This window comes from Benincasa hispida, chromosome 8, assembly GCF_027475165.1.
Source record: "Benincasa hispida cultivar pf3 chromosome 8, pf3_genome.v1.1, whole genome shotgun sequence".
Classification (NCBI taxonomy): Eukaryota; Viridiplantae; Streptophyta; class Magnoliopsida; order Cucurbitales; family Cucurbitaceae; genus Benincasa; species Benincasa hispida.
Window position 1 is genome coordinate 31,012,721 of NC_143485.1, and position 72,089 is coordinate 31,084,809.

The 72,089-nt window shown below is 34.7% G+C and overlaps 3 protein-coding genes across 8 annotated transcripts; 1 reads left to right on the forward strand and 2 right to left on the reverse strand.

Annotated features, from left to right (window-relative positions):
• Nucleotides 1–9,275: 9,275 nt before the first annotated feature.
• LOC120083198 (uncharacterized) lies at nt 9,276–14,885 on the reverse strand. 5 transcript variants are annotated; one of them, XM_039038842.2, is made up of 9 exons: nt 14,479–14,885; nt 13,250–13,473; nt 13,031–13,119; nt 12,802–12,940; nt 10,567–10,641; nt 10,372–10,493; nt 10,203–10,278; nt 9,909–9,968; nt 9,276–9,712 (listed from the first exon to the last, which is right to left on the reverse strand). In XM_039038842.2, the coding sequence occupies exons 2-9, from the start codon at nt 13,385–13,387 to the stop codon at nt 9,587–9,589; spliced, it is 825 nt and encodes a 274-aa protein (XP_038894770.1). In that variant the 5' UTR covers nt 13,388–13,473; nt 14,479–14,885; the 3' UTR covers nt 9,276–9,586. The 5 variants fall into 5 exon arrangements, with proteins under 5 accessions (XP_038894770.1, XP_038894771.1, XP_038894772.1 ...); XM_039038843.2 differs by having other exon boundaries at nt 14,602–14,877; XM_039038844.2 differs by lacking the exon at nt 14,479–14,885 and adding an exon at nt 14,335–14,474.
• A 12,419-nt stretch (nt 14,886–27,304) lies between these two features.
• On the forward strand, nt 27,305–29,590 carry LOC150034501 (Mitochondrial transcription termination factor family protein). Of its 2 annotated transcripts, XM_090316587.1 has the most exons (2): nt 27,332–27,538; nt 27,975–29,590. In XM_090316587.1, the coding sequence occupies exon 2, from the start codon at nt 28,136–28,138 to the stop codon at nt 29,561–29,563; it is 1,428 nt and encodes a 475-aa protein (XP_090172713.1). In that variant the 5' UTR covers nt 27,332–27,538; nt 27,975–28,135; the 3' UTR covers nt 29,564–29,590. The 2 variants fall into 2 exon arrangements, with proteins under 2 accessions (XP_038893610.2, XP_090172713.1); XM_039037682.2 differs by having other exon boundaries at nt 27,305–29,590.
• Nucleotides 29,591–31,284: 1,694 nt separating this feature from the next.
• Nucleotides 31,285–36,596, reverse strand: LOC120083207 (BTB/POZ domain and ankyrin repeat-containing protein NPR1-like). The gene is made up of 4 exons (XM_039038859.2): nt 35,199–36,596; nt 32,938–33,685; nt 32,644–32,841; nt 31,285–31,723 (listed from the first exon to the last, which is right to left on the reverse strand). Exons 1-4 carry the CDS (start codon nt 35,742–35,744, stop codon nt 31,455–31,457), a joined length of 1,761 nt encoding a protein of 586 aa, XP_038894787.2. The 5' UTR covers nt 35,745–36,596; the 3' UTR covers nt 31,285–31,454.
• Nucleotides 36,597–72,089: the final 35,493 nt, after the last annotated feature.

The following is a 72,089-nucleotide window of genomic DNA, read 5'->3' on the forward strand; positions in this document are numbered from 1 at the left end:
CTATACAATTAACATAATATTATTTAATTTTTTCTATTGTTATGATACTTCTGTGATTTAGAATAAAAGTCACCGAAGAGCAATCAGTTACTCCTGCACTTAATTGAGAACATTAAACCAGAATAACTCTTATTCCTATAATTTCTAGTTACCATTTATTCGGTCAAAAAATCATTAACTTGCGTAGTGATTTCTCGTAAGTATGACCCTTCATTTTAGATACTACAGTTCTGCCCCAATAAGCATACCAAAGGGAAGGATAATAACGGTGCAAAAACTATAGCAACCCTATCCATTTCTGGAGTTTATTTGACTCCATGCAAACACCTTCTAAAAGAAAGCCGCTTCCAAGGTGACACGAGGCCGAGCATGAAGTCTCATGTTGTCCACCAATGAAGGAGACCGTAGGATATGTTGACATATGTCCTCCCACGTACTATAAATACTTTCTCCATTCACCTTGCTATTGACCCATGCAAACATTTTCTTAAGGGAGACCGCTTTCAAGGTGACACAGTGTGAACTTATCCAGAGACAAGAGAAAATGACAGATCATATATACCTTTTTCTCCCAGTAAGTATTTTAAAATTGAGGGTTCAACTTAGGTAAATTAGACTAATACATTTATCTAAGTTAATATTGTTTTCCCAATATAACACTTATATTTGATAGTTTTACCATAATGTTTTAATTCATTAAATATTTTAATAAATTAATACATTATTACATCATAATAAAATATTGACTAATTCAACCCCAGGTCAGTTTCTAGATAGGGATGTTTCCTTGCGGTTAGCTTAAATACCCCAATTCTAGACAAAATATTTCTAGACAAAGTTTCTTTATAAGCAATGTTTTATTATTAATCTTTTATTTTCTAATTTTAATCCTATTAAAACAAATAAAAGATTTATTTTAAATCTAATCTCATTATAAATAAAACTAAAGTTTAATTAATTAAATTTTAAACAATTTAAAACAAATTAATTAATCTTATCCTAATCTTATTAGACTAACATACAACTTTATCCTAAGCTTTCATTCAATAAACATGAAATATAACTTTTATATTAATATTAATGAATTAAAACTTATTATATTTATATCATGATATTATTATTAACTAAATATAACCACTATATTTCAATAAATAGAAATCATATTTCATGCTTTTTCATTAATATACATAATATAACTCTTATATTATTATTAATGAAAAACTATACAGTTAACTTACTTTTAATCATACATTAAAATTATAATAGAACTCTTATATTATAAACATGCAAACTATATAGTAAGATCATTATGTACATACTTTAGGAGTTAATCTAAACTTTAAATATAACATTTATATTTAAATATGATGCGTGATCATACTTAACCTATGATGGATTTTAAACTATAATGCATATTTTATACAACATATAATTAATCATAATTTCATGTATATTAAAACTATATTACAGGAAAAACAGACCAAATATTGGTACCTAATAAAATATTAAATTAAAATATATTAATCTAATTTAAAATACAAAAAATTGCCTTGAACTGCTGGATGAAAACTGCCACCTTCATGCTTGAAAAGAAGGGCCACATTCACCTTTCCAGGGCGCACAAACAATGACAAACAACAGTTAGAAGCTTTTATCACATACAAACAATGACAGACGGTAGAAATCAGAACAAAAACCTCTCGGGACTGCACTCCAAAATCATTCTTTCACCTCTGTTTCTGGCCTTTTTCACAGCAAACACTTTTCCACGAATAACCCGAACTTATAACTTGATTTACAGAATAAATGTCCAAAACACTGGATCCTTACATTGATCAAATCAAAGTAGAAAGTTGTAAATCTAAATGCCAATATTTGTAAACATCTATTTTTGCAAATTCACATATATCAAATGTTGTAAGCTACCTAGCTTTCTTTTTTGTGTTAATTCAAAATAAAACAAAGAAACAATTTGACTTTGATACCAATTAAAGGGATCAAATCCCACAGAAGGACCGAGTGATTGCTTTGCTTTCAATTTTGTTTTGGAAATCATAACACATAAAAGAAAAAAATATAGTAAACAAGATTTACATCATTCATAGGTTAAACAAAATTGTAGGAATGGAAGAAAGAACTCACCTTTGAAGACCCTCTTCAATTTTTCAGCAATTCTTCTTCCTCAACAAACTTCCACAATAATGGATCTTTCACATACAGTAAGAAGACGCCATCAAAAAGTCTTCCATGCTATTCTCTTTGCAAGGATTAGTTTGTGAGAACTGCCTTTTGGAAGAGATAAAAGGGAATTGGATTTCTTTGGAGATTTTTCATAGAGAACTCACTTTTTTATAAAAACTTCATTGAGGGAGAAAAAAGTAGGAGATCAAAAAAGGTTTTTTTTCTACAATTACCAATTCTATGAGAAAAAAAACATCTCGTCCCAAAAAACCACCCACTTCACATTTTCTCCATTTAAATTAAATTAAACTAATTTAATTTAGTTTAATTAATTATTAATTAAAATAATTAATAACTAATTTAAATTAATTAATAAAATAATTAATTAATTTACAAAATTAAATTCTAATATTTAATTTAAATATTTGAATCTTATTCAAATATATACCTCCCTTATAACCTATAGTTTTTAAAATGAATCTCATTCATATTAATTTTAAACCTACAGTTTTAATATGAATCTAATTTATATTAATTATTATTTGAATCTATACAAAATTAACTTTACATTAGAATGTATCTATATACATTATATCAAAGGAAAATTTTCGCAGATAGAAAAATTGTCAAACTATTTACAAAAATAGCAAAAAAAAAAACACTGATAGACACTAATAGACTTTTATCAGCATCTATGGGTGATAGACTTATTACTGATAAACACTGATAGACTTTTATCAGCCTCTATAAAAAAAGATTAAAATTTTCTATTTTGTGTAAATAGTTTATCTTATTTTTCTATTTTTGAAAATCTCCCTACATTAATTGCATCATATGCAATTAATGAATATCCACTTAATAAATTTGACCATTTCAAATTCCTTCAAAATAATGGTTCTTGTTTACTTGTTATGAGCTAGCAGAAGGGTAATGGACCAAGAGATTACAAGCTTCAATGATTCAAGATTGCCTAATTAAACTCTTTAATTACATTAATCAACATTTATTAACTGTGGATCACTCCACTAAAGATCCACAGTTGCACTCTTCGCACTATAGAATGTTTTGCGCCTATGGATTTCATCATGACAAGTAAGTTGACCGTTCATGGGTCTTTAGTAATTACAGTTGGGTCAAACTATTGTTTTACCCCTAGAATTACCTCTTACTCCTTAAGTATCACTAATCCCTCTAATGAACAATTTGTTTATGGTCCTACCATAAACCAAGTTCCTCGCAGGTGAATGAGAGGGTAGCAGCTACCCTTTTTTCAAGACTCAGAACCAGCACTTAAGGGAACTACTTATTTACTTACCATAAAGGTAGGAAATAGTGAATTTTATCTTGTGTAGTTATGTTCCCAACTCCCCACTTGGACAAGTCCTCAAAATGGTAGGCTTATTGAGTCAATAACTCAAACCATTCTCACTCATACAAATCAAAAGACAACCCTCATAGATAGAGTCCATGACTCACACAGGATTGAAATCGAGTTACATATAGTTGTCCTATGAAATATTAATCTCTATAGTCAACGGTATTACAAAGAGAGATTAAGCATTCCGCAGTCTAGTCTTGCACATTCTCATTGTATTGGATACCTCCACTAGCATGTCTCCACACAAATGATTTGTCGCATCGTTTGTAACACTTACAAAGTGAATCGTATTCATAGTGTTACTAAAATAAGGCATCCAATCTTATCCATATACTATAGACCCTTTAAGTTATTACTTGAACAGGATCCGCATGTATGTCTACTACATATTATTCAAATCTCATGAAATAAGCTTGGATTTTTCTGTAATGGATAACTTTGATCTATACCATTAAAAAATAAGTGATCTCTTATTCTATTCACATTTAGAGTCTTTTCATTCACACACTTCAAACATGAACAACTCATGACATTCGGTATATTTGAATGTTGTAGACCATTTTTAATAAACATCTCGACCCTTAAACCATACTCAGCTAACATTCTATTCATTTTCATCCATGACTTTATCTATGATTGTAAAATATGCAACTTAATTTACAAAAAAGAAAAACTTACAAGGGAAAATTTAAAAGCATAAAATTATGATTGTAAAATATGCAACATCAACAAATTTAAAGAAGCTTAATCATTGGAACAAAACATAAAATTGATGAAATTCCCAACTTTTTATATATGTATATATAATTTAGCCCATTAAGTTTTCCATTTTTGTTTTTATCTTATATTTATTCATGTACCTTATGTTTCCTTATTCTTCAAATTATGTAAAAGCCAAGCGAATAAGTATTATTTGTCGATTAATATTATTCTTCTTGTTTACGCCACTTCCTGTACCGTTGCCATTTCTTTCTATAAACCAAATGAATCCCCTTTCAAATATTCAAAACAAAGCAAAAGGGCACAACTTCATCTTTTTCTCAAGTCCTTATTTTATTTACTTGTCTCTTTGATGATCCTATAAATATCATTAACAAACTCTCCACTACACAACACCATTGTATTCGATTTTCTTCACAAACTTTTTTCTCAAACATAACCAAAAACATTTCAAATAACTCCTAAATAACACTTGAACCACACCAATCAATAATCAACAAATTTCAAGACTACCAACCAAGTATATATTCTTCAACTAATTTAATTCCAACATTTCAAAATTTTAATAAACTTAATCATTAAAATAAAAATAAAATGAATTAAATAACTTTAAATTACTAAATTCAAAATTCATATGAAAATAAAATTATACCTTTCCAAGCAAACAACTTAAACAACCCACAAACTTGAAGAGATCCGAACCGGAGCTCGAAGATTGGAACGTCGGCGAGCACCGTACATTTGCGAATAGAGTTGAGACGACAGATCTGATAAACAGCGAGCTGACCACGATGCCGGCAATCCACCTCTACGACCGGAACCACCAAAAGCCCACACACCGATGACAAACCACACAAAAGCAACGGGACAACCACACAACCTACACAAAACCAACCGGACAAACCACACGAAACCAACCAGCCCACCGATCTAACAAATCAACCCACGAAAGCAACCGGACAAACCCCACGAAACCCACCGGACAAGCCACAAAAGCAACTGGACAACACTCAAACAACCAGACAAACCACGCAAACAACCGAACAACCCATGCGCTAGCAAAAAACACTCCGAGAAAGCCCACGCGCCGACGAAAACCAACTGAAAACAATCGGAAAACACCCACGACGATGGCCCACCACCAGAAGAAGCCCACAACGACGGAGATCTAAGAAAAATCAGTGACGACAACACACGGGAACACCTATGTGCCGACGAAAACCAACCAAAAACACACGAATACCAGTGACGACAACCCACGAACTGATGTGCACGACCAAGCTGAGAGCACCGGTGATGACAACCCAAACTGAAGGTAACCGACCAGCTAAGAAAGGTGAGAGTTATGTCTGGTAAAGTGAAGAGCGCACACCGAGGGTTCTATTTTAGTAAAGTGAGGTGAGGATCGAGCTGAGAGAAGAGGGAAATGAATTTTTAATAAAATTAAAAAAAAATAGGAGACCTTTAAAGTCGGTTTTAAACCAACATTGTAGGCCATCTTCAATGTCGGTTTTAGATCTGGTTTTTTTTTTTTAACCAACATTATACATCCGAGACTACTATTTTCAATTGACATTGAAGTCCAAAATTGTTGTAGTATAGTAGTTACCACATATTTAAACTAGTCTTTAACTACAAGGTTTTAGGGTATAAATCCCAATAGTTACATCTCCATCTATGCAATTGCATCAAAGAATTTTCTTGCACAAACACAAAAGGTGGTCTACACCATTTTAAATCACCCTACCCTTACTTTAAAAAAATAATAATAATAATAATTAAGAACATTTGTTGGATCATTTTGCTTGATTTGGGACATTATGGGGTCAAAATGACATACATACTCATTTACTCATGAAAAGTAGCTGAATAAAGGGTAAAAGTATGCATCATATGATATTTATCAAGCTCGAACTACCTCCAAGTGGCTCTTACGTACAACATCATCAAATAAACTTGTAAGTCATCGGAACAAGCATGAATCAAGCCTAGTGAAATAGCAATTTTTAGGTGCTATTAGTGCTAGCCTATAAGCCACTAGATTGGAGGACTCAATTTCCCCTTCTTTCCAAAGCGTAAAACGCCTTTGATTGGAGCAAGTTTAAGGAAGAGGTAAAGTCCTACTTTTAAGGCATGTATATTAGTTAAAAAGTACACCCCAGCTTTTAGTGATCCTAAATATAGGGGCCCGAAGTTCACCATTTCTAAGAGTGGAGCCCCCAAAATTAGGTGACTAAAAGTCAAGCATATCTTTTTAGGGTTGTATAAATAAAAACAACAAACTCTTAAACAACTTGACAACAAAAATTACTTAAAAGTTAGATTTAAACTAACAAACAATTAACAAGTTAATTAGAAGAAGAACACTTAAACAACTTGAACATGTAATTTTCTTCAGCAACATGTACTCAAATTAAGGGTATAAAAAGTATTATTGATGCCTTCTTCCAATACAATCCAATTCTTTGTTCTTTACCCTCGCCTTCTCAAACGCCTTAGAATGAAGAAATTTTATTCTACTAAAGGCTTATGCCTTTTGGTGGTTGTCCATGAAACTCAACTGACAAGAGCAGTGAAATGCGAACCCAAGGAGTTGAGATCATGTCTTTGGGCATTCACGATGTCGGCGCCGCCATCATCCACTTGTTGCAATAAGGTGAAGGAGCACAAACCATGCTATTGTGGATACAAGGAAAATCCAAAAATTCAACCATATTTACAATATGATGCCACAAAAAATATAATTTCGCGTTGTGGCGTTGCCATCCCTGCTTGCTAAAATCTCCAATATGATTTGCCTATAATTTCATATAAAATGATGATGTATACACAGGTTTTAGGAGATGATAATTGCACATTCTCATCCTTGTTATGTGATTCGCCCTCCTTTTTAATATTGTAACCTATTTATTTTACCATAATCTGTAATGTTTGCATAATTATTAAGAGTATTTTCCGAATTTTATATTAATTTAGATAAAACTAGTGTCATTAAGCTAAAAATTAGGAAGCTCATTAATTTATATTTAACCATCAAAATGGAATAATTGATACATATAAAAGATTAACTATCTTAGTAAGAATGTGAAATTAAATGGATGTATGGACTTGGTTACTTGGTATTTACAATTTTAGTCATTTATATTTTTTTTGTCATAAGTTTTAAATTAAATTATTAATAATGTAAAACAATTTCTTTAATGAATTAAACATATAATAGTTTACCTTCACTACTTAATGGTGTTTGTTTAAAGAGAGTACATAGGAAATTGGAAGAATCTTAGTTATAAACCTAATTTCAACCATAGTATAGTTTACTTAACCCAATCTTTTGAACTTTCACCTAAGATTCATTAAGAGTTCGGGTAGATGAATTGAAGAGCCAAAACCCCAATTTCAAGACTTCTTGGTTGTGTATGCATAGAGGAGGGAGAAGAAGATGTTTGTTCATTGTTCACATTCCAAGTAATTGAAATTGGTTTTTAACAAAAATTATATCAATTAAGCTTAATATCTCTCAATTACTTTAGATTACATTTCCGAAGGATCCTACATATTAAATAATTTATCTAAATTAGAAAAAGCATAATAAGAATATAAAATTACAAAAGTACCACTAATGGTCATGTGGGGTATTACATTAAAGTTGAAGGTTTATTGTCCTCAAAGTTATAATGAGGGATCTTGATAAGAATTAATAGGTCAAAATCATGAAATACGAGATACAGTTAATGTACCTTCATTTAATGTGAAATTGTAGATCTTTTTTATGAGGTCAAACTAATAGGATATGGATGGATTCACACAAAAAAGTATGTGTACATCGGAAGATAAATATCTTTGAAGTAAGACAATTGACGAAGTGTTAAATCTCATGGGAGAAATTGGACTGTGATCTCACGTGTTGCCACAATAGAGTCTATTGTATTATTAAATTTATTGTTTCATATTAGATATGTAAAATAAATGTTTAAATCTCTCTTATGAAAAGAATTTTAAAGAATGCATGTACAAAGAAATCATAGGGGTTTTTTTCTAATTTTCAAACATCAAAAGTAAAAGGTTTGCACGATCGTAAATGTTCACTTGAAAAATAAATTTGACAATTAGATCTTGGAGTATAATGTTTGATAAAAATATCACAACCTATGATTTTGAATAAATAAATGTTAAAGAAACTTGTATAGACAAATAAACTATTAATTACCCCGTAGAAATTTTTCATAGTTTATGTTACCCAAATTTTAATTGTTATGAAAAATGTAAGATTTCGATCAACATAAAAATTTTGACTACCTAATCAATTCCAAATGAATGATTTAGTATGTTTTATGTGTCCAAATAGAAACAAACAGAGTGATGCAATACTCATCCATGGAAATCTTAGATTTCCACTAATCAAACAACCAATGCTTTTAAGTTCTTAATGCTTGTCATCTTTTGGTCAATGTTTGCTTGTTTTATTGGTTTAGATTGTAGCTTGATAAAACATGATTTAGATTAGAAATATAACTTGCATGACTGAGAGTTATTTTGACATCAGAGATGATTATTTAAATAGCTTTCAACCAATACATTTTCTGTAGACAACCTGTCAAACCTAGAGATTACTAAAGTGTTTGAGGTGCCATTTATTAATGTTATTTTATGGTTCTAAACATATATTTGACACACATCCTTCAATTTACCACATTCCCAGGATTATTTTCCCTAGCACCCAAAAAGTTTGCACATCAAGATTGAGTTTACATTGTAGAGGCTATAGCATCAAGTGAGGATGTTCTATAGTCATAGAATTGGGTGTTAGCCCTCTCCATGACAGTATTTACCAAACTCCATAGCAAAACAGAAGACATCTCAACAGTGGATATGATTATTGAATAAGATTTCAAACCAACTATTTGGAGATTCATATAACCATAAGAGAATGTAGGAGAAAGGTAAAACAATGCCTGAGATTATGAAGGGACGATAAAGAAGAGATCCAAAACATAACTGAATACCAAAAATAAAAAATAAAAATAAAAATATTGCTGTAGTATCATCACCTTTCTTCCATACATTCGTATGTATGCATATTCTTCAAGAAAAAAAATGGAACTATACAGAAAAAATGGATTGGTACACAAATCTGAGAAGATGAAAACGACACTAAATGTCAACAAGTTTAAGTTATTTTGAACCATTTACAACACACACTACATACCATCAAATTCCTTTTTCTCCTCAATCCAGTGTGTAGATGTTAAGAAATAGACCCAAGAGAGTAAAGAGGAAGAGAAATCGACTAGGAGAATATGTTTCTCATCACCTCTTTGATATAGTTTTCATTAATCCCTTAACAATCTTTCCGAACCACATCAAGTTCATCATACCTAGCACTGTTGGCACTCCAAATACCAAAAGATATCCAATTACATGCATCTTAATTACCTGCAGGAAAATATTACTTAGTGAGGTGGCATATTAGAATTTATACTTCTAAGCTTCCAGTCTGTTGAACATCAGAACCATATAATAGTATCTTGAGTTATTTCCAAAAGCTGGAATGAGATGAATACGTAACCACTGAAAAATTCCGGTTAAGTAGTGAAAATTTCATGGAAACGCATAATTGATCTTAAAATACCTGATCATAGTGCAGGTAAACATGATAGAATGTGTAACCAAACAGCAGTATGCGAGCAACCTGTTTTATACAATTATCAGCAAGCATGTAAAAATCAATCCAGGTACAAGATAATTTAATCATAATAGAAGATTTAGGATAGCACCACATGCTATGGTAGTTTACATTTGGTTAAGTTAAATTAAATCCAATTCGTTAGGACCATTTAGGATGCCTTCAAGCTACAGACATTCATGTTTGTGCCATTTTTGTGAAAATAAAAGAGAACAGGATAGGCTTCAGATAATAACTCACCAGCCATGCAAAAAATATTACAATGCCATTAATCAAATATGCACAGGATCTCTTCATACCAGCTGTATCAAGATACCTTCAAAAAACATGAACGTTTTTCAAAAAAAGAAATAAATTAAGAGGCAAAACTTTAAAAAAATAAAAAATCAATACCATATTGAAAACCTACCATCTCATATTAATCTCAGGAGTTGTAATCTCCGAGATGAGGACCATATAAGTATAGAGTTGCCCTTCTCCAGAAAAAACAGAGTATGCTACTGCTAGTCCGGAAAGAGAGTGGTGGACAACCTATCATCAGAGTTTCCTAATTACGCACTACTCTTATCAAATTTGAAGGCCTATCAGCGGAGAAGGTACTTACATACTCCATCCCACCTAAGGAAGGATACAGCCAAACAATCAATCCAAGATCTGCCAAGAAGTACCCAACTGAAATCTGGAAAAAGTACGTGATTAAAATATTGGTTAAGATTTAAGAAAAATTCAAGGAAAACAGAATAGAAGGTCAAATGCCTCAAACGGCTACCAAGCAGTCCCAGAGAGCTTAGAAGGTCTATCATAGACATTATCCTCAAATCAGAAACAGAAAATCAAACATTGCTCTCCAATTTGAAATCAACGGATTCATGTTCACAAATGGATATAGAAGCAGAAATGCTTATAAAGCAGGCCAACCCATCCAAGATAATCTTGGGTTAGAAAATGAACTTGCATGTAAATAAGTAAGAGATCCTTGAAAGTCCATGATTCTAAGAAGATTGTATTAGGAGGACACATGTACTAGAAGTTCACAGTTTCAGATATCAAAGGCAAGGCCTCAGGCCAATCGACAAGACAGACACAGACTGGTATTTTGAGGAGATAGAATTAGCAATAATCCTCACAGAACAGTAAAACCAAAGCTCCTTCCATTTTTTCCAAGATTTTAACCTCTAGTGGTGACGGGTTCAAAATGGTAAAGTAATGCTCAAGTGAAAGCCTTAGTTGTTGGTTGTGGGGTTTTCAGGAGGAATTTTGATGTGAAAATCTTGAAGAGTGGCTGAAGGGTTGGAGGTCTCCTTGAAGATTTATGTGGTTGCTTTCTTTCATACTGAAGACTCAAGGGTGTGGCTAGCAGGAAAATAGGAGTGTAAGCTGCACCTCTCTCTTCTCGATGAGCTAATGCTAACCTTTTGATTTGGTGTACAAGTATCCTAGGAAGCCTAAGGTGTTTTTGTGGCCTTTATTCCACAACGATGATTTAGGAATTACTTCTATTCCAGTAATTTCAGGCAAGTAATACCAAAAAACTGTTAGCTACTTATTAGCATAATCAATACCATAGTTACTCCCAATTTATTTTGATTATAACCTCTCAACTCAGCAACGAGCTTTTTCTACTACACAGAAGAGTATGGGCTATAAAGTGCATGGGAAAACACAGAATAATAAAAGGGAGGTAGTAGCAGGCCTCTCAACAGTCTAGTGCTTGAACCATTGCTCAGTACAGCCTAGTAGATATCTAATGTGTCCTAAGAAAGAGTGCCTATCAACTAGGGCAATATAACTACTGATTCTGGGAATGAAAAAGAGTGAAAGCATGGAAGGGAGGGAGAATCCGAGAGATACAATTAGATTTTGTAGCTACAAGACTCCAGCTATAGAAATACATGGCCAAATCTCCTGCCTACTTACTGCGACCAATTTCTCTACCTACGAGTATTTGGGGGAACATTACAGGAGATTCTTTTGAGGATTACCCAAAATATGATGAACATGAACAACCTCTCATTGTCGCAAATGTATGTCCAACTATGGCCGTTTCATGTTGGATTATGCAGGTGCCCTCATTCAACTAATTATAATACAGAAGGTTTTTATTCTTGGTCAATAACTGTTTTCTTTATTATAAAAAAAAATTTTTTAAAAAAAAAAAAAAAAAAAAAATGTGTTGGAGCGAAGATCCAATATTTTGAGTAGTCCTCTCTTTTTTTCTTTTCTTTTCTTTTCTTCTTTTCTTTTTTTGAGGATCTCAGTGTTGAAGGAAAGATCCAATATCGTTCTCATTCTATTAGACAACACATCATGAATCATCGTTTTGCACCCTGTTTGCATTGCCTTACTGATGCTATAATGAATAGCATGGTTGAACTGGAAAGATCCAGTATTTCATGTTTCCCAACTCCAAGTAGCTATTGGGGTACTGCAAATTTCCAAGACCTTGCAAACAAACCAAGTAAAAACTTCAAATAGATTTTCCAACCTGAGATAGTCCCAGGAGCATGACCTTTTCTTTCCGCTAACCCTAGTAAAACTGAAGTTCACTTCCGCTTGAAGAATCAACGACTGTTGGAGTCTACTTGGGAACCATAAAAAAATATGGGCTCAATTTCCTGAATTTCAACTTGTCCTTGAGGTGAAAAGACGGCAATAGGTATTGATAGCTAAAAACCGCTGCTAAATAATTTGTTGGTTAGTTACACCAGAAGTTATCAGTTCTGTTATGATGGGTGGATAAAATGGTTAGCACATAGCTACTGGATGAGAAAGAAACAGGCAATAAGAAATTTCAAAATGCAGCTGATATCCATTTAAGATTAGCCAATAGAAAGCTTACCCCCAATATGAAAGTAGACAACGTTGAACTTTGAAAGGTAACAAGGCCAGCATGACGCTGGTCAGAGAAGAGATCTGACCAGAAAACGAAGTATAATGACATAATTGAGATATAGATTGCATGAATAGTGGACATGCCGCTGTCAATTTTAGTTTGAATATCAGTAATGGCCACAACAGTCCACTAAATAGATTATGGAGGAAATGGACAATAACCGATATGGACTCACCGGTTATTCCACTCAACTCGTTGGATTTTTGTAAGACCCAGATAACTCTTGAAGTAAAAATTGCTAACTAATTGTGTGAGATCATAGACCTGCAGGAGGAAAAATAAGAAATTGGAAAGAGCAAATGGTAAGGAAATGTGCCCTATTTGAAGAGAAGCATTAAACAAGGGCAGCATTGTTTCCTTCTATATCCAGCATGAGGTAAGATAAGCCACATACCAATTTACAAGCAAGCATGCCTCCAAGGACAGAAGTGAATGGGACAAAACGGTCTGCTAACAAATAGTTCTTCACTAATGCATCAGCTTGACTTTGGTAAGATTTAATAGCCATTACAGTCTTCAAAGACATTGCCATTGTGTTGTTTGACTACATAACATTCAGCAGATCGCAGTACCTTAGACTGAATTAACTATTTGCTCCCATGCTCCATGTTGTTATCCCTTCTTGACCAAATATGAAGAAGTTAGTAAGAAAGATATATAAAGAATAGTGATAAAAACATTTGTGCATAAGAAATCAGGGTCCACAAGTGACAATTAATCTCACAAAAGAATTTGGATCAAGGCACCAAGAAGAGGACAATAACATAACAACGTCCAAAATCTAGCCCACTCCTTATTCCATCTCATAAAACTCCGCTACGCATTCAATCTGAACTTCGCACAAAAAAGCACATCAATCATTTTAGCTAAATTGGTTCCATAGTTTTTCTTTTTCTTATGGGATCAATAATTAAATGCCCCCAGTCTAGATCTGTCATACAAATATTTAATTACACAACTATGTGTAGAAATTTCCAATTTGAGACACTAAACCGTGCAATGTCAAAAAATGTCATCCTAAAATCTACACAGTCGCAACATAACCATATGGACCATTTTGACAAACAGCACATCCCATTTACTCTTCTCATATATGTTTTCTCAAGCAGTAGCTGTCACTGTATTCAAGTAATCTTCAACTTTCATTGCATCCTGAAGATCTACAATAATTCCCTTTGAACAGTACGAACTCCAATATAAAGACTTGAACAGAAACGAATAAGAAACAGCAAACTAGAAGGGAAAAAATTTTGAACAATCCAACACGCATAGAAGATCAAATGTTTCAGCAAGACAGAATTTACTAGAACAGAACGAAAGAAGACTGTCTAAAAGAGAGATGATGCTCACTCATTGAATTTAAACAAACTGCAGGAGGGTGCGATTTCTAAAACAAAACCCCAAAACGCCAAAAAAAAAAAAAAAAAAAAAAAAATGCTTATCACCAGGTAAGCTTAAAGATCAGATGGTGGAACTTACAGCAAGCACACAAATTCACGAGTATAGAAGAACAAACTAAAAGATCCCATCAAAATAAAGGATCAAAATGCAGATGGGTAACCCAGAAAAACGTCAGAAAGAAGGGAAATCATCGCCAAAACAAATAAAAGATGGAAGCAATACCTCATAAATGAAAACCCCAGATCACAAGGAGATGCAGAAGGGTTTTTTTTTCCCTTTTTCAAAGATAACAAAATGGGAAGAAAACAAAATAAGATAATCTGTAAAGGAAATGCAACAACCGACCGGTACAAAAGAACCGTGAGGTTCAATCAATGTGAAGCGTTAGGAATCTTCAACCGCAACGAAACAATCTAAAAGGGGTAAATCAAGGCAAGATAGAGAGAAATTAGAAATTATAATAGCGTATGGGGAATTGGGTAATGCAAAATGCAAGTGGGTTTTGCTAATCAGCAATGGATTTGAGTGTCCAGAGATGGGATCCTCGTGTTCTTGTGGATTCAATTGCATTCTATCCAATCCTTTGCTGTAGTACTAACCGAAGGAATATGATAGCTTCGCGCCTTAGCCGATGATTTTTCTTTTTTCTTTTTTTCCCTTTAATCGGCCCGTTATTTATTACATACTTTAATGTGCATTGTTAATTAACATATAAAAATGGAGTCTTCTTTTAGGATTAGTCGGTGTAGGATTGAGGAAATATTAAATTATACTCAACCCTTAGTTGTGTTCCATCAATGACAATCCGAAAGAATCTTACATTAGTTATTTTTTTCATTAAGATAAAGAAACTTTAAAATATCAGTTTGGTTTCACATTACGTTAAATTTTAGTTTCACTATTTTCAATAAATCTTAAAATTAGTTCTTCTAGCTACACAATTCAAATGTTGTTTTTTTATCGATATAAATATTAACTATCTAAAAATTAAATATTCGAGATAATTAAGGTTTGTTTTTTATTATGAAAAATAATTAATATACCTTTCAAAAAAAAATAATTAATGTCGAGAGATTAAATATATGTGTTTAATTTATCATGTACATATAAACTAAAATTGAATGATTACTTAAATGTAAGAGAACAATTAATGTAGTCTTAAATTAAATTTAGAATTATTTAGGTCTCGTTTGGTAATCATTTCGTTTTTTTTCGTTTTTGGCTTTTGAAAATTAAGTTTATTTCCTCTCCCAATTTCTTATAATGATTTATATCTTTATCAAGTACAAATGGTTGAATTCTTAGGCAAATTCTAAAAATAAAAACAAGTTTTCAAAAGTTATTTTTTTAGTTTTCAAATTTTAGTTTGATTTTTTAAACCATTGGTAAAAAAACATAACTAAGAAAAAATTTGGATGTGGAAGTAATATTTATGGACTTAATTTTTTTTTAAAAAAAAAAACCAAATAATTACCAGATGCCTTAATATATTGTTATACTAATTAGTTATTTAATCATTTAAAATAAACGAAGCCAAACGGAGCTCTAAAAACATCAACCAAGGAAAAGAAGGAAAAATGATCATTTTGCCCTAGAAGAGAACGCCGTGATGCAAAAACAAGTAGTTCCACCTACCATGTCATATACTTCAAGAATTGGGGATCTAACACATATCTAGTTTGTGTGAATGCCTTAGTTTTATGGAAAAAAAATAAAAAGTGAAAAGTGGAAGGAAAGTGTCACAATCGTACTTGAATGAAGTAGATTGTGACCCCACTAATACAAACAGTGTTGTGGCAACACACAAGTACCGACACGTCTGGCAAAGACAGAGGGCTAAGAGAAATGTCGTGATGCGACTGAGAAGAACGGTGCCCAAGATAACCAGGTTGAGCAACAAGCAACAACACAAGCATCAATGTCACCAACAATGTCATTGACAAGCTCAGTGGGCCAGATGGGGTCCCAGGTAATGATGTCATACCATGCCCCAAGTTACCCTGCTAAACCTAGGACATGACATGACAATAATAGATTCCAACTTAACTATAGAACCCATTGTCAAACTCTAAGAACATTTTTTAAAATAAGTAGCTAGCAAAACATTTCATTGCAAACACCATTAGAAATAAATTCTTCAAAATCGATTTCTATAGAAATTTTGGCAGCGTTTCCCCTAAGTATCATATATAACCACACTTGCAACGAAAATGTACTCCCAATTAATTTGTTTCCAACTCCGACCCCACCATCAAGTGTGCTTCACCACACACTCATCAATATAATTCATATCACAACATTTGAAATAAGTTCATGAAAACTCAATAAGGGAAACATGCAAGCTTTTGGTTTACCAAATATTTTATATTAAGGCTAGCCACTTTATTTACAAGTCAAAATAATAGTAAATTTTTTTACATATGCAATGTTATATGGTCCTTGTTGGAATCACAATTGCTACCTGGTAGAAAATTTAAGAAAAAATTACCTGAAAGGCTCAGTAAGTAGTAAAAGTTCAAAAGAAAATATTTTAACATAAAAGTTTTAACATTTTTATATAAACTTAAAACTCTATACAACAATATGGATCATAAGTAGTTTCCAAACTTAAGAGAATTAAAACATATATCACTTTCGTAAAAGTAGCTCTTGAAAACATGATCATAAGTTGGCAAAAGTCATCACCAAATCTTATCATACTGGTGTAGTGTAAACTCTGAAGGAACTCTTAATGAAGAGCATCCATGAACGCGTTCGGATCTTTTTTATTTCATCGTGACCGAAATACAACACATACATTCTAACAGACAGTTATGCAAATTCACCCTAATTAAAGGCATGTTTCGAACAATAAAAATACAAAGGAAAGAGTTCTCATACCAGTTGAAAACTCTCTTCAAAATTTGAACTCTGACGCAACGGAAGAACCTCCACTTGCACTCTATCGCCTAGCAGATCAGTCGGCTGCAGCACCATGATCGTCTACACGAACGGCAGCAACACGAACAGTCATGAACAAGTGAACAGCAGTGGGGACGACACCACCAAATGGAGCCCTTTGTATTCTCGGAGTGAGAATCCAAAGTGTGGTCTTTGATGAATTTGGTAGAGGTTGGAAAAAGAACAAATCTTGTAAACGATAAGAAAGTGGGAGAGAAAGAGTTATCGTATAACTATGTGCTTATCGTTTAGAAGAAGCTACACAATCGTGTAGGTTTTACTAAGCGATCGTTTAATAAATGGTAGACGATCATTTAGAAAACGCAGCACACTATGCGATCGTTTAGGAAAGTTAAGCGATCGTTTAGGGATGAGCATGCGATCATTTAGGTGTTGATATGCAATCGTTTAGGAGATGAACAACTATCGTATAGGCTCTCAAACTATGAGATCGTTACGTTTTCACACCGATTGCGAATTTTCGAACTTTTTGCAAAATGAAACAAATTTTTATTTTATTTTTCAGTTACAATAATCGACTTTGGATTCTCCCACTAAAGCACATCCGAGAGAAGTTTTAGACCAATTATCATATAATTAACCAATTTAATAATTAATGAATATAATCATATTATATTCTTACCCTATAGTTTGATATCACATATTTACTATAGCAATTTCTCCTCCACATAATATAAATCATATTTATATCTAAATTTCTCTAAAATAATGTATCTCATACATTTAGTCACTTATATCATATATAATTAACCAGTCCAATTATATCATATATAATCGAACTCTCTCTGGTCAATTTAAACATTTCAAACTGACCCAAACACTGATTCTCGACTTTATCCAAGCTACCCAGGGGACCTAATGGACCTGTGGCTCGAAGATCCAATGGTACGTGAATAGCTGACTAAACTCTTTAGCCATGAGATCCACCATCCATTAACTGTCAGGCATTCCACTAAAGACCAACAGTTGAACTATTCTTACCACAGATATATTTCTATGTCCATCGAATATAACCAATCATGAGTACGATAACCCTTCACAGATGTTCGTAAGTACAGTTGAGCCAATTTATCATTTTGCCCCTATAGTTACATCTCACTCCTCAAGTATTACTGATTCCTCTAATGAACAATACAACATAGTCCAACTATGTGTGAACATCTTTTGGGCCAAGAGAAGGTGTGTGGTGCCACATCGTTCAAGCCCTGGAATCAGCCCTTAAGAGAGCTATCTATCTACATACCCCTACTTTGGGGAAGGAGTGAATTCCATCTTGTGTAGTTGAGTACCCAGCTCCCAAATCAGACGAATCCTCAAACTAGTAGGTTTGAATCGGCGACTTGGCCACTCGCACCCATACAAATCAAAGAACCGCCCTCAATGGCAGAAGTTCTTAACTCACTCAGGATTGAGGTCATATTACCTATGGTCATCCTAGTGAAGTAAAGTCTCTGTCATGAACGGTGTTATATAACGAGACGTTAACACTTCGTGGTCAGGTTTTATACAAACTCTTTGTATAGGACGCCCCCGCTCGCATGTCCCTTACACGAATGATCAAGATTAGACCATCTATGACAAGTCACAACACTTATAATCATTCCACAAAGCGGGCTGCATCCGTAGCGTTACCAGGATAAGGTTTCCCTCCTATATTCATATACTACAGATCATTTTGGTTATCACTCAAGACATGATCCACTTGTATGTCACCACATACATGCTTAAGTTACATATAGATAACTAAGGATTTTATGTTTATTGGTTTGTAGTAAAGCAAATAAAACAGACAACTGAGCAAAAAAACAAGATGTGAAATAAATATCATATATTATACAACACAAGCGTTCGTACAAACTGTTTATAAACTACAGGACACGAGACTTTAAGGCATCAACCCTAACAATCTGCCCTCCTTTAGGGAGACTTCGTACAAACTCTCTACCTCGATTCGATCGAAGTGTTTTAATCCGTCTATCCGGTGTTGAGAGACTAAGTTATCTTATCCTCTTACAGAAGATCAAATAAAGAAACGCGCAATACTTCCATCCTTTAGGGGGACACTCCCAGGGTGCCTCGAGGCGATACGTAGTAACTTTATTCAACCCAATGAGGGAGACTGAGGGATATGTTGTCGCACTTCCCGCTCTGACTTACTATGAACACTCTCTCCATCCACCTTGATATTAACCTACTCAAACACCACCTGTTAGGGGGACATGCCAAAGGTGCCTCGAGGCCAAGGGTAGATCTCACGGTGTGGACTATTTAGGAGAAATGTGAAAGGTTTAAGTGAAACATCTTATGCCCCAAGTACCTCACACTGAATGTTCTACCTAGGGGTTCATTAACCTAGACAATCCGATTACTGATTTTAGTCTAAGTCATCTTTTTCATTCTCGCTCATAAACAACATTTGTCTATGAAATATAAACAAGTTCAAGTAGTCACATTTAAACACTTTAATGGACTGTTCTTAACTTGCATGCATGCATCAACTCTATCTAATTCCCCTTTCTAAGTAAGTTCTCAGGTAGGGGGTGTTACATTTTCGTCAACTTAAATACCCCAGCCTAGACAGAACCTGCCTTAGACAAGAGGTCCCTTATAGATAGATTTTCTACACTTTAACCTTTTATTAGCCAATTTAATCCTATTAAACTGATTAAAAGATTAAAGCCTTAGGGTTACTAATCATATTAGAACCGTGATCTTAGGTCTATGTGATCCAAGTTTTAAACATTTTAAAACCATGAATTAAACCTAAGTGAGCAGGCATGTCTTTCTTATTTCTTTTAGTTCTAATTTCTCTTTAACTTTTAAAAAGAAACAACTAAAAAACCATTGCGCACAACAAGGTGTTTATAACATTTATAAAGTAACCTATGTGTCTTCATGCAATGTCCGGTCATTACTATACATAACTTTTATATAATGCGTAATAACCAAGCAAACATGCTATCATTCACCCTTATACTATAACAATTATAATATAAAGATGATGCATGTCAATGCTTTTTGTGCATGCATAAATATAACTCTTATATTATATGATGCATGAGCATGCTCTTACATAATTAAATCATGCTTCTCTAAATTATAACATTTATGATAAAGAGATGATGCATGACTAATGCATGACCAATGCATAACCTAAGGTGGAATTTACAATATGTGCATACCATATGACATGTAAGATCCATACATTGCATGTAATAAATTAAGGATTAATGGACCGAGATGAGCCTTTACAAAAAACCAAAATGAAATAACCTTATCTATTACATTTTTCATCGAGCGAATCAGTTCACAGGCAAACCAGGTCTTGAACCGCCAGGAGGACTCCATCGTGTAGTAAACACCAAAGGTAGACGATCGCCTAGTGTGCACTAGACGATAGGCGCAAAAGCTAAATGATCGCTTAGACGACAACGAGGCTGCGAAGCGTGATCGTCTAGGCAATCGCTTAACGCGGTAACAGGTAAACAATTTACCTTACGTTACTAAATGATCGTTTAGTCAGTTAATAAACGATGAAGCTTGCTGGGCTAAACGATCGTCTAGTGCGCGCACGCATTAAACAATATGTGAGCATCCCATCATCTACATGATCCGATACTCAGCGATCACTTACCCATCATCTACATGACGCAATCAACCCTTGATCACCTCATTCCTCGAAGAACTGCAACCCTTGCTCCGATCTTCTTCACAAACGACTCAAAACTCAAATAAACTTTGAATTACAGACTCGATAACAATTATTAATGCCCAAAAACACAGGGGCCTTTACAAACAATCGAAAATATAAAAGAATTAAATCAAACTGAGGCTAACATCCATGAGAATATCCATTAATCCGCACATCCACAATAATTTAACTATTAAACAGAGCAGATATGCACCCACCAAGAATGTATATGTAATTCGTTGCAACAATGAAATTGGAATATCAGAACCTGGCTCTGATACCAATTGAAGGAACTCTTAACGAAGAGCATCCATAAGCACGTTCGGATCTTTTCGATTTCATCGTGATCGAAATACAACACATACATTCAAACAGATTGTTATGCAACTTCACACTAACTAAAGGCATGCTTCGAACAATAAAAATACAAAGGAAGGAGTTCTCATACCAGTTGAAGACCCTCTTCAAACTTTAAACTCTGACACAGTGGAAGAACCTCCACTCGCACTCTATTGCCCAGCAGACCAGTCGGCTGCAGCACCACGACCGTCTACATGAACGGTAGCAACACGAACAGTAACGAACAAGTGAACAGCAGCGGGGACGACACCACTAAATGGAGCCCTTGGTATTCTCGGAGTGAGAATCCAAAGTGTGGTCTTTGGTGAATTTGGTAGAGGTTGGAGAAAGAACAAATCGTGTAGACGATAACCAAAGGAGAGAAAGAGCTATCGTATAACTGTGTGCTTATCGTTTAGAAGAAGCTACACGATTGTGTAGGTTTTACTAAGTAATCGTTTAATAAATGGTAGACGATTGTTTAGAAAATGCGACACACTATGCAATCGTTTAGAAAATGTGACACACTATGCGATCGTTTAGGCGTTGGTGTGCAATCGTTTAGGCGATGAGCACCTATCGTATAGGCTCTCAAACTATGCGATCATTACATTTTCATATCGATTGCGAATTTTTGAACATTTTGCAAAATGAAACAAATTTTTATTTTATTCTTCGGTTACAATAACCAACTTCAGATTCTCCCACTTAAGCACGACCGAGAGAAGTTTTAGGCCAATTATCATATAATTAACCAATTTAATAATTAATGAATATAATCATATTATATTCTTACCCTATAGTTTGATATCACATATCTACTATAGTAATTTCTCGTCCACATGATATAAATCATATTTATATCTAAATTCCTCCAAAATAATGTATCTCATACATTTAGTCAATTATATCATATATAATTAACTAGTCCAATTATATCATATATAATCGAACTCCCTCTTGTCAATTTGAACATTTCAAATTGACCCAAACATTGATTCTCGACTTTATCCAAGCTACCCAGGGGACCTAACGGACTTGTGGCTCGAAGCTCCAACGGTACATGAATAGCTGACTAAACTTATTAGCCACGAGATCCACCATCTGTTAACTGCCAGACATTCTACTAAAAACCAACAGTTGAACTCTTCTTACCACAGATATATTTTTATGTCCATCAGATATAACCAATCATGAGTACGATGACCCCTCACAGATGCTCGTAAGTACAGTTGGGCCAATTTACCATTTTGCCCCTGTAGTTACATCTTACTTCTTAAGTACCACTGATTCCTCTAATGAATAATACAACATAGTCCAACTACGTGTAAACACCTTTCGGTTCAAGAGAAGATGTGTGGTACCACATTGTTCAAGCCCTGGAATCAACCCTTAAGGGAGCTATCTATCTACTTACCCCTACCTTGGGGAAGGAGTGAATTCCATCTTGTGTAGCTAAGTTCCCAGCTCCCAAATCAGAAGAATCCTCAAACTGGTAGGTTTAAATCGGCAACTTGGCCACTCGCACCCATACAAATCAAAGAACCGCCCTCAATGGCAGTAGTTCCCAACTCACTTAGGATTGAGGTCATGTTACCTATGGTCATCCTAGTGAAGTGAAGTCTCTGTCATGAACGGTGTTATAAAATGAGACATTAACACCTTATGGTCAGGTCTTATACAAACTCTTTGTATAGGACCCCCTCACTCGCATGTCCCCTACACGAATGATCATGATCAGACCGTCTGTGACAAGTCACAACACTTGTGATCATTCCACAAAGTGGGCCGCATCCGTAACGTTATTAGGATAAGGTTTTCCTCCTATATCCATATACTACATACCATTTTGGTTATCACTCATGACATGATCCACTTTTATGTCACCATATACATGCTTAAGTTACATATAGATAACTAGAGATTTTATGTTTATATGTTTGTGTTAAAGCAAATAAAATATACAACTGAGCAAAAAACAAGATGTGAAGTAATATCATATATTATACAACACAAGCGTTCGTACAAACTGTTTACAAACTACAGGACACGAGACTTTAGGGCATCAACCCTAACAAACTCAACATGCACAACAGATCAATCTCTGTCATACTATGCATCGAGAAATCTCCCGACATAGAGCAGAGCAAAGTTTAGTTCGATTAAGGATAAGAGAACCTGGCCTAAGGTTCGACGAAGCCTCAAAAGGTCGAGCAACAGGTAGATTGGGACTTGAATTTTCCTTTAGCCTGATCATGATACCAATTGTCACAATCACACTTTCGTAAGGGTCTTGAGGTGATTGTGTGGCACTTGTTCTCGCCCTTGGACAAGTCAGCCAATCCAAATCAGAATAACTGATGGCACAATGGGCGTTTCTCACACCCTCCACCCCTATTCTTGAGAAAAGGTTTTAGAAAATGGGTTTAGAGGAAAAGGTTTTCGCAAATGTTTGAAAGCATGATTAAGCAATGAACATTTTTCATACAGCTAGAAAGCAATAAGCAACAACACGACTTTATAGCATACAACTCACTGATATGAGGATATGATGATTAGTCTTATCCTCATATAGTGTATTGAGAGTAATTTTGTGACTGACACTCTTGCATATAGACATAGGCGAGCGGTCACTTACAACAAGATGAGCTAATAAAGTAAACTAACTTACATAATAAAATACATAAGATGAAAGCATGATAAAAAAGGGTTGAGATGGGCATGTGACAATAGGCAGTTCGTCTGCCTTCTTCTTCCCCAATTCTAAAACCCTAAGAAAACGAGGAGTCATCGTTCGCTGGTTTGTCCGAGAGAGAGAGTGAGGTGCCGCCGTTCGCTGGTTTTTTTTTTTTTTCGAGAGAGGGGTGCTGTCATTCGCTAGTCACTGGTATGTTCGAGAGAGAGAGAAAGAGAGGTGCCACTATTCGATGGTGGTTGGTCGTTGGTTTGTCCGAGAGCATTGGTCTCTGGTTGGTCACCATTTTTCGTTCACAATCAATAGTCGTTGGTCGCTAGTTCGTTAGTTTGTTCGCCGCCGTCTATTCCTACATTTTCGTGAGTTCTCTTTTCTCCAATTTCTATAATTTCTTGTTATTTTGATTGTCGTTATATTATTCTTACTCTGTTGTACTATTCTTACTCCCGGATTTATTTGGATTCTACAATCGCAATCAATTTTGGACTTTATAACAAAAGTTGCAATCTTGATCCCAATCCTAGTTTGATAAAAGAGTGGTCAATCTAATTATCATTGACAATTATGTGGGATCCATTTCTATTTTTGGGAAACCTTTGGGCATTTTCCAGATTTCGTCCTTACAAGACATTCATACCATTCAATTACTTTCTATATGGTTTTTGTCGTATTTAAAATTAATATTGGTAATTTTAAAATTAATACCAATAATTTTAAATAATTTGACATATATTTATATTGGTATAATGTTGATTACCAATGATATCGATATTCATCTAAATAGGGAGGATATTGATACATTCTCTGGTGTTCTAGTGTCATATTTCTGCATGAGGTTACAAAGAAATACTATAAACATTCTTAATCAAACTATGTGTTAGCCTGCAAATAATACAACAAACCAACTTCAGTTTACCTATTGAATAACTATTACCAATGAAGACTTTGTTTATAAAAAAGAAAAAAAAAAACCCCTTGAATTAATTAACTTATGCATGCAAATAAAGAAAATCTTACAAAATCACTCTAAATCATGCAAAACCAATATAAGCCATGTAAAACCATGCAAAACAAGTACAATAATTCAAAATCGTCTATAAAATAAGTACAATAATCCCAAAACAATAGAAAATAATGAAAAATAAAAATTTAAACAAAAAAGAAACAAAAAATTAAATTTTAATCTTATAAAATTAATTATCAAACACTTGAGATTGAATTAGTAAAAAAAATCATGAAAATAAGGGAAATCTTACAAAATCACTCTAAATCATGCAAACCAATCTAAACTATGCAAAACCATACAAAATCATGCAAAACAAGTACATTAATTCAAAATCATCTACAAAATCAGTACAATAATCCCAAAACAACAGAAAATCATGGAAATGAATCATTTAAACAAAAAAGAAAAACAAATTAAGTTTTAATCTTATAAAATTAATCACCAAACACGAGATTGAATTATTGAAAAAAAAAACATGCAAAATTCATGCAAATAAGGAAAACCTTGCAAAATCACTCTAAATCATGCAAAACCAATCTAAACCATGCAAAACAAGTACAATAATTCAAAATCATCTATAAAATAAGTACAGAAATCCCAAAACAATGAAAATTCATGGAAAATCAATAATTAAAAAAAAAAAAGAAAAACAAATTAATTTTTAATCTTATAAAATTAATTACTAAACATTTGAGATTGAATTAGTGAAAATAAAAAAAAGAACATGCAAAAATCATGCAAATAAGGAAAACCTTGCAAAATCACTTTAAATCATGCAAAATCAATCTAAACCATGCAAAACATGCAAAATTAGTACAATAATTCAAAATCATCTATAAAATAAGTACAATAATCCCAAAATAATGGAAAATCAAGTACAATAAAAAAAAAAAAAACAATCCAAATGTGAGGAATTTTCCTACAATTAAAAAGAATATGGTATTAGTAGTGGGTAAGATATTAAAAAATAAAAAGAAAAAGAAAAAAGAGAGAGAAGTCTGATGGATACCTGGTTCGATTCTGAATCGGATCATTTCTATAAGACTCGGTGTTTGACCAAAAAGAGAGAGAGAGAGAAACCCGACGAATACCCAATCCTTAGGTCAACACCGCCTCATCGACCTGGTAAAGCCCCGGTGTATGCGTTATGAAGCCCGATCGGGTTTCTTCACTTCATTTTTTTTAACTCGGCAGATACTCAGTCCCCAGGTTACCACTACCTCATTGACCTAGCAAGATCTCGATGTATGCGTTATAAAGCCCGACCAGATTTCTTTACTCATTACAAGAATTTTGAGCTTTAATATCAGTTTTAAACTGACATTAAAGGGCGAAAACCGACATTAAAGATAGTGTTATTAAAGTCCTTTAATGTCGGTTGTCTTTAATGTCGAGTAGATTGGGAAAATAGACGACCAGATCGGAAAAACCCACAACTTAAATCTATAGATCAACGCTGACGACCCACCTCTACGACCAAAACCAGCTGGGCAAACGGTGAGCTGACCCACCGAAGAACAACCACGACGAACAACACCCACACAACGACGAAAACCAATAGGAGAACAACGCCCAACCACGATGAACAATCGGAAGAACAACGCCCAACCATGACGAACAACCCCCGAAAGAACACGCGAAGAACAACAGAGAACACCCAAGCAAAGAACACCCGAAGAACGCCCACATGCCGACGAAAATCAATTGAAAAACAACCTGAGAACACCCACGATGATGACCCACCACCGGAAGAAGCCCACGACGACGAAGATCCAAGCAACACCGGTGACTACGACAATTGGAAGTGATGTGCATGGCCAAGCTAAGGAGAGAAGAGAGGGATTGGTAAGAGAGAAGTAAAAGGAGAGAGAAGATTTCATTTAAAATGGAGAACATATTTTTTTAATAAAGTTAAAAAAGAAAAAAATAAATAAATGAGAGGCCTTTAATGTCGGTTTTAGACCGACATTGTAGCCCATCTTCAATGTCAATTAAAACCGACATTAAAGATTTATTTTTTTTTTTTAAATCGACATTATACATCTGATTTCACTATTTTCAACCAATATTAAAACCCAAAATTCTTGTAGTGACTTCATTTTTTAATATCTTTTTTATTTTTAACTAATTTCTTTCTTTCACTAATCTCCATTTTTTTTTTCTTTTTTGGCTTATATCGTGGATAATGGAATGAGATTGTAATTAATTAGTGGTTGAAGTAGGTAATTTATTAGTAATTGTGATTGGTTGCATGAAATAAGTTTGGAAGTATAAAAAAGTTGTACCAAGGTTTTTCTTGCTTACATCACTTTCATCGAGATCAAAAAGAACAAATTCAAAAAAAAAAAGAAAAGAAAAGTGGGAGCCGGAGGGGGTCCTTTTTGTCAATTTTCTCTATTGCCTCCGTCTTAAACCCCTTGTTTAGGGTTTTATGGCACAGCGACGACGAACTGAAATTAGATCCAAATATCTGTTTATTTGGGATTTGGAAAGCTTCTCTCGCTCTTCATTCACCTTTGAACCCTCAATCCGACTCTTTTCTCCTCGTTTGATTTTGCATTAATCTCCATAAGCCCGAAAAGTTATCAAGGTACGTCCACGATTCCCTTCCGAAACATTTTTTCTGAATTTCTAAGCTATTCTTCAATGAATTTGATCCCAAAGCTTGAAATCGCGATTGGCCCAGAAAATTGTTAGACGAAAAATTGTATTTGCAGTCATTCTTTCACTTTTTGTATTGGCCTTTGTTCGTTTTTGGTGTTCGTTGTAATGGTCTCTGGTCTCTGTTCATCCCTTAGATCTTTCTCTCTGTCTCGTTTTGGCCTTTCCCATGCCAATTCTTCGGAAACATGAACGGGTATTGAAATTTTCTAAAATGATTACCAAACTCAATCACTTGCTATTCTTCGGGCCTGTTGTATCTGAAAAAATCACTGTTCAAACTCATACTCTGTCATTTGTTAGCTTTAATCCTCGATTGTTTTGCAATTGTGGATTTGATTTTCATCCCAGAGCTTCTCTTATAGAATCAGCACAATCACCCAATGCAAGTGGCCGAGTGTCTCGGATTGCTAGAACAGAGGCCCAACATGTGTTATTTGACTATCTGCATCATACTAGGAGCCTCAGCTTTACAGATGCTGAACACATAAGCCAGAATTCGCCTCATTTCCTTCAAAATTTGCTCATGAAACTCAATAGTGAAAAAGATGTGGCTCGGTGTCTCGCCAAGTATCTTAGATACAATCCCATCAATGAATTTGAGCCATTCCTTGAAAGCTTAGGACTGCCCCCATCAGAGCTCCCATTGCTTCTTCCACGACACTTGATATATTTAAGTGATGACCATCTTATGCTTGAAAACTACCATGCTTTATGCAAATACGGTATCCCGCAGGGCAAGATGGGTAAAATGTACAAGGAAGCAAGAGAAGTATTTTCTTATGATTATGGTGTATTAGCCTCGAAACTCAGAGCTTATGAGAATTTAGGCCTTGGAAAGGGCACAGTTATTAAGCTTGTTACTTGCTGCCCTTCACTTTTGATTGGCCAGATCAGCATGGAGCTTTTTAAGGTTCTTGAGAAGCTAAATAGGCTAGGTATTGAAAAAGATTGGATTGGAGGACATATATCTTGTAAACGTACTTATTACTGGAACAGAATGGTTGACACTATGGACTTTCTAGTTAAAGTAGGTTATACAGAGATACAGATGCACAATTTGTTTAAATCAAATCCCCCATTACTGCTTGAAGATTCTGGGAAGAAAATGTATGTATTATTTGGTCGATTAGTCAAGTTAGGTCTTAAGATGGACGAATCTTATTCGATGTTTAAACAAAATCCTGAAATTTTGTCAGGAAAGTATATTAAAAACATTCTGAAAGCAGTGGATTTTCTCTTTGATATTGGGTTGGGAACAGAGGATATTGCGTGTATAGTAACTCATAACATTCTGCTACTTGGTTCATCCACTCTGAAAGGGCCGAAAACCGTCTGTAAAGAACTTAAAGTTGGGAAAGAAGATTTATGTATGATCATTAGAGATGACCCATCAAAGCTGTTTACCTTAGCTTCAAAATCAAAGCTAAAAACCAGTGAGCAGGTTTCTAGCCAAGATCCGGCGAAGTATTTGGAGAAGACTGCATTTCTGCTGAAGTTGGGATACCTCGAGAACTCAAACGAGATGGCAAAGGCATTGAAACAGTTTCGGGGCCGTGGAGATCAACTACAGGAGAGATTTGATTGCCTAGTAAAAGCTGGTTTGGATTGTAATGTGGTGACAAGCATAATCAGACGAGCTCCCATGGTTCTAAACCAGAGCAAAGATGTAATCGAAGAGAAGATTGATTGTTTAAGAAACTGTTTAGGTTATCCTTTGAATACAATAGTGACATTCCCTACTTATTTATGTTACAACATGGAAAAAATCAACACAAGGTTTTCAATGTATAGGTGGTTAAGGGACAAGGGAGCTGCAAAGCCTAACTTATCATTGAGCACTGTCTTAGCTTGTTCAGATGCAAAATTTGTAAAATATTTTGTGGATGTTCATCCTGAAGGCCCCTCCATGTGGGAAAGTTTTAACAAACAGGGTCTCCTTAATCATAATTAAACCTTGCCATCTAATTTTTAGTTCTTCTATCTGTTTAGCCACAAAATAGCATTTTACATTGGATGATAATTCCCCATATAAAGGTCTTTTGCGGTTCCACTCATGCATGTCTGGTTCGTTATTCTTTATTATTGTTCCCTTAATTTTCAGAAACATGGAAATATCATAAACACATCGCGGAAATGTATCAATCTCATGTTTGAGAATATTGTTAACATCGATGTTATACAAGACGTGATTAGTAATACTCGGTGCACCATAAATTTTATTTACAATCATGGTTGATTGGTTGCTGTGATGAGGGAAATTTGTCTGCTGAGGTGACATAGTTAGACTTGATGCCACTACCAAATAAATTATGTCAATGTTGGTCTGTTATCTCTTAGGTGACCATCTTACTATTTAACCTTGTATTTGTATGATCTAGATTTTTTAATGAAATATTCACTTGGTATTCTTTTTTTCTTCACTATTATCTAATATTTCACTACTAATCATATTCAACATTTAATTAATGATTTATAGTCATAGTTCATTACTAAAATAAGTTTATTAAGTGCCACCAATAAATTCATAATACTAAATCTAAATTACTGATATTTGTATGGGTATATCAATATTTTCTTGCATTTTAGAACCATAAACTTCCCTTTGATACAAGAGTTGTAGGGAAAAAAAGGCTTGTTTATTGAAAGAATAGAAAAACTCAAAACTATAGGGGAAAAAATATAAATAAATTCTTGTTATTTTCATGGACATTCCATACAAAAATATTTCAACATGGGGAAAACAATTTAAAAATAATAATTTTCTTAAAAAAATGAAACATTGAAATTTAAGGAGATTTCAAATAAAATTATTTAAAAAAAGGGGGAAAAACCCCCTCTAAAAAGAACATCACCCCACATTCATTCCAACCCCCAGCACTTCTCCATCTTGAGGTTGTAATAGACATCATGGCAAACTGAAAGCATTTGGCAGCTCCATTTCTAAATAAGGGGTGGTGGTAACAAAGGAAACATCTTTTGTCTCCCTAGTTTACTCATTATACAAGAGCAAAACTTTCAATGCATTAAGATCAAAATTGCATTTCTTTTCTCAAATAGAAGGCTTTAACTATAAGATTATTGGGAAATTATCAGAAATAACACGTTTAAGTTTTTAACTTATAAAACTAGTAGAGATTGACTACAAGATTTTAGTTAAAAAAACTCAATTTTTTCACTTATTGATTGTTTGGGATTTTCTTAACATATCTTGCCAAATTGCACATTCAAATTATGTATATCTTGATGTTAATCTCCAAAATAACATCGAGATTCTATATTTTTGAGTTTTCTCGATGAAATTTCAGACATAATTAACACCAAAATTCATATATTTGAGCTTTCTTAATGGAATCTTGAGCAAAATTAACACTGAGATTCTATATATGTTCCAAATCTTACCCAATTTTTTGAAAAATTTGATCTTTCCTAAAAGTTAAAAATGTTGAATCAATTTGAAAAATCTATTTTGATAATTGAAAAACCCATTTGGTACTTTGGAAATTCATATAATTGTGAAAACATAAATTATGCTAAAGATTTGAAGAATTACGTAATAATTTAATATAATATTTAGTGAAAATAATATAAGATCTGAGAATATTACATAAAAAAAATAGTAAATCTCGGTGTATAATTAGATGTATCGAGAAGACCCAAAATAATAATCGATACTTAGAAAAAGTTGATTTTTTTAATCAATTCTCGATGGTCGATCTCACCAAAGATGGAACGAGAAAAACTATTTTTACGAATTTTCAAACATGCTAGTTTTGTAAGGTGAAAACCTAAACGTTCTATTTTGACAATTTCCTGAGATTATTCTACTTAAATACATAATGGCTTTACTGTCTCCTAACCTTGCTGGGATTGGCACCATCCTTCAACGATGTCGAGGATGAAGATGGCGACAACCTAGATTGGTTGAGCTTGGCAGCCTTGTCTTTATCAAATGCCTTCTGAACATCGTTTTTAAGCTCCTTGAAACGCTTCCGCTTAATCCGTTGCTCTTCGACTGTGCCCTTCGTAAGGAACAATAGATCAGGAAGGTCATCTGCCACGAACTTATCCACTGCTTCTGAGCAGTTAGGAAAGTAGCGTCTACCCGTTTCCACTGCCACCAAGAATTTTACTTTACATCAGAGATTGGTAGCTACAAAATTTGATCAACTTTGGTAGAGCGACAACAATTCACACTTCTATTTTTCTTTTTTTAATTAAAAAAAAAAAACCGGTTTTTTTAGTTGTAAGAAATCCACTCAGTAAAATAGGTGGATAACAAGAGAAATAACCTCAACCTCACCAGAGTTCCATTATAAAAAGTATAGCAGGGATGATTATATGTAGCATCCTAGTTATCAGGTTGCCTTAAAACTACACATCCTACCATCACTAAAAGTATAGGCCCCGTTTTATAACCGTTTGATTTTTTGTTTTCACTTTTGAAAATTAAGCGTATTTCTTCTTATTTTTTACAACAATTTGCATCTTTCTTAATACAATGGTTGAATTCTTAGCTAAATTCAAAAGCAAAAATAAGTTTTTAAAGGTTGCGTTTTTTAGTTTTTAAAACTTGGCTTGGTTTTTTAAACTACTGGTAAAAGGTAGACAACAAAGGAAGAAATTTGAAAGTGGAAGTAGTGTTTCCAGGCTTAATATTAAAAAACAAAAACTCAAAAACCAAATCGTTACCAAACGGAGTTATAGCATTGGATAAGTAAAGAAAATGTTAAATTACAAGGACTGTCCTTCAGATTTGTTTCTACTTAGTCTCAGTTTTCTAAAAGTATCGAATATATCTGCAAATTTTCAATTTTGTGTTTAACAGTTCTCAGAGAAATTTGAAATTTTTTTTAAAATTAATTGATCAATAAGATATAAATTTGAATTTTATGTCTAATAGAGTGTTAAACTTTCAATTTTGTGTCTAGTAGATCTGTGAAGTGTAACAAAATCGGAAGTATGGAGACCAACAAAAGAAAAGGAAATACAAGTTTCACCAAATAAAAAGTGAAAAGGTGAGGTAGCAATAACCTGTTTTCAAAAGGGCCTGCATTCTGGAAAGAAATCTTTTATTCTGTACACTTGGTGTTTCATTTAAATCAACTTCCCTCAGATTCTTATTTGAATTTTTGGGCGTAGAAAGACCAACAAACTCAGAAGTTGTGTCAGCATTTGCAATGTCCATAGCTAGCTTGGCCTCAGATGGGAAGAGTAATCGTGCAAATGCTACTGCATTAGTACATAACAATCATCCGAATGAGTACATCATACAGATTCCGAGGTGCAACATAATCGATCAAAGTAATATATATCCTAGGTCATTACCTCTGTTTTCCAGGTAAATCAACTTCATGTGCACATCATCAGCCATCGTGAGGGAAAGAATGGATGAATCTGAAGTTGGATTCCTCCACATTTCTCTCTCTAAAATGTCAATGCACAAACGGTCTTTGTTTGTTTCCTGCCCCTTCTCTGTTTTAGCATGATAATCCTTTGGCCTTGTTAACCTCTGACAGATATTTGCAGCAGTCCGACCATCCAGAGTCAAATCAAATGCCCGAGCTCCCTTGTTAAGAAGGGACATTATCACCGATGGGTCCTTACGCATTGCAGCAACATGAAGGACGGTATAACCACGTGAATTTCGTAGGTTTACATCAGCTATATTCAGATTAAGAACCTCAGACAGAGATTTGGGATCGCAGTACGCTGCAGCATAATGCAGGGCATTGGCTTCATCTAGTGTTACATCTGATTCAGATAAAAGAAGTTTCATGAGTGCAACATCATCTGAATCTAATGCCTGGCATATTTTCTTGATTCTCTTATCACGAGGACTATCAGCAATAAGGTTTTGCTCATCGCCGCCCTGAGACTTGAGCCGAACCAATTTAATGCTTTCAGCAACCTCATAGGGAAGTCCTTTCTCGAGGAAAGCACAATCAAGATCAGATCGAGCTATTCTGTCAATGCATTGAGTGACAAGAGGGCTCAATTGGCAGTGGAAAGCTACCACTAGGATTTGGATAACATTTTCCACTAAAGCCTTCACAACATAGTTAAGCAGATGTCGCTGCACATATGTAGAGTATTAGATAACACGTAACAGTAGTTTTCCTTTTATGTTTCATATGTGTAATGCAATTTGATACATTAAAAATATTATTTTAAAAAAATGATTAGATACAGTGAAATTGAAGCACACAGGTTAGGTCCTGAAAAATTCTAACCAACCATCATGAACATCAGTTTTTCACATGGAAAAAAGAAAGATATAAAACACAATAGATATAGGATTGGCATATATATCACGGAGATAGAAATAGAAGATTGTAAGACAAGGGGCAATATATTAATAATTAAGGGTAATATAAAAAATGACAATCTCCTAAGTTGGCAATGGTGGATTCCTTTGATGACCAACTCTTGGCCATGAAAAGTTCTTCTCCTCCCAAAGTTATAGACCTCATCACTAAAAATGGAATGAAATTATATGAAGGTTAGTTGCACTAGTGAAAAAACTTAACATATGCCTTAGGAAAGTAAAGTAAAATGAATTTTCAGTTGTTATGGTGGGGAAAAAAAGGAGAACGAAGACCAGTAGTCTAAATAGATTAAGAGCAGCATGCACAAAAACTTAAATAGGTCTCAAGGCATCAACAATTTGAGAAAAGAAAGATGCTCCCAGACCCTGTTCGTAGCCAGTCCATCCAATTTTGAAAGTATAACTTTTCTAATGATACAATAGCTCAACCAACGTAATAACATTCACAATATTAGATGGTTCATATATAATTTCTACTCCAGGATTGGAATAAAAATGGCAGTCAAAGTCAAACTTCCTGAGCCAAGTCCAAGGTTGAAAGCATGACCTTGACTTTACTTAAATTTCCTAATTCCTCTTTGAGTATAATTTTTAAGAAACAACTCCGCAGATGATTTACAATATAATAGTGGGAGAAAGTCGAGCCACAAGCCAAACGAGGTTACAAAAACCTCTTTTAATGGCTAAAAGGAGTATTTGAACTATGGTTGTGGAAAGGAGGCAAGAGAGAGATTTACACCAAAATAGAGCCGCCATGAAAGAAATGAGAATCAGAAACTATCTTAGGAGTTGGGACTTCTATTTGAAATTTTTATTGATCCTTTCAAGTCACAAGACCAAGAGAGAGCTACAAAAGAAAGAGAATCTAAAAACTGTCATAGAATTTCTACTTCTTGTTGAGGATTTTATTGTTCCTTTCAAGTCACAGGCTTCACAAGAAGGCTCTAGTTAGTCAAAGTCAGGATTTTTTTCCTTCTTTTAGCTTTAAAACCTAATGATATGGGAGCAACATTCACAAAATAATGGTAAAATTTAAATGATAAATTAAGCCATCAGTTTATAAATATGCCCAACCAACAAAAACTATGGAACATTAGCATTGTATCCACATTAATTTGCCAATTCATGTGATTATGTCGATTTTAATTACTTGTATGATAACCATGAAATATCATATCAATATGAGGAAATATCAGCCTAAACAAATTTAGACAGATTACTAAGTAGTAGAACTCGAAATCATCGTCTAATGATAACTAACCTGAAACAACGAAACCAGCTCCGGAATTTGAAATATGGAAGATGCATACGTTAATTGCACTGCAAAATCAATAGCAGGTCCACAAGCATCATGGGCACATGAATTGTCGACACAAGTCGACACATCTGCAGGAGATGACTTCAGCTTTCCAGTATACAAGTAACTCAACAATATCAAGAAGGCATCATATCCAACCTTGCCATAAGGCAACAGCTCATTCATATCATATTGTGCTTTACCATCTTTCATTGACGGCTTTGCATCTTTCTGAAAAAGATCATGGAAAAACCTACTCCTAGCAGCCAAAATACATCGGTGAATACCAACTGGAACGCCCTCAACTACAATATCCGCATCAGCATAATCACAACCATCATCAATCAAAAGCTGTGCCAAATTAGAGCTAAGCTTGTTTAAACTAATCACTTCAAGACTAGGCACTGGATCAGAGACAGAAGAGGTGGACATGTTACAACTCGGTGACCCATTTGTATATGAAGAAGAAGTGAAGCTCAAAGATGATGATGGTTCATGTGAATCGGCCATCTAACTAAATGGGAAGAACAAAATACCTGAGCTCCAAGCCTGTAGCTAGTTAATTCTCATGGCAAGCAATTCTAAGAGAAAATCTAAAGAACAAGTTTCTAATTCTAGAGAGCATAAGAACAATACGATGCCAAATTGAACTGATACAGTACGAGGGAATTTGAGAAACAAACGAAGCAGGATGCTAACAGCAACGTCTCGAGCAGTACATAATTCCAAAACAGGACAACAACGAACTGATCATGAAGTATTCAATTCATTCCAAATACATGAACAAACCAAAGAGACTAGAAAATCCCCATCAAAGAGATTCTCATCCAAGTATTTCAAAATCAAAACCCTCAGAACTGGGGGCACATGAAATTCCAAATCACAACGGAATCAGCATCAAACTGAGCTTGGAATGCAGAATCGAAGTCCTGGTGATCCACCAACATTCAAAAGCAGAAATGGGTCATAGAGAACTGGTCCATGGAATCATTTGGTACAACAAATTCCCACTTCAAAAAAGGAAACAATGAAACAAAGAAAGACCCAGAAACCAGAAGGTAGACAGAAAATTGGGTAAGTAGGGAAAATTAGGCGCGCCCGAAGGGGGAGGGAACAAAGGAGAATCACAAACCCAGAAGTGGCGGCAAGCAGAGGTTTGTTGGTCGCTTTCAGAAAGCAAAAAAGGTGGGAGTAGTATAGAGCAGTAATGGGAAATTGAAGAAAGAGAACGGGAACGAAGAAAGAGAAGGATTGTGAAGGGTAATTGGAAAAGGGAGAGGGAGAAAGATAAAGGTATGTAGTGTTGGATTAGATGAAGTCGCTCCCATGACGAAAGGGATGGCGTCAATCTTCCAAGCCGTGCTGCACTTACGTCCACAATGGCGTCACACTATTACCCAATACACCCAAATCCAAAAATCTCCTTCCCAGATTAACCATCGAAATTTGAATAAAAATTTAACTTTTTATTATTATTATTTTTTTTTTACATTTGAACTATTGATTTTTTTGGAGTTTATTGGTAGATTCTCAGTTAAGAGTTAAGACCAAGACCGAGATCGTATGTCTTTTCCAAATATTACTTAAATCTTCCCAAAATTTGATATTTACCATAATTTTACATGCAGAAATTGTTATTATCACATAAAATTTCAAAAAATTAGTAACCTCATATACAATAGAAAATATTTAAGTGCAACAAATTCACATTGCATTGTCGCCTTAAAGATAAATTTACTCCCATCTAGTGCCTGAGTTTAGAAAGTAATTGTCTCCCAAGATAGAACAAATTATATTTCTTATGAAAGTAATACCACATCCACAAAACCAATGAACTATACTTTATGGATATATTGAACTTCAACAAATTTCGAAATTGAGAGAATTGTTGCTTGGTTATCACTATTATACATATTGTAGGCACTCGTTTAGACCAATTTAGAATATTTTCTAAAAAATTCTAAAGTCATTCTACTTCTTCCCCAACCTTGTCTAAAGCTATAAATTCATATTCCATTGTGGATTGTGCTTTGCACGTTGGTTTGGAAGATTTCCAGGACACATCTCAACCTCTAAGAGTGAAAATGTAACCACTCATGGATTTTAAGTCTTTAGTATTAGATATCTATTAGAGTTTTTATATTAGTTGTATATTTGTTTAAGGCTACTATTCTCGTTCTACGAATACTATGTGATGTTATTGAAGTTGTCTTAAAAGATGTCATAGAAGATGTCTTTCCCGTAGATTATTTTTTTCCTTATTTTTAAAATTCTACCGAATATTTTTCCCTAGATTATTTCCTTCTGCCTTCGATTTGTAGATCAAGCATGGGTGTATTTTCTTATTCCATTGTTCCTATTTATATACAAGTATTTGCTTTATGAAGAAGACAGAATAACAGGTTTATCCATGGTCTTAGAGGGAATCTGAGATGAGATTCTTGAGGAGGAATTCTCTATCTTAGGGGAAGCCTAAGAGTTCAGTACAAAAGAAGGAGTTCTCTAACTTGGGAGAGCCTAAGTGTATTCAGTGAAGTGTTTTTCACAAAAAGAGGAAAGATAACATTGAAAGAGAGATAGTCTCATATAATGAGGGGAACCGAAATGCTAGTCACTAATATTCACATACTTAAGGGGAGCCTAAATTCTCTTAAGAAGAGGTTACATACCTAAGAGGAGCCTAGGTAATCAACGAGTTAGGCTTGACGGGAGTTACTATAAATGTTATGGTTTTATAGATAAGTACTTTGTTATAAACGATTGACTTTTAATATTAATGAATTATCTTTCCTAGGCACACTATTCTCTAGATGTAGCTGGTATATCACTTAATTGGGTTACCAATCTCTGTGTGTTTATTCTTCATTTACTGTTTATTGTTTTTATGTTGTCATGATAAGTGTTTTAACATTCTATTTAACATCATGTGGTTGTGTGACAAGGAATCTTACTTTTTTTATTTGGTATCAGAGGGGGACATCTTTATCTCGAGTGTATCGATCATGGATGGAGTTAAAGAAGGTGGTTCCACTACTCGTCTCATCTTCTAGATGGAATGAATTACTCGTATTGGAAAGCTAGAATGACAACTTTCTTGAAATCCATCGATATTAAGACCTAAAAGCTGTTATAACAAAGTGGTCTCATCCAACCACTAAAGGTGCATACGGTAAAGATATTTTGAAGCCAAAAATTTAGTGGTCTAAAACTGAAGATGAAGCTTCACAAGGAAATTCTCGTGCCCTGAATGCTATATTCAATGTTGTGATTGAAATATATTTTGTTTGATTATTAAATACATTTCTGCAAAGGAAACATAAGATATCTTATCTATTGCTCATGAGGGAACCTTTAAAGTCAAATTTTCAAGATTGCAACTATTAATATTAAAGTTTGAGAATCTAAAAATGCATGGTGAAGAATTTGTTGTTGACTTCAATGTTTGGTTGTTGGGCATTGCTAACGAGTCTTTTATTCCAGGTGAAAAAGTTTCAGAAGAAAAACTTGTTCGGAAGGTACTTAGGTCATTATCTAAGAGGTTTGACATGAAGGTCACAACCATTGAAAAAGCATAAGATATTTCTTCCATGAAAGTTGATGAATTGTTTGACTCTCTACTAACCTTTGAAATGTCTCTTCAAGGGAAGCCTAAAAAGAAGAATAAAGGGATTTCTCTGCAATCCTCCATTGATGAAGAAAATGATGTACTAAATAGGGATTCTAAAGAATCTCTTGCTGATTTCATATTTTTGCTTTTTAAACAGTTTAATTGTGTTCTCAAACAATTTGAAAAGAGGTTTGGGAACTATGATGCTTGAAATTCTAGATCTAGATGTACTCTTCCTTCAAAATAGTTCAAAACTCAGAGTGTAAAAAAGGAAGCAAATAAGACTAGACCTACCAGCTATCAACCCTAAGAAAAATCCTTTAAGTGGTGATAATGTGAAGGCCATGGACATTTTCAAGCTGAATGCCCAAATTTTTTAAAGAGACAAAATAAAATTTATGTGCTAACACTATCTGATGATGATTCTAATGAAAGCAATAATTCTGAGGAAGATGTCAAGGCCCTTGTCAAAAGGACAAGGAAATCCGGATTCGACCCCTGATGGCCCGACATTCTCCTGCATCCCTTACAATCCGGCTACGTCATCCTTACTTGCCTTGAATGCTTTTAGAAGTGAAAGTTGTCCTCACAAACCAACAGGGTCCTTTCAGCATGCTTTGTCCTCACTCACATGTATCTTAGAAAAATTCCCAAGAGGTCACCCAACATAGGATTGCTCCAAACTAAGCACGCTTAACTTTGGAGTTCTTTGATTGAGCCACCGAAAAGGAAGGTGCACCTTATTGGTATAGGTAGTAACTTTCAATTATTTTAAGCCTTTCTTAATCATACTTTCATGTCCTCAGGATCTCTTTCATTCGGACGTGATATCTGTTCATTCATGTACCCCTCTTGAACTCGGGTCGTTACACTTATGGCCACGAATATTGACCTAAAGCGTGAACTCAATCAAGTCAGAGCTAAGAAGGAATCAATGTGTAAATCAATAAGGATGTTAAACTCTGGATCTAAGGCTCTAGATAACATAATGACAAAAGGGAAATCAACTAGTGACAATTCTTGTCTTGGTTTTTCAAATCGAGAGAACTCTTATAATAAGAAATCTCAATATAAAAGGAAACAAAGGATAGAATTTGTTAAAGCTTAGTATCTTAATTCATACATCATGTCAAAAACTTTCTCAAGCAATCTGAATTGGAGGTTCAATAGATCAATCAAACAGAAGCAAATATGCTACCATTGTGGAAAAATGAGGCATAAATGACCTTTTTGTTTTCAACCATACGGAAGACTCATAAATAAAAATAAAAAAAATTTAGAGATCCTTATTGCTTCAAAAATAATTCTCAATAGGTGCCAAGACAAAAATAGATATGAAGAGTGAAAAGTGTGCAAAATATGTGTAATGTTGTCTTGACCTTTCTTAGGTATTCTGCCAAAGGAGGCTAGTTCTTTGACGGTAGAAGTTCAAGATATATGACTGGAGAAAGGGCTATATATCTGAACTAAAACCTATAAGCTCAAGAAGCGTCATGTTTGGAGATGGAGCTATAGGAAAAATAATTGGGAAGGGAACTATTAATTTGTTAGGATTGATGCCCTAAAGTCTCGTGTCCTGTAGTTTGTAAATAATATGTACGAACACCTGTGATTGTTAATATATGATATTTACTTCACATCTTGTTGTTTTACTCGGTTATTTGTTTTATTTGCTTTACTACAAACCAATAAACATAAAATCCCTGGGTATCTGTATGTGACTCAAGCATGTATGTGACTCAAGCATGTATGTGGTGACATACAAGTGGATCATGTCTTGAGTGATAACTAAAATGGTCTGTAGTATATGGATATAGGAGGGAAACCTTATCCTGGTAACGCTATGAACGCGACCCGCTTTGTGGAATGGTCACAAGTGTTGTGACTTGCCACAGATGGTCTGATCCTGATCATTTGTGTTGGAGACATGCGAGGGGGGTGTCCTATACAAAGAGTTTGTATAAGACCTGACCACGAAGTGTTAATGTCTCGTTATATAACACCGTTCATGACAGAGACTTTACTTCACTAGGATGACCATAGGTAACATGACCTCAATTTTGAGTGAGTTGGGAACTCCTGCCATTGAGGGCAGTCCTTTGATTTGTATGGGTACGAGTAGCCAAGTCGCCGATTCAAACCTACCATTTTGGGGATTCGTCTGATTTAAGAGCTGGGAACTCAACTACACAAGATGGAATTCACTTCTTCCCCAAGGCAGAGGTAAGTAGATAGATGGCTCCCTTAAGGGCTGATTTTGAGGCTTGAACGATGTGGTGCCACACACCTTCTCTTGGCCCGAGAGATGTTCACACATAGTTGGACTATGTTGTATTGTTCATTAGAAGAATCAGTGGTACTTAAGGAGTGAGATGTAACTACAAGGGCAAAACGGTAAATTGGCCCAGCTGTACTTACGAGCATCTGTGAAGGGTCATCGTACTTATGAATGGTTATATCCAATGGACACAGAAATATATCTGTGGTAATAAGAGTTTAGCTGTTGGTCTTTAGTGGAATCACTGACAGTTAACAGATGGTAAATCTCGTGGCTAAAGAGTTTAGTCAGCTATTCACGTACTATTGGAGCTTCGAGCCACAAGTCCATTAGGTCACCTGGGTAGCTTGGATAAAGTTGAGAACCAGTGTTTGGATCAATTTGAAATGTTCAAATTGACAAGAGGAAGTTCAATTATATATAATATAATTGGACTGGTTAATTATATATGATATAATTAGCTAAATGTGTGAAATACATTATTTTGGAGGAAATTAGATATAAATATGATTTATATCAAGTAGAGGAAAAATACTATAGTAGATATATGATATCAAACTATAGGATATAAATATAATATGATTATATTTATTAATTAAATTAATTGATTAATTTTTTAATAATTAACCAATTAATTCACGTTGAACGTAGGAAGATGGGGCCGCGAAGGTTAAGGTAATCGGCGGGTTAAGTTTGAAAATCGTTTTCATTTTGAAGAATTAATTCAGTCGTGCTTTTGATATCCCACGCCCAAAAGAAACCGTGAAAGAGTGATCGCGAGAGCCTATATGATAGAATCTCTCATTCGTTTAAACGATCGTTTAGTTCATGCGTTCCCTAAACAATCGTATACCATTATCATAAATGATCGTCTAGTTTTTCCTAAACGATCGTGTAGCTCTACTATACAATAAGCTTCTCCGCTATATGATAGTAGAGTTCTTCTCGTGCGCGCTTATCGTCTACACGAAATCTTCTCCTCCGTCCTTTACCAAACTCACCAGAGCCCATTCTTTGGGTTTTTGATGCCGAGGATACTCGGGTATCCCTCGTGGTGGTGTTGTCCCCGCGGCCTTATTCGTGTACGTTCGGATCGTGTAGTAACAGTCGATAGACTCGCCGAGTGCTGGTAGATCGGTGGGAGGTTTCCGCTGCTTTGGGTTCACACATATGAAGACCGTCTTCCTCTGGTATGAACCCCTTTTCTCTATGTTTTATTGTATTTTGAGCATGCCGTTGATGAGTTTAATATGCATAACTGTTAGTATGGAATGTATATCGTTTATGTTTCGATCATTGTGAAATCGGAGCGATCTAAGCCCACTCATGGAACTATCCGTATGAGATCCTTCATAATTATCATGGCCTTCCTTCATTAAGTGATTTTATGCTTGTTGAAGGTCTCATTGTGAATCAGATTAGCATCAGGCAACGATGTGATCAAGGCTTGATTGTTAATTTTACTAAACACTGACATATTATCATAGATAATGACAAAGCTCTCCTTATGATAGGTACTCGATCCTCTAATGATTGCTATTTGTGGTCCTCTAATGATATTCCTTAGGTATGTAATCTATCTCGCCAAGATAAGACAAATCTGTGGCATAAATGCTTGGGACATGTGAATATAAAGACTATTCAAAAGGTTGTTGCTAAAAGTGCTATTATTGGTCTTCCTCAGTTGCAAATGGTCAATGGACTTATGTGGAGATTGTCAATCAGATAAACAATCACATGTTTCTCATAAACAAGTTGTGCATATCGTCTCAAGCCGCATTATTGAACTTCATTTGAATCTCAGGGTCCTATGCAAACTGAAAGCCTGAGAGGAAAGAAGTATGTATTAGTCTGTGTTGATGACTTTTACAAGTACACATGGGTACACTTTTTTCAAGATAAATAAAAAACTTTTACTGCTTTTCAAATACTTTATCTCCAACTTCAACGAGAGAAAAGCTTAAGTGTTGTGTGAATTCGAAGTGTTCATGGTAGGGAATTTGAGAATTCTTAATTCATGAATTTTTTTTGTTCGGTTGGTATTTTTCATGAATTCTCTTCTCTCTTTACTCCTCAACACGATGGTATTGTGAAAATGAAGAATCACACATTTCAAGCAATGGCTAGAGAAATGTTGCATGCTAAACGTGCACCATTCCATTTTTGGGCTAAAGCTATGGACACAAACTGCCGTATTCATAACAAAGTTGTGTTGCGTCCTAGTTTTTCTTGCACAAATTATGAAATATGGCAAGGGAGAAAACCCAATGTCAAATTTTTTCATATATTCAACAACACATTTGATAGGTCTAAAAAAGAACTACATTTTAGTACATAAATACCTCAATTTTATGCTATTAATTTGCTCTATATGTCAATTTTATAGGTAAAATACAATCCCGACATATTTTGGAGTCCTTAGAAGAAATTTGGACCTAAAAGGAGTTAAAATGAGCAAAGAATCAATTAAGGAGAAGAAATCCTAACAAATTACCATTTTGCACCTCAGTTGAAGCAAATCTACGTGCCTCACTTCGAAGATGGAATGTCGTAAAGCTCACGCTAAGCTTACGTCCAATGCTACCTTGACGTTGAATGATAGTAGCTAAGAAACAGGGCAGCGTCACATCCTTCAGCATTGCAACGCTATGGATTTTGACGGAAAGATAAAAAAACGTGCTTGCCTACGCAAGGGACTGTTGCAACATTTCCTACCCTGTCGCAACACTATAACCTTGATATAAAAGCAGTTTCTCAGCCATTTTCACAAGAGAGGAGACCATCTTTTACGAAAGAGAGATCAATATTCACGATTCTGAAGAGAAATTTTTGTAATTTCTTCATTCTTATATCATTTTCTTGCAAGATTTAATAGATTTCTTGAAGATCTTTCCACTTCATGAGTAGGTAAGTTTTCTTTCTTGGGGATTATGTTAGATTAATCAATTCTTGAAACCTTCCTTTCAATTTTCTCTTGCAATTTGTTTTTTCTTGAATGTTCTTGCTTTTAATCTTAATAAAATCTATTAAAGATGAATTGATAACTCAAATTTAATTGATTTTTAATGCAAAATTACATGGCTCTATAGCATAATTGTAATTAGGTTGCAAGAACTAGTGGTTTTGATGGAAAGTTTGGACTTCATTTCCTATTTTCTTGAAAAGATTTACTAGTTTAGAACATTCATATTAATCATGCTTGATTTCAGTCTTTTATAGTTCAAGAATGTCATAGTTATGAAAACCTAAGAAATGCATGCAATTTAGGAATTAGATCTGGAGTGTCTTTAGGAAATATATATGATCTAAATTAGGTTTAATTGACCAATTTAAGTTAGTTGCCTAATTAGGGCATTAGGGCTTAGCCTTAATGGCGTATGGAACAAATGAGTTACATGAAATCAATTAAGTCTACGATAGAATTAGGTTAATCTATATAAATCCCCAAGATCCCTTTTCCATTGAAATGCTTACATAATTTCTTTCATACTCTCTCTCATTAATCTCAATATCAAAATTTCATATCAATTTTTGTTTTACTTTTACTTTGTTTCTTGAAAACCAACAGCCCTTCTCCCCCCATAATTTGGATTTCAAAAGTCAATTTTGCCAATTAAAAGAGGTTCCTTGTGGATTGACCTCATACCTCCACTATTATTATTTGTTATTGTTAGTAGTAGTATGAGTTTTACAAATTTTATTTGTCTTGAGTTGAGTTTGAATTAACGACATCGATCTTGACACTGAACAACATGTTATATACTCCTCTAATAGTCAAGCCTACCTTTTTTGGAGATTTGTCTGATTTGGGAGCTGGAAACTCAGTTACACAAGATTAAATTCACTCCTTTCCTGAAGTAGGGGTAAGTAGATAGATTGCTCCCTTAAGAGCTGATTCCAGATCTTGAACATGGTGGCCACAACTTCTCTTTGGAAGAGAGGACTCACTCATAGTAGAACTATGACTTATGTTCATTAAAAGGATCAGTGGTACTTAAGGAATTAGATGTAACTATAGGGACATAACGGCTATTGGCCCAACTGTACTTACTAGCGATCTGTAAAGGGTTATCATACTGTTGATTGGTTGAAATTGACACAAAATATATTTATAGTAAAGAGATTGCAACTGTCGGTCTTTAGTGAAGTGCTTGGCAATTAATGGATGGTGGATTCCGTGACTAAAGAGTTTAGTCATGTACCGTTGGAGCTTTAAGCTATAAGTCCATAAGGCCCCCTTGGTAACTCAATGGATTCAAGTTGAGAATCAGGTCTTGGTGTTGATTTGAAATGTTCAAATTGATAAGAGAAAATTCGATTATATATGATATGATCGGTATGATGTATGAGATACATCAAATGGAGGATTAATGTAAATGAGATTTACATTAAGTACCATGAAATAGAAAAAGAGCTATGGTTTATATGTTTCATGAGATGAAATATTAAAACTATAGAATATGGTAAGTTGGTTATTATATATATTTATAATTGATTATTGAATAATTATCTTTTTTCTCTAATAACTAATTGAGTGGGAGGTTATTGGTGGTTTTCATGGTAGATTTTGCAAGAGTTGCTATTCTCAGAAGAAACTCACGGATCGCTGTCAAGTGAGAATTTTTTTCACTAAACGATAGTTGAAAGAGGGACTAAACAATCGTGGAGTGACACTATACAATAGTTCACTCAGCTGGTCATAGCTAAACAATCGTAGGGCATTTGCTATATGATAGCTCACCTTCCTCTAAACGATTGAGCATTCGTCTATATGATAGACTTCTTCTCATCTCCCACTTGCTCAATCGTCTACACAATTGTTATTACTCCGGTCTCTTCCTCTAACCAAGTCCACACAGAGCCCACACTTCTGGATTCTCATACCGAGAATACCAAGGTAGCCATTATAGTGGTGTCCTCACTCAACTCGACTGAGTTTGAGGTTTTGGAGGCCGTTCGCTGGGTTCGTGATCTTGGAGATCGTTGAGTTCGTGTCTACTGGTTGATCGTGTTATGTTGCGGTCGTTGTGTTCGAGTGTTGCTGTCTTGGAGGCTGAACGAGCGTTCGTGATCGAGGGAGTTTGAAACATGAGTCTTCAAAGGTATTTATAATCTTTCTCTTGATCTTATTGTAAAGCATGCTGTAATTTCGTATTGTTCAATTTCGAATGGAATTTGGAACGATCATTCCCTGCTCATAGAAATCCTCATGTCTAATTTTCTTATGTTTTAACATTCTATTTAACATCTTGTGGTTGTGTAACGAGGACTCTTACTTTTTCATTCATTTAGCGTCACAATAGCCTTCAAGTACAGTGGGATATCTAGTCTAATGTAAGCCATAATTTTTAGTATGCTTTAGGTATTCTGAAATTTTTAATATAGCTTTTCAATGATCTTAGCCTAGATTACTCGTATAATGGTTGCTTACAACATATGCTACATTTGGACGTGTACAACTCATGATGTACATTAAATTGCCAATTATGCGAGAATATTCTAGTTATGTTTTATACTATCTCCATTATTTTTAGCTAAATAGATACTAGTATCTATTAGTGTCTTTATTATACCAATGTCATGCTTTTGTAATTTCTCAAGTATTTTATCAATATAATATGAATTAGACAACACTGACCCTTGTGGAGTTCTAGAAATTTTAATTCCTAGAATAACATCCCTTTCGTTTTATATTTATTGGCTAACATTTGTTTAGTAGTCTTAATAATATTGGCATTGCTACCTATAATTAACATACCATCAACATACAAACACATAATGCCATGGTCATTCTTATTACTATTGTCATATACAAATTTGTCGTATTCATTAATTTTAAACTCATTTTCCAACATACATCATCAAAATTTTCACGTCTCTATTTTAGTGCTTGTTTTAATCCATAAAAAGATCTTATTAGTTTTCAAATTTTGTTTTGTTTATTAACTGGACACAACAAACCCTTTATATTGTTGCATTTAGATCTCTTCATCTAACTTACATTTAAAAATGTTGTCTTGACATCCATCTGATGTATCTCAAGTCCATGCAAAGCCAATATTATTATGAGCATAAGGATACATGTAATTCTAGAAGTAAATATCAAAATAGTAAGTCTGTCTTGTTGCTTGTAATCTTTGGCTACAAGTCTTGCCTTATATTTATTTATTAATCCACCGGTCTTCATTTTTTATTTAAAAATTCACTTACATCTAAGTGATTTACTTCTTATTAGAATATCAACAAATTCCATAATGTGATTTTGCGTAATAGACTCAATTTCATTATTCACGGCTTCTTTCCAATATAAGGCTTCTGCAAAAAACATTGCCCTAGTTAAATGTTTAAGGTTCGTTTTCTAACAAATATGTTACAAAAATTAGGCCCAAATGGTTTTGAGATCCTCATCCTTTTACTTCATTTGAGTTTATCTTCCTTATTTAATTCAACATGAAAAAGCGATAGGATGATTCGTCACTCGATATATGGATGTTAAACAAAAAACACTGTCAAAAATTGCAATAACAAAAATATCGACAACAAGTAAACAAGTAAAGGCACACAGCAGTTGGTAACCCAGATTGGTGATAAACACCTGTGTTTGAGGGGCAGAGTGCCCAGGAAAGATAGTCCACTAATATTAAAGAGTTCAGTAGTTTATAACATAATACTTATCTGTAATACACCAACTACTACAATGGCTCATGTAGAGCTTAACTCACACGTCACCTAGGCTTCCCCTAGATGTATGACTCCCTCTCAACTGAACTTACGCTCCCCCTAAGTATGTTAATTTTAGCGTCTGACACTTCGACACCCGATAGTATGTGAGAATCCTCTCACGTTGATATCTTTCCTCACGTCGACAAACTTCCTTCACTGATGAATCTTAGAATCTTCCTAAAACGGAGAACTTCTCCTCCAAAGCTGAGTCTTAAGCTCCCCCAAGATTGAGAATCCCTTTTCACGGATGAAAAACTTGCACAGTAGAATAGTAAGTAAATGAGCAAGAATACGATGTAGAAGAATTTGGCCGAAGTACAAAAATCTTCCTCAATTAAACAAATGCAGCGATCCTAAATGGTATGCAAAATTGTCTTTAAAAATATTGAATCCAACAAAGGAAACAAGTCCTCATTTGGAATAAAAGTCGCGCTTCAAAAAAGGAACATATGAGACTAAATGTCACAGCTAGATATTTCCAAATAAGGAAAATATTCTATAGGAAAATATTCTGATGTCACAACTGGATGTTAAGACTTTATTTGAAACATATGTAGAACCACTACCTTAGATAAAATTATAAAGCCAACAAACCAAATCTCTAACAAACTCTCCTTTTGGCTTATAATTTTTTTTATAGACAGAACAAAATAAACTACCATTCAATAATAAGCACAGATCCGAAAGAAAGACTTGACAAAAATAATAACATCAACAGTATAACACTAAATAAGCCAAAACATATTAGTCCCTAAAGTAAAAACACAAAATAAACCAAAATCATGAACAAATTGAGAACTATAACCAACCAAGAACTGAATTCAGACAGGATTGAAATTGACCAACCACCCTTCCTTTCTAGCTATAAAAAAATCACCCAAAAACATCAACTTCGTGGTTGAGAAGAGGAAGCTTCTGCATCCTTGGACAAGACAGACTACAGGATCAGTAAAATCCCATCCATTTCAGCCTTTCTATCTTGAAGTTGGCACACCAAAGGCTCAAGGTCACGAGATTCAATGGAAAGCAGTTGGAGAATACGACTACCAAACGAAGAAACTATTAAAGCTCGAATTGAGCCATCAAGATAATAAGTTGTTGTGGTAGTATCTAGATCAGGAACATGGTGACCCTACAGGAGCTTAGGGTTGATGGAGAAGAGACTTGGAGATGGTCTAATAACTTTTAAAGCAGTGAGAAGATCAAGCTTCTGAGACAACTGGATACCACAGGTAAGACGAGGAAAACAAATAGGCAATTTTAGAGTTGTGGACCCAATGTGTCATTTAATCTGGTTGAGTACAAACACACCATAATTGAACTGTTCTCTAGTTCCAATTTGATACATCAAAGTAGCAAGAACAATGGACAAACCAAATTCGTGTGAAGAAGGGCACCAATTATAAATCCCAATCCTATGTAGAAGGGCATATTTAACACTAAAACCAGCTGTAGGTTGTTGAACCCTTCATAGCCAAGTGGAACGAGCTCCTCCAGTCAATTCAAACACCAAATCTCTTAGAGAAGGATGTTGTTCTCTCACATTTTCAAGCACATTTCAACAAAGAAATTGGTTGATCACGACAGCAGAAAAAACAAATTAATAATGCCTAATATGCACTCTCTAAAATTCTGGGCTAGTTGAATTTGCAAAATCTGAAGAAAGATTCACAATGAATTCACGCACTAGTTGGGGATAGTAGGGCCCAATGTTTAAAATAGTTATTTCAAGACCAACAGGTTGAATCAACTCCATAAGCTCAGCACACTCTTGAGTACGATCAGATAATTCCTTCTCATCCACAATATTACTGATAACTTTAGAAATACAAGTTATTTTATCTATTTTATCTAAAAAAATTAGGAAAAATCATGGAAAATGCGACAGCCTAGTAAGAAAATTATAAAATTAATTATGTTATGCGATCACATGTGTACAAAATCTTATAATCCACAAAATATATAAAAACCATACTTTTTCAATGCAAAAATCTATTCATACGATCACAAGATGTCACCACAGAAGAAATTCTAGATGCCAACATTGGGATCAAAAACCAAGTTGGTAGCTGACAAAAAAGCTTCACAAGAGAGCTAATGAACTTCTAACGCGAAGCAGGTGGCACAACATGGTATCAAAGTTAATGCATCTTGTCAGCACAATCATTAGTGAGAGAAGAAGTTGCTTCTTGATGCCTATAAATACTTAGCGAAGTCTCCACCTTTAACATATGATATAAGGCAGAAGAGAGCCAAGACATTGAAAAATACTCTACACAAATTCTCACTTACAGAACAATTCCCTTTGAGCTCTTGCAAAATCTTGAGTGAAAGCTCAAGATTTCTTCCTAAAAATAAAAGGGAAAGCTTCGCCTTCAGTACAATTTTCGCAAAGAAGTTATCCATAAAGTCGAAAGGAGCAAGGAATTGCACCACATGACTTGATTTTCTATTTCTATCTCTTTTTCCTTTATTGTTATTGTTGTTTATATTGTGTAAAACTTTGAAAAACTTCTTTTCATCAATATGAATGCATCCATAGTTCATTGTTTATCCATCTCTCCATCTTCAATGATGAGCAACTAATTTTCTTTACGGGTTGAGAAACATTGCAATTAACATGAACTAAGTTAAGCTTTATCACATGTTCAACTTGTTTTATGTATGCTTTATGAACTAGTTGAATAAATCGAAAGAGTGTTCCAAATAAAATGCATCTATGCTTGAAAAAGAAAAAGATTTACACCTCATAAAGCAAGAAGAGATTACCTTTAAAAATAAAGAGACATCTTTTGCGTCGAAGACTCATTGCATGCATCCTAGAAATAGGACATTGTGGCTAAATACACTGAGAAGTGTAAGTTACAATTTTTTATTAATTCGCTTGAATGCATGATTTATGCATTTACTTACGAATTGTTAGTAAATATTTCTCTCAACCTGATTTTATTCATTGGAAATATACATCTCTCCGTATAGATTATTTTAATTACAATTGTGAATCCCATCGCATCCACCACTATTTATTTGCATTAGCGACAAAATAGAAACACCAACTCGTCGCATATTTAAAAATAATTTGTGTCAAATATGAAACAATGGTTGTCATCACATTAATAGAACACAATCCCTGAGTTCGACCCTAGACTCACCAAAATTTTAGTTAGATTTATACTTGGGTCTAATTAGATAAAATAATGCGTTTCTAAAGGCATAACATAGTATTCAGTTCATTGTATAGTAAAAATGCATCAATTACGTTTAACAACATACTTCCATAGGCTTGGACTTTCTTTAGTGTGAAAAGAGATCCCATCTAAAGACATAGAGGGAACATTAGTCACGGATGGTTATTTTCTTTTGGTCTGAGTCATAGCCTTAGTGACTCGAACAAAGCCTGTAGCTTCATTGTTTAAGGTGCTATTGAAACCCTAGTCAAAGACTTCCTCGGAAGTGGTTTGCTTAGTTTCTTTATCAGATGGCTCAAAGGAGGTATCAATACCAACATTAACAACGCCAGAAACACCATCACCAACAACAGTTTTCTTAGATTGAAGAGTAATAGTGATATTGTGTTCATCATCAGAATGAGTGGAGCGAAGAGAATTCTCATGACTCGGATTGCTAGATTTAGTGTCAACTTTAGATTTAACAACATTTTTCACATTCTCAAGAGTCATAGAGTTCAACAAATCAACATCATCAGGATTTTGATCCAGTAAAGTGGAAGACTCATACAAAGTCTTGACATTTTCTTCAACCGTTTGAACCTCGTCACTAGGCCCAGTACTAGTAAAAGCTGGAACCATAGGAGCACTTTGCGAACTAATAACATCAAGAATAGAGGAGGAAAAAAATGATATTCTCAACAACAGACTTTAAAATCTTTCATAACAAGCGTTCACATCTTCAGCTTCTTCTAACTCAGCAAGAGTCTCAACATTATCAAGTACCGACATTACAGTTGAAGTAGGAACATACATTTTTTTTAGACTCACAACAACCCGAAATAATAACATTAGAACCCAAATCAATGACAGAAGTATGAACAAAAGCATCAACAATACCAGAACCAGATTCAAGATTATCATTAGCAACTAAACTACCCTTGGAGTGTCACATGAGCTTTGACAGAAAGTTCAACAAATTCGTTAGGGTTTCTAGGCATGGTAATGTATTCATGCATGTGATTAGACTCATCACTAGAAAGGGGTTTGTTTGGAATAATTTCAACACCAGCCTCAATTAAATCAACCATCATTAAAGACGATGCATTCACCTTTTCTTTCTCTTTAGATTCAGATGGTTGGCTGGCTTCTGATCGCCTTCTTGTTGCTGAGGGAGATGGAACTCAAAATTCCTTATTTTCAACAGGAAAACCCCGCACATGAACATCATATTCTTTTGTAGAGGTCGGTGGAACATCATCTACAATATGCATCTTGTGCTTGGCTTTTTCTTTGTATCTCAAAATTTTGCTATCAGAAGTATGAGTCCTTTGACGAGTACTCACCATTATAGAAGACCGAGTAAGATAACTAAGAACAAAAATTTTGAACAGGGGTAGTTGAGGGAGAAAGAAACCACGATGCAACAAGAAAACCTATCATAATTAAATCTTTTGCAATTTGAATTCAAACAGTACTTTGAAAATAAAACCCGGTTAGACTTTCCTGAGTTTTCAACAACCATAATTAAGGTGATTAATTTCATGATCTGCTTTATGGTTTCCACGTTCGATGGGCTGAGATTTCTGCTGAATGAACCATGACTTTAATTACTTTTCCTTAAAGACAGAAAGATGCAAGGTTACCCTTAGAGCCTCAAAATGATCAACATCAAGAGCCTTGGTAAAAATGTCAGCTACTTGATTTTTTGTGTTAACATGCTTTAACACAATTTGTTTACTTTCAACAAGGTCACGAACAAAATGGTGTCTAATGTCTATATGCTTAGTAAAACTATGTTGAACTGGTTTTTGGATATATTAATTGCATATTGTCGTAGGAAAGAGTCATGATATCTTGTGAGACATCATACTCCATCAACATCTGCTTCATCTAAAGTAATTGAATATAGATGCTCCTTGCTGCAATATATTCTGCTTCAACTGTAGACAAGGAAACACAATTTTGTTTCTTGTTGAACCATGAAATCAAGTTTTTTCCCAAGAAGAAGCAACCTTTGGATGTACTATTTCTATCCTCTTAGCTACATGCCTAATCAACATCATAGTAGGCAACTAGAGAGCTACTGGTATCAAGGGTATACAATAAGCCATATTCGCTAGTGCTATTTATGTATTTGATGATTCTCTTTGCACTGAGTAAATGATTGTTTTTAGGACAAGACTGATATCTAACACATACACCAATGGCAGAGGCAATGTCAGGTCTGCTGGCAGTCAAATTAAGCAAACCCTCAATGATACTCCTATTGAGACTCTTATCAACATTAGTTCTCCTGGAGTCTTTTGACATTTTTACATGAGTTGGAGTAGGAGTTCTTTTAGCACAGGCACTTTCAAGGCCATATTTATTCATTAAATTTTTGGCATATTTGCTTTGAAAGGTAAAAATTTCCTCATTTATTTTCTTTGTTTGAAATCCCAGAAAATAAGATAGTTCTCCTACCATACACATCTCAAATTTATCCTGTATCTGTTTCACATAGAGATCGTCCATCTCTTGAGACATTCCTCCAAAAAAAATATCATCAACATAAATTTGAACAATCACAAAATTTTCATGAGATCTCTTCACAAAGAGAGTTTTATCAACTCATTCTCGTCTGTACCCATTGTTGATAAGAAATTGAGTAAAATGCTCTTACCATGCACTAGGAGCCTGTTTAAGGCCATAAAGGGCCTTGTTGGATTTATACACATGTTCAGGGTGAGAGGAATCCACAAATCCTTTGGTTTGAGCAATATACACTTCCTCATTTAGAACTCTATTCAAGAAGGCACTATTTGTTTGGTTATATGTCCTAAACCCGTAGTTTTATAAACAGTAAACATATATGAAGTTTATTCAGACAAATTGTTGAATGAAAATGAATTGATAACTCTAAATCCAAAAAACTACGAATCCTTGGCTATTGTAATAAATACTTGGACTTTATGTGGAGACATAAGCTAGATCAAGTTCGACTAAAATTGCCTAAATAGTCTATAGTACTTGGATTAGGTTGGGTCCCTATTTCTATAGATACTATTAAATACGACCCGCTTTATGATTGTTACAAATGTTGTAAAATGTCATAAACGATGTGATCAGTTCGTTCATGTAGGACATGTGAGCGGGGGAGTTTTACACGAGGAGATTGTGTAATACTAACCACGAAATAATCACTGTTACGTATTAACACTGATTAATTTCATTTCTTGATGATCTAGATAACTTGATTTGAATCCCGAGCTGTCTACCAACTCCTGTTTATTTGGGATTGTCCCTTGCGTATGTGAGGGTAAGCTCAACAGCGCTGCTTAATATGCCTCCCATTTTAGGGATAAGATCGGTAGATAGCTGGAGACATAGAATTTGCAAGATGGAATTCACTTCTACCCACTTTAGGGATAGTAGAAAGATTATTCCCTTAAGAGCTGATCCCGAGTCTTGAACAAGGGGCCCCATCCTCTCATTGGCCTGAGAGGGAATGGATTTAATGGTTAAGATCCTAAATCACTTGTTCATTAGTGGGATAGTGGTACTTAAGGAGAAAAGATGTAACTCAAAGGTAAAACGGTAATTGACATAGCTAAGGTTATGAACAACCTGTGAAGGATCAACTTATTGATAATGGTTATATCAAATAGGCACATAATATATCTTTAGTGAGGGGAGTGCGACTATAGGCTATAGTGGACAGTTCTATTAGTTAACGAATGTTGATTAACTAGATTAAAGAGTTTGATCAGTTAGTCTCAGATCATTGGAGCCCATGACCTATAGATCCATTGGGTCTCCTTGCTAGCTCACTACGAACAAAATTGAAGAACTAGGTGAAGTGAGAATTTGAAATGTTCAAATTCAGCCTTTAGGGAAAATTGTATTTTATATAAGATATAATTTATAATTAATTAATTAATTAATTATTTTGGAGAGTATTTTTTTTTATATTAGCATAAAAGTGTTTTTTAAAAATTGATTAATGCGATTAATCAAAATTAGCTGTCAAAGTCAATTTAATTAAATTTGTTTATTTTATTTAATTAAAATTATTTTAATTAAATAATTTCTAAAATATGAAAATAGTATTTCATATTTTGTCAAAAAATTGTTTTATTAAATTTTTTTTAATAAAAAATTAGTTAGTGGAAAAATCCAATTGTTGGAATTTTCCACTAACTAAGTGGATTTTGAAGTGGCTCTTGCTAAGCTTGACACCTATCTTTTTCATGCTAATGGAGTTTGAGGCGGAAGTCATGCAAGAAGGATTTTTGCATGTATTTTGTTTATAAATAGGTTTCGATTTTCAAAAATTAAAAGTTAATGCTTCCTTAATTTTTGAAATTAATCTTTTTCAAATTCTCTTTGACTCTCCAAATTAATTAGTGAAATTTCCTATTTTTCACTAAAGTTTTGGTCCCACAACCATGTTCTTCAACTGGAGAATAGTGAAGATTTACCATTGGTGGTACCAATTGCTCGTGGAGACAAAGTTTATTGTGGAAACTACAAAGGTTGTATCTCTAACTCTCTTCACATGATTAATCCTTAGTTAATTATTGGGTAGTTGCAATTAGTAGCATTTTTAGGAATAATAACCAAGTATATAACATCATTTAAAAAATTGCAAATATAGCCAAGTCTATCAGCGATGAACTTCTATTATTGATAGACTCCTAAATCTATTAGTGATATACTTCTATCATTGATAGACTCTTACCAGTGATATAGTCTATTACTGATAGACTCCTACCAATAATATGGTCTATCACTGATAGACTATTTAAATTTGATCATATTTGTAATTTTTTTACATTATGTTATATCCGTTAATACTTTGGGTCTAATGTCTATATTTGCAACTGTCCCTTAATTATTTGTAATTAGAGCGTTATGATTCATTGCTTCCTCTTTGCATGCTACTTATTTTCCAACACTCTTCACATCCATCTGATATAATTTAGACTTCAAAAGACAAGCAATTTCGAGCAAGAGTATGATGGCTTCTAATCTTGCAACAGGAGCGAAGGTTTCATCAATGTCCATGCCTTCAACTTGAGTGTATCCTTGAGCCACTAATATGGCTTTATTTCTGTCACATTTCCATTCTCATCAGTCTTGTTCTTGAAAATTCACTTGGTGCCAATAACATTCATATTTTTCAGGCTTGGGACAAGAGTCTAGACGTCATTCCTCACGAATTGCTCGAGCTCCTCTTGCATGGCATTCACCTAACATTCATTTTCAATAGCTTCTTTGACACTTTTTGGTTCAACAGGGGAACTGAAGAAAATATTGTTGATCATGTCAAGATACTTGATTTTATCCTTTCTTCTGCTCGTCACTCATTCTTCAATGTCCCCAATTAGAGGGATGATTTTTACGAACCCTGCTGGAAGATCGCTTTTTATTAGCTTCTACCTGCTCTAAGGTATTCTGGGTAATCTCCATTGGAATTTCTTAATTCATGTCAGAAGGCATGTCAGACGAGATGTTAGGCAGATTAGTAATAACAACTGGAGTGATGTAAAGATCTTCTTCTTCAATGGAAGGCAAACTGAAGGATGCAACATCATCATAAACTACAACGTTAATAGACTCCATTACAGTATGATTTTGTTTGTTATAGACACGTTAAGCTTGACTATTTATGGAATATCTAAGAAATATCCCTTCATAAGGTTTGGAATCCCATTTTCTTCTAGTCTCTTTATCAACAAAAATTTAACAAACACTTCTAAAGATATGAAAGTATTTAACGTTTGATTTTTTTTACCTCTCCATATTTCATAAATAGGGCTTAAGTTTCTTGGTCGTAAGACAATTATGTTATGTATATGACTAGTCGTGTTTAGCGCTTCTGCCTAGAAGTGAATTGGTAAATGCTTTGCATGTATCATCGCACGAGCCATCTCCTACAGAATTCTGTTTTCCTTTTCCACAATTCCATTTTGCTATGGTGTGATAGGAGCTAAAAATTCATGGTGAATTCCCACACATTGCTGGAACTTAGTAAACTGAGAGTTTCCAAACTCCCTACCATGATCACTTCGTATATGTATCATATTCAGATCTTTCTTATGTTGTAATTGAAGACACGAAGCATGAAAACAAAAAAAGTATCTAATTTTTCATGAAGAAAATGCACCCATGTTGCATGGGTCCCATCAGATCATACCGTTTGCCTCTCAAACTCTCAGATTGTATAGGTCCCATCAGATCGATATGAAGAAGTTCTAGAACACGCAAAGAGCTTGTGTGGCCAGACTACTTGTAAGAAGTATGAGTTTGTTTACCAAATTGACAATCTCCATATATATTCCAGGAGAAACTGATAAAGAGGGAAACCAGATATAGCGGTGGTTGCAAGAACCTTCTGAATAGTCTTCATGCTTACATGCCCAAGGCGTGTATGCCATAGGCTCGCTTCAATTTGTCTAGAGAGATGACAAACTCGCGAAGTATGATCAGAACTCTATAGATAACAATTATCAGAAGATAAACCTTTCATAGTGAGAGTTGTGACATTATTTGTGACAACACATTGTCTTTGGTAAAGCTCACATTCAATCCTTGGTCGCATAGCTGGCTAATGCTAATAAGATTGACAGCGAGTCCTTCAACCAACATTACTTCTTTCAATGGAGGAAGACCCAGATAATTTAGTTTTTCTTTCCCAAAGATTTTCCATAAGCACCATCACCAAATGTGACCTTTCTGGAACTTACAGATTTGAGATCAGACAAATAGCTCTTCTCACCAATCTCTTATCGAGAGCTTCCACTATCAAAATACCAGTCACCATTAGTAGAGGATCCGAGTGAAGACAAAACCACATTACATTTGTTCTGAACATTTTTCTCTCTTCATATCTGTTTGACTCTTGACTGTATTTTATATTAGTTTCATGAGAAGTATGAAGAACTTTTGGAATAGGTGGGTCTGTAGAGAATCTTTAGTAATTGATAGAAAAAAGGAGGTTTGTGGCCCACCTTTTTAAAATGTGACAAATCTATCTTGGTCTAGACAAGTGGTCATCTTTCAATACCACTTTTCTAGTAGATGTACCTATAAAGCCATAAGACTCTGAATCTTTAGTTCTAACAAACTCAATCTTTTGCTTTCCTTTTAGTTTTGACTAATTATGATGCTGACTTCCACTTTTAGAAAAGTCAAGAATAGAGTTATCACCAACAGTTTTTCCTTCAGTCAAAATTTTCTCGAGAGACTCAGTACTAGTGTTTAGCATTTTGCATTCTTGCATACTGAATCCTTTTCAGCTTCAAACTTAAGAGAATTCACGCTTCAAATTTGCTATAGTAGGCATTAGTTTGTGATTGTCAACTATCAAAGTCTTAATTCTCACTTTTTGCACATTAAGGGCTTTATGATCATCTTGGCATTTGAGAAAAGAAGCCTGATAAGAAGGATCTGTAGATTCAAGTCCTGCAGTATCATGATCAATTTTTTCATACACATCATATTAAAAAATATCACAAGATGAGGTGTTAGAAGAGATGTTACTAACAGGAACTTTGACATCATCCTCTAGGTCACTGCTACCTTCAGATTCAGCCTTAAACAAAGTTAATATATAGTCGTTGCTTTATCTATTAAAAAAAGTGGAACATTCAGCCTGAATATGACCAAATCCACCACACTCTCTACATTTGATGTTCTTTTCCTTGTGAGAAAGTAGATTACCTGACTTGCCAGTTTCCTTCTTACTATTTTAGGATCTGAATTGATTGGGGGAAGTAAAGCCTCCAGACATGTTGTTACTGTAAGAGCCGTCCATGCCGAAACATTTGAGCACATGATTAAACTGTTTTGAAAATCGATTCAGTAAGAGAATCTTCTAGATCTTTATCGTCATCAATCAACTCTTCTTTAACAGTGGATTGACGAACAATTTCCTTATTTTCTTTTCTATTTTCTATCAAGGACATTTCAAAAGTGAGTACGCAGCCAAGTAATTAATCTACACTTAGCTTTTTTATGTTTTGAGTGTTGGGTTTTATGTCCTAAAACTAGTAGTTTGTAAATAATGAACATGTTCTATTTTGCAATAAAGTTCTTATTGAGCTTTATTCAATAAAGATGTTATTGAATATGTGATTTAAACTTAAAAACCTTGAATCTAATAAACATAGAACCCTTGGCTATTACATGACGAATAGTGGCATGATTTGTTTTAGGGATATGCAGTAGAGACTGCTTTATATATTTTGAACATGGGTCCTTCAAAAAGTATTTCTGAAAAATAATATAAATTATGGAAAGGGCGTAAAGGTGGTTTACGTCACTTCAGAATTTAGGGATGCTCTGCACATGTGGTTGTGCAAAACCCAAAGAAATTGGAACACCATTCAAAATTATGTCTATTCGTATGATACCCCAAAGAACAAAAGATGGTATGTTTTATGATCATTAAGATAACAAAGTGTTTGTATCGGCAAACACTACATTCTTAGAGGAAGAGCACATGAGAGATCATTAACCTCACAATAAACTAGTATTAAGTGAAATTTCCAGAGAAGCTATAGATCAATCAACAAGAGTTGTTGATTAGAATGACCCTTCAACAAGTGTTATTGATAGAACTTGTAATTCTGGTCAGTCACATCCTTTTCGAGAGTTGAGAATGCCTTGACATAGTGAGAGGGTTGTCCATCAACCCGACTGTTACATGGGTTTAACAGAAACTCAGGTCGTCATATCCGATGATGACATTGAGGATCCATTGGCTTATGAACAAGCAATGAATGATGTAGACCAAGACCAGTGGATCAAAGCCATGTACTTCGAAATAGAGTCTATGTACTTAAATTCGGTCTGGAAACTTGTAGATCAACTGGATGAAGTAAAACCTATTAGATCTAAATGGATCTACAAAAGGAAACGAGACCAAGCCAGTAAGGTATGGACCTTCAAAGCTCGACTGGTGGCAAAGGGTTATACCTAGAGAGAAGAGTTGGACTATGAAGAAACCTTCTCCCCTATTGCCATGCTGAAGTCGATTAGAATACTCTTGTCCATTGAAACATTTTATGACTATGAAATGTCAAGATTACTTTTCTAAATGACAATCTTGAAGAGAGTATCTATATGGATCAACTAGAAGGGTTCAATGAACATGGTCAAGAGCAAAAGGTTTACAAACCTAAACGATCCATCTATGGGTAAGCATCTAGATCTAGGAATATAAGGTTTAACATTGCGACCAAATCTTATGGCTTTAAATAGAATATTGATGAGCCTTGTGTCTACAAGAAAATCGTCAAAATCATTGTAGCCTTCCTAATGTTGTATGTTGATGACATCCTATGCATTGGGAATGATGTAGGATTCCTGACTGATATTAAGCAAGGGCTAGCAAGAACAAAACATTAGCCTTGTATGAAACATCCTATATAGACAAGATGTTGTCAACATATAAAATGCAGAATTCGAAGAGGGGTATGTTACCTTTCAAGCATGGAATTCATTTTTCTAAGGAACAACATCCTAAGACACCTCAAGAAGTTGATGAAATGAGACGTATTTCCTATGCATCAATAGTTGGTAGTCTGATGTATGTTATATTATGTACACGACCTGACATATGTTATATAGTGGGAATAGTCAGCTGGTATCAATCCAATCCAAGATATGATCATTAGACCGCCGTTAAAAATATCCTCAAGTATCTTAGGAGAACTAGGGACTATATACTCGTGTATGAGTCTAAGGATCTGATCCTTACAAGATACACTGACTCTGATTTTCATATCGATAAAGATTCGAGGAAATCTACATCAGGATCAGTGTTCATTCTAAACGGAGGAGCAATAGTTTGGAGGATTATAAAGCAAGGTTCTATTTCTGACTCTGCCATGGAAGTTGAGTACGTAGCTGCATGTGAAATGGAAAAGGATGCTGTATGGCATAAGAAATTGTTATTGGATTTGGAAGTAGCTCTAAATATTCATTTTCCTATCACCCTCTATTGTGATAACAGTGGCACAGTTACAAATTCTAAAGAACCCAGAAGCCATAAGCGCGGGAAGCACATTGAGCGCAAATATCATCTTATTAGGGAGATTGTGCAAAGAGAAGGCGTGATCATCAAATAGATAGCCTTGAAGCATAATATTGCCGGTCTGTTTATAAAGACTCTCATGGCTAAAGTGTTTGAGGGCCACTTAGTGAGTCTAGGATTGCGAGTTATATAAATCTAAGGCATGTAGGAGAAATCATGGGTATATGATGCTCTAGTTTATTATATTTATGCTTTTTTTCCCAAGCTCAACATGATATGTAAATGACCCCATTGGAGTTTTAGTCCAAGTGGGAGCTTGTTGAATTTTATATCCTAAAACTCATGGTTTATAAACAATGAACATATTCTATTTTACAATAAAGTTGTTATTGAGGTTTATTCAGTAAATATGTTACTGAATATGTGAATTGCACTTAAAAAACTTAAATCCGATAAATGAACCCTTGGCTATTTCATGAATACTTGAAATATATATGGAGACATAAAAGTGGATCAAGTTCAAGTAAATAGCTAAAAAGATCTATAGTATAAAGATAAGGCTTGGTACCTTATCTTGGGGACACTATGGATGCGACCTATTTTGTTTGATACAAATGATGTGATCTTGAATCGTTCATTGGAGACATGCGAGTGGGGGCATCTATGAAATGAATGTGCATAAGATTGGACCACGAAATAGTCAAATTTACTTTGTAATGCCATTTACTGTTAAGACTGACAATTTCAAAACAATGACCTAGATAACTCGATCTTAATCCTGAGCTAACTATGAACTCTTATTTATTTAGGATTATCCTTTAATTTGCATTGGTGAGATTGGCTCGAGTTCCCCAACTCAATAAGCCCCCCATTTCAGGGATAAGACTGGGTAGATAGCTGGGAACATAGTCCTGCAAGATGGAATCCACTCCTATCCGATTCTAGGGATAGTAGATTGGTTGTTCTCTTAAGTGCTGACTCTGAGTCTTAAACAAGAGGCCCCACCCTCTCATTAGCCTAAAAGGGATTTGGTTTGGTGGTTGGAGCACAAACCAATTGTTCGTTAGAGGATCAATGGGACTTAAGGAACAAGATGTAGTTATAGGGGTAAAACGATAACTTTGAACCAGCTGTAATTACAAACAACCTGTGAATGATCAACTTACTAATCATGGTTATATCGAGTGGACAAAATTAAATCTATAGTGAGGAGAATGCAACTATTGGGCTACAGTAGAGTATCTTAGTAGTTAACAAATGTTGGTTAAGTAGCCTAAAGAGTATAGCCAGTTAATTTCGGATCGTTGGAGCTCATGATCTATAGGTCTATTAGGTCCCCTGCTAGCTAATAACAGATTAAACCTTAGAATAGTGTACTGAGAGAATTTGAATTATTTAAAATCGACTTAGAAAACAAGCGTTATTTATAATTGATATACTTAATGTATCATTTTTTCTTATGAATTAAACAATATGGAGAGTTGAAAATATTTAAATATGATTTAAATATTAAACATATGAATAGGGATTCATGTTAGGGATGGGTGTTATTAATTAATTTAATATTTGATATTAAATTAATATTTATTAATTAAATTGTTTAATTAACTATTTAATATTAATTTTGAATAATATGATATTTGATATTAAATTAATATTAATTAAATTATTTAATTAATTATTCAAAACTAATTTTATTTGAAATTTATTATATGAATTAATTTTATAAAAATTTTATTAAATTTTGAATTTTTAAAATTAAAAAATTAAGTAAAATTATGTTAATGGGTTTTTCCCACATATTGAAGTTTCATAACACTTCAAAATTCCACTTAAGTTGGTGCTTTTTTTTGCTTTTAATGGGAGATGAAGTTCATGTTGCATGATTTCTTCTTTAAATAGAAGATTAAAGGGTAATTGCAATTGGTAGCATTTTTAGGAATAATAACCAAGTATATAACATCATTTAAAAAAAATTCAAATATAGCCAAGTCCATCAGTGATAGACTTCTATCGTTGATAGACAAGCTAGTGATATGGTCTATCACTGATAGACTCCTACCAATAATATGGTCTATCACTGATAGACTATTTAAATTTGGTTATATTTATAATTTTTTTTACATTATGTTATATCTACTAATACTTTGGGTCTAATATCTGTATTTGCAACTATTCCAAGATTAAATTGCTAAGATTCTTCTTCTTGGCTTGCTTGAGAAACAAAATTTTTTCTCTCAAAATTAAAAATTCCATCTTTCTCAAACTTAAATTTTTCCCTCAAATTCATCACAAATTAAGATCCTACAATCCGTTCTAAGGTCGGAGAATACTAGGGAAGACTCTATTGATAGTCCATGAAGTGTTCGTGATAAAAAACAAGCAGTGGACAGCTTCAGTTTTGAGCTACACTAAGGTTTGTTCATCAAACTCTGGTTTTTTTAGTTTTATACTTCCATGCTTGATCCATAAATTAATGAAATTTGAGTACTTAAGATCTTAATTACTTCTGCTTGAATGTTGGTAACTCCATCAATTGGTATCAGAACATGTTTTAAGCACTTAATCTTCATTAATTTAAGCTTGGTGGGTGATTTTTCATGAGATGAATGTTGTTGGTTGCTAAAGTTGAATATATTATGGTTTTGACATCAAATTGAGCTTTAATCTGTTATTGTAATTGCCTGTTTGTTTACGGGCTTTAATGTGTGATGAAGAGTCTGTAAATTTGTTGGAGTTAATAGAGTTGAAATTAGGTTGTAGTTTGAAGTGATTTGGAGCAAGACGCAGCTAGAACTGAAACAGGGAATTGAGACCCGAGGCGCGGTGTTGCAACGCTGCTCATCTCTTTTCTAGAAACAAGCGTACGAAGGAAAAATGGTCAAGTTGGATCCGTTCAGTCCGATTCACCCTCATTCCAACTGATTCGACATTATTTAAAGCCTTAGAGGTCCGGTTCAAGCTGTTTTCAACTAGTTTGGAACGGTTCGAAGTGTTCGAGAGCGATTCAAGGTTGTTTCTAAAATTATTATTGTAACAATTTAGTTGTTTGATAACCTAGGATGCCAAAACTAGTCCACTTTGGTGTGTTTAATTATGTATGCATTCTAAATATATGATTTAATTAAATTAAATTTGTTTGTGCATAAAGTATGCCATATAAATTTAAAATCCCACAATAGGATTAGCATGTTTTATGAATTGAAAGTATGTTATAAATGTTATAATGTATAGTATGCATGTGTAGGATTTCATGTGAATTAATATAAGTTGTTATATTAATTTATGAAATGTTTGATGTATGTTATGGATTTTTGTCAAAGTTGTAAGTGTTATAAAATGGATTAGACTTTTAAAGTCTATAACAAAGATAAATTGCATGCTCACATAGAGCTAACAACCACAACCTGTTTTAATAGTTGAAATAAGTCGATAACTTATAAAACTAAGGTTACAAGGTAACTAACACGACAAGATCCTATCTAAAGCTAAAGGTATTTAAGTTGATGGTTTATGGAACACCGGCTAGCTAGGGATCGAGTTGGAATCTGAGTTATGTTAATCCTGATTTTATGAGCATGCATGAGCGATGTGTGTTGTTAAAAGAAGTTTATCACATAGACATCATAGGTTAAATCCAATATAAAAGTTATACTCGGATACACACTTAGACTTAGATTGTATTTAATTAGTCGGAATATACCTAAGCAAAAATATACCCAAACCACCTTGAACATTTCAGTGGAGAAAATTTGTTTTTAGCTCTCACATCTCTAAAAGTTCACACTGCGAGATCCCTGCTCGGTCTCCGGTTGCCCCGGGTGTGGCCTCCATTCGAAAAATGTTTCTATGGGTCAATAATAAGGGAATACGGAAAGTTTTTCATAGTAAATGAGAGAAGGATGTATGTTAACACATCCTACAGTCTGCTCCATTAGGTTGCACTATGAGATTCCCATGCCCTGCCTGCGTGTCATCCTAGAGCGATGTTGGTTTGAAAACGCTGATGTGTATGATTGATGATGTTCTTTGCTTGAAAGGATGCAATACTACTGCTAGATATGCTTTAATTATGGATGTTCACGTAGTATGCCATGTGTTGTCACAAGTTTCCTTATGATGGAACCAAGTGTAATTCCACCGCAAGTTTCTCGGTGAACATAGAGACTGTTTTAGGTTATTGTGGTATGTCTGTGATATATACGACCAGGTTTTTCAATCTTTAAAAGGGTGTTTTGTGTCAAGTATATAAAATTGCAGTAAAGTAAATGAAAGCAATAAAGATGCGATAATGAAAATAAAATATAGTAAACCTAAGCTAGATGATACAAGACACAGGCTTAATGATGCACGATGCTGAGGTCAAGGCTTGCTGTGAAGGTTATGCAAAGAACATGGGATGCGGCGGCAAGTCTTATGAACAGAATAGAAAGAGAAAGATAAATAATATAAACAACGTAAGTCCTCAATTGTGCTGAAGCTATAAATACGGTTCCGCTCTTCCCTTGGCGTACACCTTTCAGTGATCGGCCACGCTCCCACATGTCTGTGGTGAGATAGAGACTAACGTAATGAACGCAAGGTTGATTCCATGTCTGGAAGTACTACTCACTTTAGTTAACAAATTTTTCTAATCTTCTCTCGATAGATCAGAATGGCATCTTCACTTATACTCTCACAGGTGAGGATGCCGTTTAGCATGCCTTAGTTAAACGCATTTTATACCTTAAACACAGATTAAGTACTCGTTTGATTCATATTAACTATCAGGGGATTGAAAAGACATCATGTAGAAAGTGATTAATGGAGGAACGGAAATAGACAGAGAATGGTATATGAAAGATATCGAAACATTTAATATGTCTATTAAGCGTTTGATACATGGTGTGCGAATGAAGAGATAAAGTGAGAGTGAAATACAATGATGAAAGAAATAGAACAGATACAAACAAGCGCTAATGTCTTGGTGACGATTCGATGGAGATCTGCTTGTCGGATTGGATGGATCTGATGATAGGAAGAGCTTCCCTTTCAGGCTTGCTGAACCGGTAGTAGGGATCTTTACACAGAGCTTCAAATCGGGTATTTGGTAGAATAGATCTGAAACTAACCTCTTGGCCTTGTCTCGTCTTCTTCCCGGATTTCTTCAATTAAGCACTCAGCTCAGCCTTTTCTGTCAACACTTTAGTAGCAATTCGCCTCTATCAAGTAGCATAAGTTTTCTCTAAAATCTATGGGGTATTTATAGGTGCATGTCTTTGACTCTGTCCTTGTGGTCCATATTGATTGTTATGGTAATTCCAAAGATGGAGGGATATTATTCCTTCTATTATGCAATCAGATCGTCAATTCTGCACAACCGTTAGTTGTATACTTAGCTCAATCCTTCGCTTTTGAATTACTCAGCTGCATCTTTCGATCGTGAGTTCGCACGCGGTGTTGTTTTTATTACCGCATGAGGTTGAAAGTCAGCTCTGGATCGACTGTCGCATTGTGCCGTCGTTGCGGTAATCATCTCTTCATTGGTGATTGACGGGCGCAATGTGACAGAGATATGTTGATCGGTTTCTCATGAGCCTTGAGCGCAAGCGGTGACTTGGTTTCCTGCAAAACAGAGTAAAATTCGGCTTGTCTTCCATCTTTATGGTGTTAGTGGGTGTAATTGCGATAATTTATAATTATTGTAATTCTAAGCTAATTTCCATACATTCGGCACATATACACTAACTTTTGACTGCAATATCTAGATGAGGTGGTATAAATAACTTGTATTTCTATAAGTTATCACACCCCTAAATTTAGATATATGCTTGTTCTCAAGCATATCTTCTACTAAGTTAATCATGCTCAATTCCTATCCTATATTTTTTCGATGATTAGTTGCTCCGAATGTTACATTTAGGCACATTACTTAAAATCGCAATTTCCTTCTATCCTTGCTAATTCTTAACAAGCCCTACTTTATTCTTCTACATGAAAAAATTCTGCTAAAAAATACTTTTCTAGTTTTCAAAATAGACTGTTTATCTCTTATTTGTTAAAACAACTTGATATATCTATATGCGGTGAGCAAAACTTTGCATCATTTATTTATTTAAAGACTGTTGGTCATGGTTACACTCTTTGTTTTGGCTTATCCCCACGGGTGTCATGCAGACATCCAACTACGATTGTGTGCCAATTTCAATTTTAACTCATGACATCAGAGGAGTTGCCTCTTGCATTCTATTATTTTTTTTTCTTTCCATACTACGTTGTTCTTGGAAACCCACCTTCGTTTTGGCTTGTTCCTACGGGTGTCATACGAACATCCAACTATGAGCAGGCTTCTTTTACAATTAAACTCTTATCAGGTTGGGACAGTTTTAAGGTTTTCCCTTGCACTGACATTGGAGTTTTGCAATTTTTTTTGTTTTTTTTTATCGAAAATGGACGCATTTTCTTTTCTTAAATACTGCATATTCTTGATCTTATATGCTCAAACCTTCCCCACCCCCAAATTTAAAGGTGAGCAAGGTTCTCATTGCGTTGTTTGGATAGATTAGACAAACACTTAGAAGAAAATTTCAAAAAGAAGGTTTGGTTAGAACTTTGAAAGATAAAAGGTAAAATACTACTAAACTAAGAATTAACTAAGTGTTAGTCAGAATTTACTAAGTATGGGAAATGTTTCTAAGTATAAACATATAATACATCATAGCAACGCAATAAAAATCGTAAAAATAAAAGATTAAGAGCATCACAAAAATTAACAAAGGAAGATAAAAGAAAGGTACAAGCAAAAAGTAGGGTGAATCATGTACTCTAATTGTATTGTATATTAACAAAGTGTACAAATAAGTATAATTGAACGAAATACAAAATTTTCTGTTGCCTGTACAAGAGTCAAAGAATTTAATTAACTTACAAATTTGATTAAGAAGGATGCACGATTAAGATTCGCAACCTGCTTCCAATAAAGCAGATACATTTTTGTCAAGGACGGGCACACACATACATCCCCGCAACACACCCCTTAACTAAACACATTTCTGGAGGGTACCTCGACATAGTGCATTTAACTAAGATGGGCAAAGGACATATACGTGTGCAACACACCCTCACCGCAATGCATTTGGGTGTATTGGATGAACAATGTTTCTTGGTACCACCTATTACACCCATCTTCTCATTACATACTAGTTTATTTTCCTTTCTTCTTACTTCATCAAAAATGCAAATCGAAAAGACTTTGCGGTGATTCATCCAATCATTCACGCAAATTATACGACCAGTGCTATTAAATTTAGGGTATGGAAATACATGATAGAAATACATGTTAAATTAAATTGGAAGGAAATAAAAAGCATTAAAGACTAATCCTATTAGACAGTAATTAACGGAATTATGAAAACGATAAAAGAAAGTTGTAAGAAAGCAAGTAAACATAAATAGGGAAGCTGATTGAAAGAAGTTCTTAGAATTACCGCAATCACTCCCCCTGCAAGCAGTTTAATTCTACTTGCCCAAGTCAATGGTGTCCATGCGTCGATCAAAGTCGCCTCCATAGTAGGGCTTAATCCGCTAACCATTGACTTTGAATGTGCTGTTCCGTCTAAAGTTGTTAGTTCCACTGTGCCATGAGGAAAGATTGTCTTGATTCGAAATGGCCCAGACCAGCGAGACTTCAACTTTCCTGGGAACAATCGTAAACTTGCGTTGAATAGTAATACTTGTTGACCTTCTGTGAATGTCCGGTCGTTTATGCGGTCGTCATGCCATTTCTTTATTTTCTCCTTATATATCTTGGCATTTTCATAGGCATCCCTTCACCATTCAACCAACTGATTCAATTGCAGTTTCTGGACTTTTCCCGCACTGGCTAAATCAAACTTCAGCTTCTTGCATGCCCACATCGCCTTATGTTCCAACTCAAGCGGCAGATGACAAGCTTTTCCAAAGACCAGAGCATACGGGGACATGCCAATTGGTGTTTTATAAGCAGTCCTATATGCCCACAGTGCTTTATCAAGCTTGGGTGACCAATCCTTCCTGGAAGCATTTGTTGGATTTTATGTCCTAAAACTCGTAGTTTGTAAATTAATAAACATATTCTGTTTTGTTTTTCGATAAAGTTGTTATTGAAATTGTAATCTTGAATCCAATAAACTAAGGCCCTGAGGCTATTTAATGTAGTTTGAACTTTATGTAGTGACATAAATGTGGATCAAGTTCAAATATATAGCCAAAATGGTCTATAGTATATGAATAAGGTTGGGCGCCTTATTCTGGGGACACTATAGATGCTGCCCACTTTGTAGTTAGTACAAACGATGTGATCCTAAATCGTTCATATAGAGATATGTGAGTAGGGACATCCTATGTAAAGAGTTTACATAATACTGAACCATGAAATAGTCACTTTTTACGTTCTAAATGCCGTTTTATGTATAAAACCGACTATTTTGTTACTTGATGACCTAGGTAACTTAATCTTAATCCTGAGCTAACTATGAACTCCTGTTCACTCGGAATTATCCTTAGATCTGCATAGGTGAGGGCAGCTCATCATCGTTGGCCCAATAAGCCTCCCATTTCAGGGGTAAGATTGGGTGGATAGCTGGGAACATAGGATGCAAGACGGAATTCACTCCTACCCGTTATAAGGATAGTAGATAGGTTGTTCCCTTTAGTACTAAATCCAGGTCTTGAACAAGAGGCCCCACCCTCTCCTTGGCCTGAGAGGGATTCGGTTGATAGGTTGGACCTTAAACCAATTGTTCATTAAAGGATCAGTGGAACTTAAGGAACGAGATGTAATCTTGGGGCTAAAACAGTTTTGTATGACCCAGTAGAGATTACGAACAACCTGTGAAGGATTAGTTTACTAATCATGGTTATATCAAATGGCACAAATATATCTATAGTGAAGGGAGTGCAACTACGGGACTCTAGTGGAATGACCCGTTAGATAACGAATGTTGACTAGCTCCGTCTAAAGAGTTTAGCTAGCTAATCTCGGAACGTTGGAGCCCATGATCTATAGGTCCATTAGGTTCCCCTATTAGTTCATATGGAATAAACTTAGAACAGTATGATAGAATGATTCGAATTGTTCGAATTAGGTGAAGAGAGAGAAACCGACAAGTATATGTGATATAGTGATCGGGGTTTTCAATTTAGAGATATAGCTTTAATATTTAAATATGATTTAAATATCAAGAATATGAATACATTCATATTCGGACGCTCGAAAATAATGGAAATGATCAAAGGTGTAAAAAGTCAAAGAGTTGACTTTGACTTTGAAAAGTCAAACTTTGACCAATCTTATATTCAAATATGATTTGAATTTTGAGAAAATGAATGCGGATTCATGCTCGGGAGGTCAAAATTAGTTAACACGAAAAAATATAAAAAGTCAAAATGTTGACTTTTTGGTCAAAGTTTGACTTTGACCAAATGACTATTTTGCCCCTTTGACTATAGTTAGTGGGAAAATCCAAACTTTTTTTTTGGATAATTCCACTAACAAAATAGTGGGCTAAGTATTGGCTTATAGTGGAGACATTAAGCCCACTAAGATAGTAGATTATAGGTGTTGGGTTTTTATGGATTTGGTTCATGCAATTGTTACATGGTTTTTTCTATAAAATGGCCTTTTCAAATTAAATTAAAGACTTTTGACAATTTGGAAATTTTGTTTTCAAAATTGGGCTGAGAAAAACAAACCCAAACCTTACCCAAATTCCATCTTATTTTCCATCTCTTTTCTCTCTCTCGATTTTCTTCATCCACTGGGTCCCACAACCCGGTTCTAAGTCTAGAGGATAGTAGGTCAACTCTAGTGGTGGTCCGTCTGTGTTTGAGTCGAGATTCAATGTGGAAAAGCGGGTTCCAGAGCTTTGAAGGTTGTATGCTATCCACTTTTATTTACTGTTTTTCCTCTTCAATTTGCATGCTTATTTCCTTTTGTTTAGAAGCAATTAGAGTGTAATTAGGTCCTAATTCCGCTACGTATGTCTCGTGTTCCATTAGTATTGACTACCTTCTCTAAGATAGTTTTGATCTCTCTGTTAGAAATCTCTGCCTGCTCATTAGTCTGTGGGTGATAAGTAGTCGCAACTCGATGGCTGACGTTGAATTTAGTCAACAGGTTGGCAATTATGCGGTTGATAAAGTGAGAGCCCTCATCGCTGATTAAGGCCCGTGGCGTCCCATATCCAACAAAAATGTTCTTCTTCAGAAACTTCGCCACTGTGGCCGCATCATTCTTAGCATATATGATGGCCTCAACCCATTTCGATACGTAATCAACCGCAACCAGAATATATTGATGACCTTCAGATGGTGGAAATGGGCCCATGAATTCAATTCCCCAAACATCAAATAATTCGACCTCTAAGATTGATGTTAATGGCATTTCATTTCTTTTAGACATATTCCCCGTCCTCTGACACTTGCCGCATTGCACAACATAGGCATGGGCATCCTTAAATAGTGATGGGCAGAAGTAGCCACACTGTAGGACCTTTGCTGCGGTTCTTTGCCCTCTAAAATGTCCTCCATACGGGGACTCATGACAGAGCTCTAAAATGTGCTTGGCTTCATGCTCAGGAACGCATCGACGTAATATATGATCAGGTTATTGTCGATATAGGAATGGATCGTCCCAGAAATAAAATTTAGCATCATGTCTTAGCTTCTTCTTCTGCTAGTATGTATAGTCATCCAGTATTTGACTGCAAACTATGAAGTTTACTATGTCTACATACCATAGAACATTAATGTCTACTGCCATCAGCAGCTCATCGGGGAATCCCTCCTCAATATCTTTTTCTGTCCCTTGAACCTTGCAAATTTCAATCTTGACAAATGATCTGCGACTTGGTTTTCGTTGCCCTTCTGATCTTTAATCTCTAGGTCAAACTCTTGCAGAAGCAACACCCACCGAATAAGCCTCGGTTTTGCATACTTTTTCGTCATTAAATACTTAATCACAGAATGATCCGTATACACCACCACATTTGTTCCGATTAAGTACTGTCGGAACTTCTCCAGTGCGAATACCACTGCA

What these genes read in the sequence shown, in the direction of transcription:
- LOC120083198 (XM_039038842.2), bottom strand. Translation starts at nt 13,387, where the DNA reads ATGGCAATGTCTTTGAAGACTGTAATGGCTATTAAATCTTACCAAAGT. An exon ending in GCATGCTTGCTTGTAAATTG is followed by an intron (nt 13,120 to 13,249) that starts GTATGTGGCTTA and finishes TTCCTCCTGCAG; the next exon opens with GTCTATGATCTCACACAATT. An exon ending in TGTCTACTTTCATATTGGGG is followed by an intron (nt 10,642 to 12,801) that starts GTAAGCTTTCTA and finishes TACTTTTTCCAG; the next exon opens with ATTTCAGTTGGGTACTTCTT.
- LOC150034501 (XM_039037682.2), top strand. Translation starts at nt 27,779, where the DNA reads ATGCCAATTCTTCGGAAACATGAACGGGTATTGAAATTTTCTAAAATG.
- LOC120083207 (XM_039038859.2), bottom strand. Translation starts at nt 35,744, where the DNA reads ATGGCCGATTCACATGAACCATCATCATCTTTGAGCTTCACTTCTTCT. An exon ending in AGCTGGTTTCGTTGTTTCAG is followed by an intron (nt 33,686 to 35,198) that starts GTTAGTTATCAT and finishes ACATATGTGCAG; the next exon opens with CGACATCTGCTTAACTATGT. An exon ending in GCAGGCCCTTTTGAAAACAG is followed by an intron (nt 31,724 to 32,643) that starts GTTATTGCTACC and finishes TCTTGGTGGCAG; the next exon opens with TGGAAACGGGTAGACGCTAC.